General features: G+C 38.8%; 5 protein-coding genes across 10 annotated transcripts in view; all 5 read left to right on the forward strand.

The window, feature by feature from the left end:
- Positions 1–512: 512 nt before the first annotated feature.
- On the forward strand, positions 513–7,863 carry LOC131299746 (uncharacterized). Its single transcript, XM_058325326.1, has 3 exons — positions 513–772; positions 5,508–5,591; positions 7,236–7,863. Exons 1-3 carry the CDS (start codon positions 513–515, stop codon positions 7,258–7,260), a joined length of 369 nt encoding a protein of 122 aa, XP_058181309.1. The 3' UTR covers positions 7,261–7,863.
- A 25,074-nt stretch (positions 7,864–32,937) lies between these two features.
- LOC131301888 (probable sulfate transporter 3.3) lies at positions 32,938–44,515 on the forward strand. Its single transcript, XM_058328384.1, has 13 exons — positions 32,938–33,592; positions 33,881–33,929; positions 34,620–34,827; positions 35,145–35,316; positions 35,720–35,785; positions 38,637–38,750; positions 39,118–39,234; positions 39,555–39,681; positions 39,772–40,058; positions 40,546–40,736; positions 40,825–40,910; positions 41,122–41,198; positions 41,307–44,515. The coding sequence occupies exons 1-13, from the start codon at positions 33,287–33,289 to the stop codon at positions 41,463–41,465; spliced, it is 1,959 nt and encodes a 652-aa protein (XP_058184367.1). The 5' UTR covers positions 32,938–33,286; the 3' UTR covers positions 41,466–44,515.
- A 5,185-nt stretch (positions 44,516–49,700) lies between these two features.
- LOC131301889 (protein ALP1-like) lies at positions 49,701–53,251 on the forward strand. Its single transcript, XM_058328386.1, has 2 exons — positions 49,701–51,533; positions 53,233–53,251. Exon 1 carries the CDS (start codon positions 49,950–49,952, stop codon positions 51,525–51,527), a length of 1,578 nt encoding a protein of 525 aa, XP_058184369.1. The 5' UTR covers positions 49,701–49,949; the 3' UTR covers positions 51,528–51,533; positions 53,233–53,251.
- Positions 53,252–62,354: 9,103 nt separating this feature from the next.
- On the forward strand, positions 62,355–67,366 carry LOC131301890 (uncharacterized). 3 transcript variants are annotated; one of them, XM_058328388.1, is made up of 4 exons: positions 62,355–62,732; positions 64,019–64,784; positions 64,890–66,352; positions 66,383–67,364. In XM_058328388.1, exons 1-4 carry the CDS (start codon positions 62,460–62,462, stop codon positions 66,434–66,436), a joined length of 2,556 nt encoding a protein of 851 aa, XP_058184371.1. In that variant the 5' UTR covers positions 62,355–62,459; the 3' UTR covers positions 66,437–67,364. The 3 variants fall into 3 exon arrangements, 2 of the variants coding, with proteins under 2 accessions (XP_058184371.1, XP_058184370.1); XR_009191454.1 differs by having other exon boundaries at positions 62,361–62,732; positions 64,019–66,352; positions 66,383–66,500; positions 66,537–67,365; XM_058328387.1 differs by having other exon boundaries at positions 62,361–62,732; positions 64,019–66,352; positions 66,383–67,366.
- Positions 67,367–71,789: 4,423 nt separating this feature from the next.
- Positions 71,790–72,089, forward strand: part of LOC131301891 (mitogen-activated protein kinase 12) — a 12,553-nt gene continuing 12,253 nt past the window's right edge. For 3 of the 4 annotated variants that reach the window (XM_058328390.1, XM_058328391.1, XM_058328392.1), the window contains exon 1: positions 71,790–72,089. This exon is cut by the window's right edge and continues 61 nt beyond it. The gene's annotated coding sequence lies outside the window, so the exon portion shown is untranslated. The other variant, XM_058328394.1, reaches the window with a different exon arrangement.

Consider the following 72,089-nt stretch of genomic DNA (forward strand, 5'->3'; position numbering starts at 1 on the left):
TAGGAGCAGAGAGCGGAGACAAGCTCTCCCACCGTCCTCTTAGAGCATCTCCAACCCATACTCCATTTCTTCATTTTGGAGGAAAAACATTCTTCAACCCATCCTCTAAAACTCTCCTCCATTTGGGAGGATGAACTTTGATCCTCTAAATATAGAGGATGAAGGAAAAAATAGAGGATCTCCTCCAAATATGTGTTGGAGTTGAGAAAAAGAGTGTTGGGTTGGAGTTGAGATAAATAGTATAATTCTCTAAATCTACTTTTCAAATTGATGAGTACTTCTCTAAGAGCATCTCCAATCCAACACCCTCAAAATCTCTATTTGAGAGGATCAAATTAATCTATTTTATTTGAAAAGTAGATTTAAGTATTGTACTATTTATCTCAACTCCAACCCAACACTCTATTTCTCAACTCCAACACATATTTGGAGGAGATCCTCTATTTTTTCCTTCATCCTCTATATTTAGAGAATCAAAGTTCATCCTCCCAAATGGAAGAGAGTATTAGAGGATGGGTTGGAGAATATTTTCCCTCCAAAATGAAGAAATAGAGTATGGGTTAAAGATGCTCTTAGACCAGCACAACCCAACCCCAACACAGAAGCCGAAGAAAAGCATGCTTCTGTCGAAGCAACCATTGAATCGAACAGAGATCTACAACAGAGTGGAGACTTCTGTTAACTCTGACGGGGAGCACAGTAAATCCCTGGCCGACGAAGAGGGGGACTATGCTGAAGCTTCTGAACTCTATAGCCGTTCCCTAGAAATCAGGTTAGGGTTTTTTTAAAAAAATTCGGATCCGCAGGTTAGGGTTTATTTGGCCCTTTTCCAAATTGTCTTGGTTTGCTTTACCATTTTTGTTGAAATTAGGGCCAATGATCGGTTGTGATTGTTTGGTATTAAAACCCTAACGTAGATTACGGTAGCAATGAGAGAAATTTATCTATCTATTCTCCTTCTTTGGTCTCTTTGGCACTTCAAAGTATCCAGGTGTTTGCGTCGATTTGTTGTTAGATTGCCGTTCTAGGGTTAGTTTTTTTTTTTTGGAGTGAAGTACTTGGTTAGTTTGATATGAAGCAATTCTGAATTTTATTGTATTGTTTTTGCTGTAGAAATCTAATTTTAGTATTTTCCATGAATTAGGACTAAGGACATCTATCTTACCTTCTTTGCAGCGTAATCCAATGAGAAATACCTTCAACTAAGAGTTGTATTTATAGCAATATTCACTACATCAGTTTCTTTACTATTAATCCAAGAATATTGAATGACCTACCCCTTTACCAAGTCTACCTACTTTACTCGGCTTACCATTTGCCTTTCGTTGTTTTCCGCAGTGAGTACTTGACACATGTTAAAAAAGAACAAATGTCTGGATCATTTTTTGGGCCCCCCCAATTTGCATTGTAAATATAACGACCCGGATTTTTGACCCAATTTTTTTTTCTAAATATAATATTATTAGAATTATTTTCCTTAATGCAATTTTTTTTAAATACAATTATGCATACAATATATACATGCATTTTTTTTTTAAATTTTCCTACACATACCTGCGTACATGCACACTCTTTCTCCTCCCTCACCTCAAACTCCTCCCGTCTCTCCGTCTCCTACTCAGTCTCTACTTTCTCCCTAACCCTAAAACCAAGCCAAATTCATCCATTCCAAATCCCATGAACCCAACCCTATTAAATTCACTCTTATTCTCTTCCACCAAAATTTTCCTATAAATACCCCACCCCATTGACCCACGAAATTTACACCACAATATTCCCCACGCGCCCACCAGTCCAAAAGAGAGAAAAATCAGAGAAAACCAAGTTTCAATCCATGGAGTTTTAGAGAGAGAAGGAAAGAGAGAGAAAAGTGGGTTTCGTGCCAAGACCCAACCAAAACTCAATCCGACCATTCCAATCTCTTCCTTCTACTTCTAGCATCACCAAGTATCGTCCAATTTGATTCCAAAGTCTCCCGATCAAAAAAAATCCGAAGTCTTCTTCCTCAAAATTCAAGATTCGTTTTTAAATCAATTCGATCTGATTAAAGGTACTATAATCTTATCCAACCTCTTCTCTAAGTATATTAAGTGTTTATATGCTTAACCATATGTCCCGAACGAAAAAAATATAATTCAATGCGCGTTTTCTGCTGTATTCACCAAATGGATATTATTTTTGAGCCCGACACTCTATTTGTAATTATTTTTGAAGAAGATGATCCTTTTGATATTTATTTTACAACCTTTCTGATATTAATATTATAAAAAACTACTGAATTGATATTATTTTCTTACAATATAATAACAACTTAGTATAAAACGTATTAATTATATCAGTTTAATTTATTTGGTAGATTAAGTGGTTTTAAACGTTTCGAAACAACTTTGCGACCTCCCGAACACCATTTTTGACGCCCGGACTATTTTTCCTAGACTTTTCACACCTGAAATATCATAACTTGTTAAGATCATATTTTTTTTATTTAATTATCTATTTATTGAATTATTTATTAGTTATCTATCAAATTTACAAACGAAAAATCTTTGCGACCTTCCAAACAACGTTTTAACACCCAAACTAATTTATCCTAGACTTCTTGCATCTCAAAGATGATATCTTGTTAAATTAATATTTTTTTTATTTAATTTACTATTCATTGTTATTTCTATAGCGTTTCCGATCAAAAATTCTTTGCGACCTTATAAACGTTATTATAAATGCCCGAGTAATTTTATTTCGACTCTCTATATTCTGAAGATGAAATTTTTTTAACCGTAACATATTTTAAATTTGTAAATTATTTATTATCTATTTACTTTACTTTCGGCCACTTTATTTAACGTCTTTATTTAAATAAATCCCGTGACCCTCCGAACCCAAGTTTTGACACTCCACTGGTTGCGTAGGATCTTTAGGACTCTTATTTAGGTCATGATAAATATTTCAATATTTTTATCTAATTAATGTATTTAAATTGGTTTTTAATTAATCTATTATCTTAGACTTAATTAATAAGAGCCCAGAAAATTTTCCTTTTAAATTATTTTAAACTCTTACTTTATTATTGACATTGTGACCATACAAGATTAAGAGCAACGGCCCATTCATAAAAAGTTGCGTGATTTCATTATCTATTTATTGTTTTAATTATTATTGATTAATTGCATATTGTGCCGATACTTGACTTTGATGCTAGAGTGGACCCTAGAGACATGGGGTGGTATTGCGAAATAGAATTCATCTAGACGATGCTAGATAATGGATAGACTGGAAAGTTTTTATTTTTAGATTGGCTGCAGGCGTGATTTTAAATTATGTGATGAAAATGAAACTGGCGGGTGTCCAGTGATAAAAACACCAGTGATAAATTATGTGATGAAAATAAAACTGGCGGGTGTCCAATGATAAAAACACCACTGATAAATTGAGTGATGAAAATAAAACTGGCGGGTATCCAGTGATAAAACACCTGAGATTTGTGATGAAAATAAAACTGGTGGGTGTCCAGTGATAAAACACCTGTGATAAATTGATGAAAATAAAACTGGCGGGTGTCCAGTGATAAATTGATAGACTGGCGGGTGTCCAGTGATGATTGCAAAGTGATTTGTGAGGAGGTATATAAGATAGGCGAACCCTAGTTGTGATTCAGGCATGATAAGCTTTCCCCTTGTTGTAGTTATTGGGATGCATACTCGGTACATAACTTAGGTGCATCTACGGCAGCAAAGGGAAGTGATCTCATGGGACCGAGCATGGCTAACGGTTGGGGAAGAAAGATCTCGCGGAGAGATCTTAGATTTTACATTAGGTTATGGATAGTAATGAATTGGCTCATGTGGAGAATATTTGTTTGGCTTCTTCGATTCAATATTATCTTGTTATCTACTAATTGTAAAGTAAGAGGGGTGGTTGGATTGGATTATTCTACTGGGTGATTTATCACTCACGGATACGTCTGTATCCTGGCAAATCGGTTGCTTCGGCGATCAATTTGCCAGTGGGCGCAGGATTCGATGGAGAGGATTCAAAGATATTGCAGTTCAACTCGGAAAGAATATCAGGAAACGAAGATCGAGTACGTTTCGGATTTGTATCAAGTCTAGAGTCAGCTCTGAAATTAATGTATTTTGAATCAATAAATTTATCTTGTGACTGTAATAGCTAAACTTTATATTGGAAAATTATATTTATTTAGCAAATTTTTTAAAAATTTTATTTTATTTTGCTTCCGAAAAGTCGGGGCGTTACAGTAAAATTATTTCCGATTCTTCTATATTATGCCGTTTCACCTTAGCAATTGCCAAACTCATTTGCAGAAAATAGGGTTATTACTCATGAATGAAAGTATTTCTCTAATCAAGTTTTAATCCAACAAGCACAATATTTTCGTGCGAAGCACAACAGCAGCACTTTAGGCCAAAACCATAGGTAAGTGACTGGCCATTAGTAAAATACAAAACGGTCATCTACCTGACGAACAAACTTCAAAAAGATAATCCGTCATTTGCCCTTATTTTACAACAATCTGCAAAATCAACCCAAATGACCCAAAAATTAAACAATAAACTCTAAGTACATTTAATTATTAGCCCAACAAACTGGACCGACTTTCCACCGCAAAAATGAGATTTCGTTTGTTTTAGTGATGTGAAACCTGGAATTCTTTTAGGGTATTGATATGTTTTTGTTTTGATGTGTTCGTGTATTATAAGTGGACAAAGGTTTTTTGGAACCACTATTGTTTTCTTTTCATCTGTTGACTTTACCAGATAGTGAGTGATCTTTTAGAACTATTGGAGCTTTATTCTGGTTCAAGAGCAGAATCTGCACATTTCTTAAAGCATATTAGGGCATACAATAGTACATTTTCATTTACATCGCGGCGAGTCAATCTTTTGATCCTACGTTTCCACAACGGTGGCAAGAAATCGACACTTTTTGAGCCGAAGGGCAGATTTAGCATTACACTGATAGTTTTCTTCCCTCCGCTCATGGTAGTTAAAGGCTTTGTGGAGCTGTTTGGGTTAAATTTGTAGTTGTACATTGTTTTGTAAAATGCAATTCAGTTGTTAGTTTTGGTGTTGAACTTGGCACCACTGCCAAAACTAGAAGTTTCTTGAAATATCTGGTTCCTAACTCCATCTTATTGTGGCCTATCAAAAAAAAAAAAACCCCATTGTGTTGTGTGGGAATTTTGTGTTTTCTAAGGCTGTTGGTAAGGTGTTGCTTGCATTAAATGAAAAATTAACTCAAATGGCTTTTTGTGTACCCAACGTCGATGTCTCAGTGGTTGACCTCACCGTGAGACTAGAGAGGAAGGCTATATGACGAAATCAAACTTGCTATAAAATAAGGATTGGCAAAGAGAATGACGTTATGTATGTTATAGAGCTACCTCCTTGTTTGTTATATTTCCGGACAGCTAGTTTTGTGAGTACTAATCCTTTGTCTCTTTCATTGAATTTTTTGGTTCATGTTTATCTTTCTTGGGTGGTTATCAGTGAGGAGTCGGAAGGAAAGCTAAAGGGAATCCTGGGTTACACTGAAGATGATGTGGTCTCGACTGACTTTGACGGAGACGGCAGGTAAGTTACATGAGTTCATGTTGTCTTTCTCAAAAGCAAAATCATTGGCCCTTGCTACAATAATTGATGAGTACTTCCTTATTTTTTCCCCAAAAAAGTACCGATGAGTTTGAAATGCTGCTTGTTGTTTCTTTATAGGCAGTTTGAAATGTTTGTTGATGAGATGCCAGAAGAACAATCTTCTAATTAATGAATTGATTTACTTTGTGCAGGTTGTTGCTCTATAGAAAATGGTTGATATACCATTTATTGTTGAACATGGTGTTTTCAAGTTTTATTATCTTGTTGCTCCTCTAGGTCAGAAAGTGCTTGCTGATTATTAGACCATAATTAGCATGAGCTCTCCCTGATTTTGTTTGATTATGCTAATGTTGGAGCTACTCCTAATAATCAGCAGTTACCCAGGGTCTAATAATCTAATGTTATTGAATATTTGTAGCATACTCATTTTACAGATTAGTATGCATAGCTTGATAGTTTGTTTTTCTGTGTAGTAATGCAGTGTTGCTTTTCCTTCTTAGAAGGGAAACACTACTTGACTACCATACAAAATTGCTTGAGAGAACTTTAATTGGCAATATTTGTTACAGCTGAGAGATGGACTCAATGTTAGAATACGTGTGGGACGTTTAACGGATTCGGGAAATATTTTCTTTAGGTATGGTCTTCCTTTTCATTTTGCTAACATTCGTAGTGGAAAACTACCAAATATTGTTGCTCAGTGAACTCTAAGTGCGAATGAGATTTCGGAGTTATTTTGTTGCCTTTGGTTGTTAAGACCCATATTTTGAACAATCTGATTATTTAGACATTAAGTGCATGGTTCTTTTATGGCTTTATATGGATTCTTATGTAGTATAGTATGAGCCCAATGTAAATACAGATTACTCTAGAAATAGCTTAATTTGCATGAAAGATGTACAGGTCATTTGTAAATACTGATTACTCTCCAAATCACTTATTTACATTGAATAAGTTGGTGAGAGATGGAGAGAAAAGTACCAACAAATTGTTTGGTTGGCCCTTTCTCCTTAGCTCCCTTTTCTATCTCAGATCCAAAGGGTCTTGCCGAGACCCCAGCTCTGAAGCTTTTGCTTGAAGTGTTACACTTTCTCACATCTAACACTTTTAGAATGACTTTCCATCATATCTTTGATACAATCGCTTTATGGCATCAATTAATGTAGTAAACTATGCCAATTAGTTTTGGTATTGCAATTTTTATATTGACTATGCTGTTTGAAATAATAGAGAGTGGTATCACTTCAACTATGCGTGGAAATATTCCCCCTAAGCAGATTCATAGAAATGTTGCCATCCATGCATTTCATACTATTATCAGTTTAATTAAACTTCTCAAATCCTGCTGTTCAAATATCCCACATCATGAGCTTGATTCGAATATGTTAGATAATGGTTTACTGCTTAAGGATTTCAGTAACACTGTACAAACTGGTAGAGAAATTGAACAAAGGCTATACTGGAGAAGAAAAGGTTAAAAACTTAATAGACAAGTTTGCATTATAAAGTAACTGAACTTTTTGTTTGACGTTTTTTTTAGGGCTACTATCGTACAAGTGGTGGTTTGGTATGGATTCACACTCGTAATTTGCGTAACTCTATATCTGTAGTCTGAATTAGCAGGTGGTGCATGTGGAAAGAGATTTGAAGCAGGCAGTAAACCGGTAGTGAAAAAGCCCCAAACTCATGCATATGCCACTGCAGCTTTTAGTCAGCATTGAAGTGCCAATCTCTGTTATAAAATCACTTTACTTGCTACCATCAATATTACACATAGTGAAGTCTTTAATATAGTTATCGAGATCTTCCTTTCCTGTGGATATGTGTTCCGATTTTGAAGAATCTATTCAGTGGTTCTGGAGAATCAAATAAGTGGTTTTCAATGCTTTTTTTTGGTTCTGTTTCATCCACTTCAACTATTTATTAGGTGGTGGATTGTGGTAAATTCTTGATTTTCTTGTTGGGGGCTCCAGTTCAGTGCTTCAATTCCTAGATCCAATCTGAGTCAAGGCGTATAAGAGATTAGTTTTGTCTGTGGGGAATTGTGGAGGAACCAACCCAAGATGCGGCCGCGGTTGGCTGACTTCCGGCGCCCAAAAAAGATAATCCATAATTTACCTTGTTTTACAACAATCTCCAAAAACAACCCAAATAAGCCAAAAAATTAAACAATAAAAGCTAAGCACATTTGATTATTAGACCAACGAACATAACCGAACGTGCGTAGCACGTTGCTAACACTCTAGTATATGTAGTACACCAAATATGATTTCTGTTTTTGATTTTCAATTCAAAAACTAAAGAACAATCGTTACATTTGTTCTCTTTTGTTGGACTAATGATTTTTTTTTTTAATCGGCAAAAATAAAATTTTATTGGGGAAAGGGAAATTGAGTCCAACCAAATGTTGAAACCGAACAGCCTGCGGGCAAAACCCAACACAACACCTGAGGGCCTAAAGTGCCAAGATAAAAACAATAAAAATCATAAATAGCCCAAAAGACCTACAAGCCCAGCTACAACAATAAAGCCTGGCCCAAAGAAAACCCAAAACTTAACCCTAACAGGAACCGTCGCTGCCCATCGTACGTTGTAGATAGATCCACCACAACCACCACCAATCGAAACTCCTCTGACGTCCACCTAGCCACCACTGGCCATCACCACAGAAGAAGCAATCGAGTCCCACAAACATCACCAAACCTGTCGCGGGTGCTACAACCAAGCCGTTAGGCAAGAACCGGGTCATCCAACAACGGACACGACAGGAGCCAAAATGCTGACTGCTCCATCCAAACCCAAAGAAAGCCTAGCCATTAGGCACAATCGGAGGTCCAGCTGACACTCCAACCAGTAAACTTTGAGAGGACTAACAGCCGTGTAATGGGGACACACAACGAGGGTAGAAGGTAGGAACAAAGAGAGGGGAGAAGGAGAGGACAGACGAGGGAAGTTGGACTAATGATGTTACCACAAGCCCAACATTCAATCCACGTTATTTGCAAAGTAAATTTGTAAACGCTTGCTTTGTATACCTTTGCATGAATTTACTACAAAAAAAATTTCCTTGTAGAAAACAAAAAAAAAAAATGGAAGGAACAAAAATGACGTGGAACGCACTCCAAATTCTTATACTCCTACTACTCCTACATGAGGAGGATAAAATTTTAATTTGGTTAGTCTTTCATTTTTTTGCTAAGTAGAAAGTGAAAACAAAAACAAACACAAAGAGGGGGAAAGGAAAAAAAAAAAAAAGCAACCAGGAAAAAAAACAGCCCACAAGACGAGCGAAGTAATAGCTGGAGCTGATCGCATAATAGAGTTCTTGAGAAATTTTGTCAAAAAGCAAAGGGGCATCTCATGAGCTAGCCACACTATTTGAAGACTTACAGAAAACGAGGTGCTTGACGATTTCCTAATCCTAAATTAATGGGTTGCCCTAAGCGTAGGGCAAAGACCAACGTAGCACAATATCCGGTAAGACCGGAGTCGAATCCACAAAAGACGGTGATGTGTACTGACTTAAAAACTCAGGTTGTTATAATTTAAACGGGCTCTTAGGTAGTCACCCCTTATAGTTTGATGCTGAGATTAACTAAAACTAAGAAATTGGGTTTTTCAAATAATTAAAAAGAAGGTACGATCGTAGGATTCATAGCACTCGCAACCGACCCGGACTCATCTGCCCCAATCGATGTTCTTTAAAAACATTCAACTTTAAACTGAAAAAGATACCCCGTAAGATGCAAACTATTATGGTCGCCGTTTACCCATGTGCAACGGAAAATAAGTTTTAGACCCCCATTCCCCCGTTCACATAGGGTCCGACGATGCCCGGATTCGTCTACGCTATAGGAAGTATTTTTTCAATCTAAAGTCGTTTTTTCCATTGTTTGAAAATAGGAGCAGTGACTGGACTGGTTACGGTGTGCTAATCATCTCGCAACCCTACCTGTACAACTACTCACTCATTATCAAGCGAAAAATAGAAGAAACCCTAATTTGAAACATGCTTTTATTACGCGATATGAAAAATAAACAAGAAATATCAATTAATAAAAAATCAGCGAATAACTTTTATAAAGAACAAAAATTAAAACGAGTTATCGAAATGCGAGTAATTGAACAAAGCTTCAAAACTTGAAAGGAAAAACAAACTGAAAAAATTTAAGAACAATAATCCAACCCGAAAGTCGTAGCCCTGTTCTTTTCCTTTTCCTTTTCCTTTGGTGTGTCCCCTCATTCCTCTGTTATGCGTGCGTGGGAATAACGGCCTGTTTGGATGCCGGATTTGTCAAGCGCCCTGATTTCAACTCCCCTTCCTCCTCTTCTCCGGTGTTTGGCTGCAAAAACACCCACCCGGATTTGACCCCGGATTAGGCTCGAGCTGGATTTGTAAGGTGGATTACATGCCCTATATCCGGGTTCCCAAAGCAAACATGCCCTCTAACTCTAGCACAACAGAACTGAAGAAGAAGAAGAAGAGAGAGAGAGTACTGTTTGTCGCCCGACCTCCGGAGTTTTGGATGGTGATTTGGGGATGGCTCTGATTCAATCGCCAGACCTGCCATCGTTGTACCCATCATCGCCGACGTGTTGTACTCATCATCGCCGGAGGCGCTCTCGTTGCTTGTAGTAGGGGAATCGGAGAAAGGGACGGAGTAGTGAAGTTTTAGGGCTCCTCTCAATCCTCTTGTTTATATCGAATTGGGGGACTAGTTGCCAGAAAAGAAAAAAGAAAAAAAAAAAGAAGGATCAAATTGGGGGAAACCAAAGGACACGTGTGTAGTTTTACATATACTCCTCTATCCTACTATTGGAGTAATATTTACCCATCTTCGGAATTTTAAATTTTTTATTAAAAAAATTAATAAAAATTAATTTTTAAATATTTTAAAGATATTTTGATTAATTTTATGCAATAATTAAAGATAAATATGTATTTCCTTGTAATTATAATTAAATACACAAATTTTGATCATCTAAAAATTCAAGTGGGGGCAATTCAGTCATTCAACATCTAATTTCATCATATCCACCTTCCATATTCTCCTTCTCAAAAATTTATCCAAACAACTTATTACAAATCTACCCTTCTTAAGAGTTGGGGTCACCTTTTTTAACATATCACCCCTCATTCCATAGCCACCTTCAAATCTACCCTCTTTCTATATCCACCCAAAACAAATCTTCCATCCATACGGGTCGTAAAGATCTGCCACCTATTCTCTGCCTTTATATGTGAAGTGCCGACCTAATAACAAAAGCCCTCTTGGCCCAGTTATTACTCTCAATCCTAGCCTTGTACTTCCAATTTTCCTCCATGGCTCACTTAGTCAAAATAATTACTAATTATTGGGCCCACTTGTGTACCAAAGTCTAAGGCCAATTCTTCTCCATTTTGCATATTATTTTATCAAATTCTTCAAATACCTACAACACAAAAATAAAGCATAAAACTCTAAATAATAATATAAATGGACTTAATAAAGATAAATTTGTGGGCGCTAATGTAAACATTTATGCGCCTATCACATCCCCCAACTTACATTTTGCTAGTCTCGAGCAAAGAAAATAAAATGCAACTAAAAATAAATAAATTAAAATTGATAGTTCTTTTAAACCCCCAGGTGGTCCCGGTAGGACGAGTGAAGTCTCATGAGGGTTTTCAGGAGTAATCACCACAAAACACATTGAACTTTTTCACATGGAATCCAAAACTTGTCATACAACTCATTAGTCCATCAACCAAAGAATACGCAGTTACCACAAAGACATAAGAAGGCGCAAATAGTTCCAAACGCTATCAAGTCAAAGAAATAAACCATGGCACCTAGGCTTAGCATGTGTGTATGGCATGGGCCTCAACCAAAAGTGTGCAATGACTAACCGTTCTCTCCGGACTGAGTCTCGACTTCAATCCTCGCAATGTCATGCACTCACAACTAAAATCACTCAAAATAAGATGCATAGTATGAATGTGAGAACTCACATTCAAGTGTCTGAGAATAAGCTAACCACAACTCACATAGGATAAATATAATAATGTGTGCCCCTTTTTTTTTTAATATTTTCCTTCTTTTCAACTCCACCACATCTCTCATTCCTACCTTTAACACAATCCTACGTTAAGAACAAGTATTTCTCTTTTCCACAATAATTTGGTGTCTTCCCTTTTTGTTTTTTTTTCTATGGGAAAGATCATCAATCAATAAAGTTTAATTCTCACTACATTTACTCTATCTCTTCTGAAAAATATACCTTCACACAATTATCTAAGCCTTCTCAAGACACAATATAGATGGAGGAGCTCAACAAGAAAAGGGTATCATGCGAGAGGTTCAAATGGGCTCACAAAAGATAAATATATGAAAGAAAGAAACGAACCGACTCAAAATAGCAAAGATGACCTATAATCCTCCCCAATGGGCAACACAACCACACAACTTTCCAAACTTAAGAGATAAGTAGGCAATTCAAAACATTTTCAACACTCAACGACAAAAATAATGAGATCAACAACGAATTTACTTTTTGTGACAATAAAAGTTTATTTGACATCACTCCAAGAAAAAATAGGCTCTAAACTCACATGGGCATAAGTCTCCACTAAACAAGCCATCGAAAACACTCAAGTCATAACTCACAAGCAACCAATGTCCAAATACGCGTGAAGTACAAATGTGCAAAAAATAAATTTCATGACAAATTTTTCACGACAAACTAGCAAAAAGAACTATAAATGTCACCACAATATTAAAAGAATGACTATCATATCTCAAACTCAATCAATAACGAGCCACTCTCAACAGCCTTCAAGTCTCATGCAAAAGATTTTCACCATTATTTATTTTGAAAATTTTTTTCTTTTTTTTTTGATTGAATCTAACAAAATAAAGAACAAAATGATTTCTCTCCCAAACTTGAATTATTCAATATCCGCATTGAAAGCGTAAAAAAGAAGAAGACGGAAACGTAAAAAAGAGAAGAGATATCATCTCGAAAAAGAGGGGCTAAGCATAATAAACTATAGAGAGAACTAAAATAAATAAACAATGCAAGAAATAAAATGAAATAAATAAAAATATAAAAAAAATCATCCACTTGCTTCACGCGAAAGACATGAGTACTACTTTTCTTCTTGGTCAAAGACTGTGGTTCCCTATTTGTTGGAAGGATAGTATGCATATGATTCAACGATATCTTGAGAAGTGATGTCATCATCTAATAGGCTGTCACTCCCTTTGGGGCTGCCAGATTCCTTACCCACCACTCCATTTGTGAAACAATCTCCACAGAATTTGGACATTAAAGTCAGATGGTTCAGACAGAATTCTCGCTGCTAACTACGCGCCTGCCATCAGACCCAACCTCCTAAGTACTACATATATAGCTTTGACTAGGTGACTATACCAGACCATTATGCTATTTTTTTTCCTTTCCAATTTCTCTTTTTTTTTTGTGGATTTTATTGCTTAACAAGAAATAAAAGAACAAGTATACAAATATTGTGCCTAAAATCCAAGTCAATGATGGGTACCACTATCGCTAGGAGCCGGGTCCACTTCTCAGTGAAGAGAGTAATACGAGAAAGCTACCCGTCAGAACGTAGCCCAACGGCTACATAACAAGGTCATCCGAATAAACAAGATCGACCAACACCTCATCCGGTTCACCTACTTCCACAAATTTCAAAAACGGCTTTAAACGCTGCCCATTAACCTTGAAAATATTATTGTTCTTTGGGTCACGAACATCTATCGAACTATTCGGATATACTTTATTCACAACGTAGGGACCGTCCCAACGGGACCTTAACTTACCGGGAAATAAATGAAGGCGCGAGTTATATAGCAACACTTTCTGACCAACACTAAAGGTTTTGCGCTGAATATTCCTATCATGGTAAGCCTTAACCTTAGCCTTATAAATACTCGTGCTTTCATACGCGTCATTCCTAATCTCCTCAAGCTCACACAACCGGAGCTTCCTATGGGCACCCGCCTCTGGTAAACGCGTGTTCAATGTCTTAATGACCCAATAGGCCTTATGATCCATCTCAACGGGCAAGTGGTAAGCCTTACCATAAACGAGCTGGTAGGGTGAAGCACCCAACACGGTCTTGTAAGCAGTGCGGTAGGCCCACAAGGCATCCGTCAACCGAAGTGACCAATCCTTCTTATTTGGATTCACAGTCTTCTATAGAATCCCCTTAATCTCACGATTTGCTAGCTTAACCTGACCATTGGTTTGAAGGTGATAGGAAGTAGACACCTCATGAGAGATGCCATACTTACTCATTAACGTCCCAAAAGACCTATTGTAAAAGTGCGAGCCTTGATCAGAGATAATGGCACGTGGCATGCCAAATCGCGATAGAATGTTAGTTCGCAAGAACTCTAGCACGACTTTAGAGTCACTAGTCCTAGTGGGGATCGTTTCAACCCACTTCGACACATAATCCACCACCAAGAGGATGTACTCATATCCGTATGACATCGGAAACGGGCCCATGAAATCAATGCCCCAACAATCGAAAACTTCTATAACAAAAATGATCTAGAGGGGCATCATATTCCTCGGGCCAACCTTGCCTAATTTCTGGCATCGGTCACACAACTTACAAAAGACGTACACATCCTTAAAAAGACTTGGCCAAAAGAAACCACACTCATTGACCTCGGCGGCGGTTTTCTTCGTGGAGAAATGACCTCCGCACATCTCGGTGTGACAAAACTCTAAAATTCCTCTTTGATTAGTTTCGGGGACACACCGGCGCACAATCTGGTCCACGCAATACTTGAACACATATGGATCATCGTAAATATATTGTCGAACCTCTCTAAAAAACCGCTGCTTCTCAGTTGTGGACCAATGGGATGGAATTTGCCCAATCACGAAATAATTGGCAATATCTGCAAACCATGGGCATGTATTGGCAGCGAACAATTGCTCGTCAGGGAAAGTATCCACGATGGGGAGATGAGATATGGGGTCCTCAAACTCCAGATGAGATAGGTGGTCGGCCACTATATTCTCAACCCCTTTCTTATCCTTAATCACGAGGTGGAATTCTTGCAGCAAAAGAATCCACCAGATAAAGCGAGCCTTCGCATCCTACTTGGTCATCAGATATTTCAAGGCCGCATGATCAATATATACCACAATCTGCAAACCCACCAAGTAGGACCGGAACTTGTCTAAGGCAAACACCACCACGAGCAATTCCTTCTCGGTAGTGGTGTAGTTCATTTGCGCCTCGTTCAATGTCTTGCTCGCATAATACACGATGCAGGGATCTTTCCCTCACCGTTGCCTTAAAACCACCCCGACAGCATAGTCGGAAGTGTCGCACATCAACTCAAAGGGCAAACCCCAATCCAGAGGCTGAACAATAAGCGGAGTAGTAAGACTCCGCTTTAATGTATTGAATGCCTCCTCACACACGTCGGACCACACAAAGGGTGTATCCTTCGACAACAACTGACACAACGGTCGGAAGATGGCACTGAAATCCTTAATAAAATGCCAGTAAAAATCGGCGTGACCTAAGAAAGACCGGATATCCTTGACAGTCTTGGGAGAAGTAAGATTCGCAATCAAATCAATATTCACCTTGTCCACCTCAATACCCTTGGATGAGACAATGTGTCCCAACACAATCCTTTGAGTCACCATGAAGTGGCACTTCTCCCAATTAAGTACAAGTTGCTTCTCCTCACACCGTTGTAAGACCTTTACTAAGTTCTTGAGGCATTCGTTAAACGAATTCCCAAAAATTGAAAAGTCATTCATAACACTTCCATGATCTTCTCTACCATATCACTAAAAATTCCCATCATGCACCTTGAAAAGGTTCCGGGAGCGTTGCATAACCCAAACGGCATGCAACGGTAGGCAAACGTGCCGTAAGGACACGTGAAGGTGGTCTTCTCTTGATCCTCTATGGCTACCTCTATTTGATTGTAGCTAGAGTACCCATCCAAAAAGTAATAAAATACCCGGCCAGCCACTCTCTCCAGAATTTGATCAATGAATGGAAGAGGGAAGTGGTCTTTCCGGTGCTCGCATTGAGCTTCCGGTAATCTATGCAAACTCGCCACCCGGTTTGAACACGGGTCGGCACCAGCTCGCCCTCATCGTTCCTCACGACGGTCACTCCAGCCTTCTTAGACACTACCTGCACTGGGCTTACCCACTCACTATGGGCTATCGGGTAAATAATACCCGCATCTAAGAGTTTCAGCACCTCAGCCCGAACCACCTACTTCATATTGGGATTCAGACGACGCTGAGGTTGCCTAGAAGACTTCACATCCTCATCTAGAAAAATGCAGTGTGTACACACCGTTGGACTAATACCCTGCAAATCCGCTATCGTCCAGTCTATTACAACTACGTGCTCTCTCAACAAGGTAAGAAACTTAGCCTCTTGATTCGCCTCAAGGGACAAGGAGATCACCACAGGAAAAGTATCGTTGCCTTTAAGGAAGGCATACTTAAGCGTGTCCGATAGAGGCTTTAACTCTAGTTTAGGCAGCTGGACAAACGTTGGGAGAGCTTTACGAAGTGAAGCGCCCAGCGACTCAAGAACTGGGTTCCAAGTGGCACCACACACATCCTCTACAGCAAACATCTCCATCAAACCCTCTATCTCTAGAGAATCTAAAAAAGACGCATCTTCAACGATTAAGGCTATCTCCAGGGGATCCTTGTATAACATACTATCGACATGCTCTTGCACCAACGTGACGATCAGACTCACCTCATATACCTCCTCATCATCCTCAACCCGACTATCCACGTTGAAAACATTCACCTCCATTTTCGAGTCCCCAAATGACAATTGGACTTGTCCAGTTTTGTAATTCATGACAGCACTGGAGGTGGCTAGAAAAGGACGGCCAAGTATGATAGGAGTCTGTAGACACCCCAATTTGGGCCTCCGAATAATCTTTAAGTTCCCCGATGATGAAATAAGAAAAAAATTATACCTTCAAGGCTTGGATTGTTGCTCCTTTGTTACTCATTCTCTAAACCTCCAGAAAATCCCTTTCCAAACATGTAGGGTGGCCCCCGGTTCAATTGCAAAGAAAAATATGCGTTTGCTTTGTCAAAAATAACTTTTTCCATGACACACTAATGGTAAAATGGGCACACATTTTAATGCATAAAACGTCTTTAAGTGAAACCAATCGGGTTAGAAAGAAGACTTGACAAGCTTTCCAACGCTTTGAACCGTGCTCAAATCCAAGTTCAAGAGTGTCCGGGGCGCCCCTGCGAAATTTGGTGTGCTGTGCTGACACACAATACCGCGCGACGTTTCAGAAACGCCATGTGGCATTTCAGAAAATTCCAAAAAATTACTCCACCGCACGAGATTTCAATATACAGCACGACATTTCTCTTTATGTCTCGCGGCATTTCGGGAAAAAGTTCTGACAGTTGCAGAAAGTTGTCGGCTAAGCCTACAAGTGCAGAGAATAAATTTTATTCAGCCCAGAAGCCACCTCCTCTCTTTGTAGTGTTCTTCATTAGCTCTCTTGCCTATAAATACACCCCCTTTTAGTTGAGAAGGAACTCCTTCAACTCCAAATAAAGTTACTCTGCCATTTTCTAGACTCTCACTATCTCTCTCTAAAAATACTCTCATTCTTCTTCTCCTCTTAAGTTCAGTAAATTACTGACTTAGGAGGACCTCCACCTCAAAGTATCCAAACAACCTCACATCCTTTAATCCCCATTCAAGCATTTCAAGTCCAAATCTACTTCCATTCCTCCATCTTCAAGCACATCCAAACTTCGATCAGAAGGTATAAATAAATTTCTTGGGCTAAACCACGTTTAGCTTTGAGGGGAGCCAATCAAGGCCCTTATCGGCCTTTCTATATTGAGTTTGGGTCTCAAACGAGCTTTATATTCAAAAAGCATAAAAAAATAATTTATGCACTGGATACGCTATATCGTGTGGCATTTTACAATATCGCACGACAAAGTGTTTTATACCGTGTATTATTTTGTTTTTTGTACATACTCCTTCTTATGTTATTTTGTTTATTATTTTTTTGTGCGGTTACATTCCATAGTCAAGTTTCATGTTAAAAGTTATTTTTTTATTTTATTAAATCTTTTAACATTTCAAAAAGCTTTTAACATTGTTTTACATGAGGAGATGAACAAAAGGGTCTCGTAAATCATTTTTCAGAGATTCGGGAAATCTAAAAAACTATTTTGCGGACCTATGGTTTGTGTTTGTCATGTAAAAGCGAACTGATGCAGGAATGTGTAGACAGGTGCACCGCATGATGTTTTAGTTACACCGTGCGACGTATCCGAGTCGTCGTGCGGTGTTTCTCATGATATTGGCAGACTGCTGTAATGCTGTTATTTCATTTTCTGTACATTGCTCATCCATTTTCATTAGGGGTATGTAAAAAACCTGAGCCCGACCCGACCCGACCCGACCCGAAGGGTTTCGGGCGGGGCCGAACATATGGTTCGGTCGGGTACGGGTACACTTTTTCAAAAAAATCAGTTTTCGGTTCGGGGCTCAGGGTGCTGTTTTTTTTATAATCCGACCCGACCAAACCCGACCAAAAGGCACGTATTCATATAGTTTACTTCGATTTTTGGTCGGACCTGACCCGACCAAAAAAATCGGTTACGCGGACGGGTATCCCCCCTTTTTCGGTTCGGATTTGGGTCCCAAAAATTCGATAATCGACCAGTCAGGTCGGGTTCGGGGCCGAACCTGACCCGTCCGACCCGTGCACACCCCTACATTTCATACTATACAGTTCGCACTACAAGCACGCTAATGTGTTATATTAAACTCCATGTCCCTTTCCCGTACATGTTTTAAAGTTAAATTTTTCAAATGATATTAAACCCCCCATTTAAAATGCTTAGTAGAGACCGGTCTTTACCGGGCAAGCCGGTTGCTTTTTCAACAAAACCTTCTCCGCTCATAACGTGGCTCCCGGATCCAAAATCTCAACGTTTTCGCTAGATCAAAAGCCTTTTTTTTCTCAAACAAACTCTCGGTTTCTCGAATCATCCATCTCAAAAATTCGGGTGGCAACTCTTCGAGGATGCGCCGGTCGAGGAGCCCACAGAATCTTCTCAAAGACCTCCGGTATTGGGCATGTATCCAGGACAATGAAGTGGACTGGAAAAAAAACTCACCCACTTGAATTAGAACATCCTCCACCACTCCCTTGGGAATTTTCACACTTCGGTCAGCCAACTGTAGCGTGACTAGAGTGGCTCTCAAATCGCCTAAGCCTAGCTTCAAGTATACTGAATAAGGGAGCAAGTTGACACTTGCTCCTAAATCCAGCAAAGTCTTATCAAACTTTTGGTCCGCAATAACTATAGGGATGGTGAGACAACCAGGGTCCTTACACTTGGTGGGGATCTCAGCCTGGAGAATGGAGCTCACCTGCTCCGTCAGAAGCACTTTGTCTTGTCTCTTAGTTCTTCGCTTTGACGTGCATAGATCCTTCAAAACCTTTACAAACTGAGGAATTGCATCAATGGCTTCCATCAAAGAGATAGGAAACTGAACTTTCTTGAATAATTCAAGCATTTGAAAGTTCACATTGACCTTAGGCTACGCCACCAAACAATTTGGATATGGAGCAACGGGTGGCGACGGAGTCGTGGGGGCTGCAGGTGTAGGCACCACCACTTTAGAAGGCTTCGCCTTTTTCTCTCCCTCAGGGATACTTCCTAAGTCTGGAATGACTGCTGGTGCAACTACCGGCACCCGGGTGGAACCGATTTCTGCTTTGGAGGTAAGTCTTTGTCGATCACCTTCCCACTTCTGAGAGTGGTGATTGCTTGAGCCTTTTCCAGACTGGGATTCAAACTACTCGAGCTAGAAGAATCGCCCACATAATGAGTATCGGCGACATTGATTAGAGATTGAGAAGGAAACTTTCCAATCTCCTGCTGGACTTGTCCAACTGCTGCCTTCAACTGGGTCAATTGGGTCCTAATGTTACCAATTGCCTGTTTAGTCTGTTCAATGAAGCTAATTTGAGACTGCATGAGAGCCTTCATCATCTCATAAATTTGTTTATCTCGCGGGGGATGGTTAATGCCTGAGGGTGGTCCAAAAGATGAATGACTAAACCCCTGCTGCTGCTGAGGTGGGTAACTGTGAAGACTCGTCCAATAATCGCATTTTTTTTTAAAGTAAAATTGTGTTTTGATTTACTTTGGTCATTTAGTTGATGTGGTCGCACTGATTGACATGTCGTTATGTATGAGACGTTCGGTAAATAGCTAAACTTTTGAGTTTCGGGGTTGAAACGACGTGTGAAAGTTGTGTGGAAGTGTTGGTAGCAATCGGAGTTTGATTCGATGAACATTGGCAAAATTTCAAAATCTGTCCGCGATGTACAGGTATAGCTTTTTTCGATACAGGTACATCTCGACTAGAAACTGTGAAATGCTAAAATTTCTGGGTACCTGTACCGGTATTGGTATTCCTCGGTACTGGTACATCGTGTAAAAATTCTGAAATTTCAGCACGCATTTCAGACACTATAAATAGACCCCTTATGTTATTTTCTCACTCCAAGACCACGAACTCAGCCCTAAAATCGCCTCTTCTACCTTCTCTCTTCAATCTCTCACCCAAATTCTTGGATTTGCACATCAAACACTTCAAATCTCCAAGATCCAAGAGTTTTCTTCCTCAAAATCTCAAGATTCTTGCATTTGGTGAACCAATGGTGAATTTTGTGTTCTTGTTCTCACTTTTTGAAGCTCTATCACGTTTTTCTCTCTCTCCTCTCGATTATTGGTTGATCTTTGCTTGTTATTTATGTTTTTGGGCTTTGTTTGCTCTAGATCTTGTATCCAAGTTTGGGTGAAGCTTGTCTTTGAAGGATTCAAGCTTATTGCTCTTGGTAGACTTAGGGTTTTGCTCAAAACCCATTGTGGTAGGGATTTCTTACTCTTGTTATGCGTTTATACGGTGTTTATGTACCTAGATCGTGCATTGTTTCGTTGTTTGAGATTGTTTCTTCCATTTCCGAGAATCTGCAAAACAGGGTCTTTGTTTTTGGGGTTTTACGCCTTCTTAAGCTCAGAATTGAATTTTGGTTCCTTTGTATGAAATAGAGTAGACTTAAAGCCCGTTCTAATGCCGCTGGAATCACCCAAAACCGTTGAGAATTGAATTAATGGTGGATTTTAGAATTCAGGTCACGAATCTGTCTCGTTTTCTGGGTTTGCGCCCAACTTCGAACGGCCATAACTTCTTCGTTCGATGTCCGTTTCATACATATTTTATATCGATTCGAAGGTCTTGAAGTCAGCTTTCTTCTGCCACTAGAATCACTTGAAAACTCTTAGTACACAGAAAGTTATAACCCTCTGAGTAGAGGTATGTCGGTCTGTCAAGGTCGGTTGGCTATTCCTAAGAATGTTTCGTTCCATGTTATGACTCCTTATATAATCAGAGTGTATTTAAGTCACTCTCGAATGTGATTGCTAGTGTCTTAATGATTCGTATCCTCGTGCCTCGACTTGTTGAGCTCCCTAGGTTTCTTTGAAACTCGTTCTATAAGATTCTTAATTAGAACCTAGCCGGTGATGTATCGTGGAGTCGTTGTGGATTCAGTATGTGACGTAGAGTGTTGTGATAGATTTAGAGGAATAGCGTGGACTTAAAGTATTTACCAATGTTCAATGGGGTATGCTTATGAGTTTGCAATACATTGTGGATAATGTATGATCGAATGTGAACCTGAAAAAAATGATATTTGCTTATATACAGATTGATAATGCTTTTATGTTTACATGAGTTGTGAATTCTGAATTGAGGGTCCTGCAACGCAAGGTGTGGTAATGCGGAGACTCTAGAGGGCCCGTAACGCAAGGGGTGGTATTGCGGAAACCCAAAGAATTCAATGTGACGCAAGGGGTGTGGTAACACAGTTGAACGTCTCACATGATGAAGAGAATTTTGTTTGACTTCAGAAGTCTATGTTGATGTTTGGATTGTTTGTTGTTTGGGATTGTGGTTGTCGAAAAAAGTGAATGAAAGGTTGGTTTTATCAAGGTTTTACTAAAGAAAGGAATTTGGATTTTGAAAAGAGGATTTTTGAAAAATCCTCCGGTATTCTTGAGCGAATCAACGGACTCCGGTATTCAAGCTCGAATCAATGGAGTTTGACCCGTAATGGTCTTGAGTTTTCTCAAAATTTGTTTTGGAAATCAAAAGGAAAATTTTATGAAATGAGACTCTTTAGTGAATGGTATGAGTTGAGGAAGTAGTTGTGGTGTTCGTTCGAAAAGTTATCAGATGGTTGAACTATTGTTGTAATTTGTTGGATTGATAAAAGTTGCTTTTAGTTGATGTATGAATGGTTAGGGACATCTGTACGACGTCCAGGATTCTCTAGTCTTAGTCCGTTTGTTCGTAGTGGTAGTTCTTGTATCTCACGTTCGTTTGTTAAAATTCATTCACTCTAGTTGCATGCTTCATCGCATTTTCATATAACTTGAGTATAGATTTTCCTACTGGGCTAGTGTAGCTCAACCTATCATTTTCAGGTACAAAGCAAGAAAATTGACATGGCGTGCATCTCGTGCTTGTTGATCATATGTTTTGAAGGTATAAAAGCAGCAACATTCTGCATTTGACTTAAAAGAATTTTTTTTAAAAGAGTGATTATTGTAAATTTTAATTCTATTTTGGTGTTTTTGTAACTTGGGACCTCGAGCCAGGATTGTAACTTTTAAATTTAACTTTGAGAACGGGAAAAGATATGTCATTTGGGTATTATCGATACTTTAGTTATCATTCTATTTATCGAAAAATGATTATTATTTATGTTGAAAATCGAGAGCGTGACAGTAACGAAATTGGCTCATTTGGCCTTGAGGAGGCTGAAAATGCTGAACTTGTGGCTGAGGTGGTGCATGGGGTTGTACCGGGGTTTTTTGATCCCTCTAACTCAGAAGTGGATTTTGGGCCCACCTTGGATTATAGGTATTTGAATAAGGATCCCAAGGTTGGTTAAGCGCGTTCACCTTAGCCTGATTACTATGGTGCGCGTCTTTAACAATGGAAAACGTGGGGCAAACAGTGACTAAATGCCCCGGACACTCACATAACGCACACACCTCCTCGACTCTTACCTCACTCACCTGTTGGACTTGTTTAAGTTTCGAGTCCTCTAATTGCCTAGCCATCTTGTCCAGCTAAGACTGGACATTATGCTCTCGCACGCTCGATGGGAAAACACTAGATCCACTGGGTCCCTGAGCAGCCATAACCCTATCACCGATATCGGAAGGTTCCCAACTCCAGTGTTTTTCGGCCAACTCATCTAGAAAGTCTCACGCATCGTCCGAGGACTTGTCTAGAAATTCCTCCTCCTTACAGAAGTACTCAAGTTGTTGGGTCACCGCAATATTCAAACTCAAATAGAAAAATGACACATATTGGTGTTTCACGAACTCATGATGCGGTAAGGACAACAACAAATCCTTAAACCGCTCCCAGCATCTTAAAAACGACTCACCCTCTTTCTGCTTATACCACTAAACTTGGCGAGTCAGGTACTTCGATTTACTCTCCGAGAAATATTTCTTGTAAAATAAATCTCGGACAGAAGCCCATGTCGTGAGAGACTGTGGTTTCTGCATCCGCAGCCACTTATCCACATTGTCCTTGATTGAGGCTGGGAAAAACTTAAGACAAGTATTCTCCCACTGAGAAGTGGTGGCAAGAGTGCGCACCAACCCCTCGAAATAACGGACATGCTCATACGGATCCTCATTCTCTTCCCATAAAATAGGGGAAGGGCATTATGCGTACCAGGCTTTATGGTGAAAGCATTACGTGCTTCCACCGTCTTGGTTGGTAGAACTATTGGACCAATAGGAGTGGTCCTCTCAGGATGCATGTGTGCACGCATCGACATCGGTGACTCCGCCATCGGTGGTTCGATTATTAGATCAACGAATAAACCACCGATATCAAATGACTCACCACTAAAAGACTCTTGATTTTCCTCGGTTACTCTTGGCCTTCTCTCAATGGCTACGAGACGCCTAGTATTGTCTCGGTAGTACTTAGGTTTTAGAGGTGATAGCTTTCCTACGATAGAGGATTGCCTACCTCTACCTATGTTGACTCGAAACAACTAAATAAAATAAAAATAAAATAAATAATAATAATAATAACTATCCGAATTCTTAACACATGTTACCGTCCCCGGTAACGGCGCAAAAAATGCTTGACGATTTTCTAGTCCTAAATTAATGGGTTGTCCCAAGCGTAAGACGGAGACCGACTTAACACACTATCCGGTAAGACCGGAGTCAAATCCACAAAGACGGTGATGTGTGCTGACTTAAAAACTCGGGTTGTTATAATTTAAACGGGCTCTTAGGTAGCCACCTCTTGTAGTTTGATGCTGAGATTAACTAAAACTAAGAAATTGGGTTTTTCAAATAATTAAAAAGAGGTACAGTCGTAGGATTCATAGCACTCGCAACCGACCCGGACTCATCTGCCCCAATCGATGTTCTTTAAAAACATTCAACTTTAAACTGAAAAAGATACCCCGTAAGATGCAAACCCTTATGGTCGCCGTTTACCCATGTGCAGCGGAGAATAAGTTTTGGACCCCCATTCCCTCGTTCACATGGGTTCCGACGATACCCAGATTTGTCTTCGAGAAGTATTTTTCCAATCTAAAGTCGTTTTTTCCATTGTTTGAAAATAGGAGCAGTGCCTGGACTGGTCATGACGTGCTAATCATTCCGCAACCCTACCTGTACGACTACTCACTCATTATCAAGCGAAAAACGGAAGAAACCCAATTTGAAACATGCTTCTATTACGCGATATGAAAAATAAACAAAAAAATATCAACTAATAAAAAACCAGCGAATAACTTTTATAAAGAACAAAACTTAAAACGAGTTATCGAAATGCGAGTAATTGAACAAAGCTTCAAAACTTGAAAGAAAAAACAAACTGAAAAAAACTTAAGAACAATAATCGAACCTGAGAGTCGCAGCCCCCGTTCTCTTCCTTTTCCTCTGGTGTGTCCCCCTGTTCCTCTGTTATGCGTGCGTGGGAATAAAGATCTGCCACCTATTCTCTGCCTTTTATATGTGAAGTGCAGACCTAATAACAAAAGCCCTCTTGGCCCAGTTATTATTCTCAATCCTAACCTTGTACTTTCAATTTTCCTCCGTGGCTCACTTAGTCAAAATAATTATTAATTATTGGGCCCACTTGTATACCAAAGTTTAAGGCCAATTCTTCTCCATTTTGCATATTATTTTATTAAATCCTTCAAATACCTACAACATAAAAATAAAGCATAAAACTCTAAATAATAATATAAATGAACTTAATAAAAATAAATTAATGGGCGCTAATGTGAACATTTATGCGTCTATCACGAGGCTCGCCATCTAGGATTGAAAAGGATACAGATCCGGCAATTTTATCAATTGTGAGATTGACTAATGGGAATTGCACACGATATAAGTAACAGAGATAGAATTTACCACCAGTTGTGGGTCTCCCCGAAGGATAACAGATGACCGTTCATCTTCAATATCCTTGACACAGTTCCTCTCCAAGAATATAGAAGAAACTATAGCATATGGTAAATTGGCTAGTCCAATAATTAACCAGGTTGTTGCAGCTTCTTTGTTATGTAATATCTCTCTACTTTTTGAGAAATTTTTCAGTGCCATTGGTACCACGTGGTGTCCGCTCGGCACATCAAGGTCGTCTATTTCAGTTTTGGACAGCTTGGATTTGGAGAGAAAAAAAGGAGTGAGAAAGAGAAGAGAGAGAGTTTTAATATGAGCCATCCAACACATTTTTGGACGGCCCAGATAGACTACTCGGATACCATGTGGTACCGGACCCACCCGATACCGAGAAATTTCTCCTATTTTTTTATCTAAAAAATTGATTCAGAGATATTGCTGCACATACTCTTAGTAGTCAATTTGGGTGTGATTTTTCCAGTTGGGTCTAGTGCACAGCTACGTGCGGATTAACATTTCCCTCCAAGAAGGAAATTACGTGGAGCAGAGTGATTGGAGATCGATCAAGCGAGACATGAACGGCATGTTCCTCTCCATCACCATTTGTGTCATGCCAAGAATGAATTAAACAAGGAAAAATCTTGAATCCCTTTTTGCTTTTTGAAATATGGTTAGACAATTTTTAGGACCACCTTTTCGTTTCATGATCATCCCCCCTTTGCCAGGCCTAAAAGAGCATATGGCCTGTTTTTCAGACCAAAAGCTAGAAGCCCAAGATTAGTTCGATTGGTAGATGAGTTTGCTCTCGAGACGTGAATGAGTTGTTTTTTATCAGACTCGAGAGGATATTAATTGATGGGCACATAAGATGGCCCAAACACCCCCTCAAAGTCAAACCGAAAAAGAAAACACTTCATAGAAAGGGGCAAAAAAGGGATTCCGTTTATCTTAGGACCATATCACCAACCATGCCAAAAGTTTGTACCAAAGCTTGGTATCTTCTAAAAGAGAACACCTTTTTATCATACGGTTTTTTTTTTTTTTGATCCGCCTTTTTCTCATAAGGTGGACCTGCATATATTCAAAGCAGATTCCTATACATCCAAAGAAGTGTGTGATGTTAGGGTTGCACACAAATCTACGGCTGAGGTTCAAGCTAATTTCTTTTCTATTTTTTTTTTTTTGCACACAAAAACCGTAACTAAATCTAAATATATGATCGTTTAAATTAAGATGATGCAAATTATTAGATTTTCTTCTCTTTATTATCCTGCCATTTTTCAATCTCGTTATCGATCTTTGCTTTCGCACTTGCATGAAATGTTTGATATGGTGGCCCATAGACAAAATCGATTGAAGAGCCTGGAAGGATCCAACATCAATCATAATCCAATATAATCATTCGATCCATCAATTGTTATATTAGTTTTGTGATACTCAATTTGAGGCCGTAATACACAAAATTAGGTTCAAGATAAGGACATTTTAGGAATAGACTTTCTTAAACGTGTGTCGGGAGAAATTGGGTTTACAGAGGACTTTGTTGAATTCACAAGCATCACTTTTCACAAAATACAAAACTTTTTACCATATGCTAGCTTTTTTCTATTTGTCATGGGTCACTTTTCTTTATCTTTAATCATGTTTTATGGTTCAAATCAGCATGGGTTGGCCAAATTATTGGTTAGTATCATGTAGCATTGTCATGAGATATTTTCCGTAAATAAAATATCGTCACCGCACAATGTGGGTCTATTCTTGTCTCTCAACCATTAAACAAAGCGAATGATAATGTCCATATTAGATAATTTGTCGCTATGTAATGCTGTGTCTTTAGCTCGTTTTGGATATATAATGGTGAAAGAGAAGTAGTATAGTTTATGAAACTCAGTACTGTCCATGAAATCAAATGAACGGTATTCGTGACCGTTCATTTGCTTTCGTAGATACTTTTATGCGGTGAGTTTCATGGATCCTAACACTTTGGACGGTGAAAAAGCGATCCAAAAATTCTTCTCGAATCTTACATGTACGTCCGAGCCCTGTAAATGGGCCTCTCTTGCTTTCCAAGCCACCAACCAACTTCAACCATGATCCTCGAAAAAACCAATGGAGGAGTAGGGCCATTTTCAAAAGCAGAGTGGATTAAATCAATTTAAAGATGATAAGAATCCCCAAAAATACTATCAATCACCTATACATTCTTACCTTTTTCATTTTCCTTTCACTTTATTTGTCTTTCATGGGTTCCTTTCTTCAACAAATCATTCCTCTCTTTTCCCTTCTCTAATTCTCTCGATCCATTCCCAAACTCAACACACAAGTATATGAAGGGTCATCAAAAAGACAAGTAGGTCCCATTGATTGAATTATTCAGTTTATTTGTTTGAAAAAACCAATAAAGAGTGCTTTCTAGCAATTTTTTAATAATTACCTCTATTATTTTTCATCTTATTGGACTTATTTGAAGTGGATAAAATTACGGATGGGCAAAAACTCCTTAATTTCATATTCCCTGTATGAAAACTTTTAAGGACAATTGAATTTACAAGCTGGTTCAGTTGGTTGGCTGCTTGTTCCAAGTTCACTAATGTCTCGTGTTCGAGACCTGGCCTCTACTAATATTCTATCCTATATCAATATATAGTATGAGTTTCTTGCTATTCTATAAAATAAAAAATTTCAATAAGGACAGTTCAAGCGCTCATTCGATAATAAAGTGATTTTATAAGTTATTAACGCAAACAGAATATACTTCGATCTATACATATGTGATAAAAAAAAATCCTTCTATTTGCCCTTATGAGAAACTACTTTACAACTAATATTACGTCTTTAAAACAAATAATTGAATTTTTTTAATTTATAAGTGATAACAAACCGGGACCCGGGGCTAGCTTTTGTTATACCACTTATAGATTATAGAGTTGGATTTCATCACTCCCACCTAAAGGATAAATGTCCCCTTTGATATTAAATTGTAAAGTAAGAATATATAAGAAATCCTTTCATGAGGGGCTCAATGGTCATACTCTATGCCCAACTCAACAGGACTATAATATATGGTTAATTATTGGGCAAATTACCAAAATCACCTCCGAGTTTCTACAAATTACAAATTACCCTTCATGCTTGAAAAATTATAAAATACCCCTATGATCTCAAAACATTACTCCCTTGTCATGATGTAGCCGCTAGAACATTCACCAAAATCTATCTTACATCATCAATCTTAATCATGATAAACCCTACTATCCTTTTGTAACTCGTAAAAGGTTGCAGAAGTGTGAAAATAGTCTTTATAGGCTAAAAGAACATAGGTTGGTTCACTATAATTAGGAATTAATGATGACAGACAAATTCCATTGAGTTCCCTAGTGGTTACATCACGACAAGGAGTAATTTTTATGAGACATAGGATATTTTGTAATTTTCCAAACATGACGGAGCAATCTATAATTTTTAAAAATCTCGAGAGTGGTTTTGGTAATTTAATTGCCCTAAATTATTGTTACTAGGCCATCATTTTCTAATGTTCTCCCACAAATTGTGGAAAGAACTCTTAGAATAAGTAAGACATAAAAGCGCCTATGAGTATGGTTACTCTTAAGTATGCTGTAATCCGAAGGCTTAATTCTAAAAAAAGTGGTTGAAATTACAAAAATTGAGTGGGAATCTTTGGTGGAGTGGTGAGATATGGAAATCTCCAAAAGAACAACGAAGAGTAGCAATCCTAAGGAGTTGGCCTCGTGCTAATGGTTTGGTATTTATGGTTTCCTCCATCTGAACGTCACAAGTTCGATTCTCCTCTTTAGAAATTCTTGGGACCACCTCATCCCATGCATAATAGTGTAAAATGGCTGTGGGAAGGGCCATAGAGATTAGTCTGAGGCATGCACAAACTGGCTCCAGACGCCTACGTTGCAAAAGAGGGAGGGGAAAAAAAAAAGATGGAAAAGGGTGAATAAGCTAGTTGGCCTTAGTTTAGGCATGTTCGAAATCACTAGATAGGCGTAACCATATCCTCTATGGTCTTGTAGAATCTATTATAATTGCTAGTATAGGAAACATAAAAAGAAGTGACCAATTGGTTGAGAGAATCTGTGAGTTGGAACTTGGGACCTCTCAGACAGGAAATCCATTGACACAAAAGTACACAACTCGTGACCGAGACAAATTTCATCAGGCGGGATGGTCTGAAGAATAATTGAACGACTACACTAGCTGCCAGGCAAAAATGGAAATGAAGGGTAAGGTTTGCATTAATGGCCAAATATAATTTGGAATCAAGAGGGTCACTTCCATGGGGTCTCGGCCTCAAAAGGTTTTTCTTTTCTCTCACTTTCGGCTAATAATACTGCCACATTTTTGGACGGGGCAATTGAGATCACTGAGAGTGTGTTCCACTAATTAAAATGAGTACTTATTTTTTGAATTAAATGTGACGTATTGCGAGAGAATCTTAGCGGAACGGGACCTTAATCCCACTCAGTTGGAAAATACTAGTAGCTATATCTTTCTCTTAAAAAAAAGAGTAGCTATATTTTAGAGCTATTTTTCACATTTAATTAACCCCATCAATATTGCACAAATACCCAAAAAAAACTCCTAAAACTTACAATTCTTGCTATACGTCATTTGTAAACTATAGAGGGCGCTGAGTAATTGATCTCATTGTCGACAATCGTAGCTCCACCCCAGCCAAAAACTATGTACCCAAGACTTTCCTATCAAGCGTTCGAACTTAATCCAAATCTAGCACAAGTGTGAACTGTCCTAGAACTTCATGGTATATATGTTCGGGTCGTCAAGGGGATGTAGTAGTGTAATGTGATATAGAAAAAAGAGAAAGAAAATATCAGATGGTTAAGTAAAAATAAAAATAAATACAAATAAACGATTGATTTCTTGCATGTATTTAACTAAGACGGAGTACTTACAGTACAACTAGAGATTAGTTTTACATTACTAATTTGAGGGTGCAATTTTGCTTCTTTTTTTCTTTTTTTTTTTATGAATTCAGCGTAGAATATAAGATTCATGTGGGTGATGGTGAGGATTGATCGAATTCATGATCTTACTTGTGATTCATTTCCTTTGGCAGAGGACCATTATTTTTAGATTTTCGATTTTCTGTTTTCTCGTATTTGTTGTGACAAAAAACAAAAATGGAGCATAGTTTTCGCGGTCAATGAAAAATGAGAGAACTTTTGCTCAAAAGCTTTTTTATTTCATTAATTATTAAAGTTAAATAATGTTTTTGAATTAGCAGAACAACCACACCACCACCACTGCTGCCACTCAACCACGACCAGAGATGGAGTCAAATTATTTTTATCAACGGAATCAAACACATACAGCTATATATGGGGTCAATAAGGATAATTGTCTAGTTTTAGTAGATTATCTAGGACAATTTTAAATTCTTAGGAGCCAAATATATTAAAATTAATTTTGAAATGTGTAGTAGTTCTTACGTGACTTTTTCTAAATCACGTCAAATGCCTTTTTTTTCTTAATCTCGTTTTGTTTATCATGTCAAGTGAGACCAGCCTTATGCACCCGATGATGCACAGATAGGTGCACGTGCGGGTCTGCTTTCGGGTCTCACACAAATGATCTGAATTGTCATTAGTTTTAGATCCTAGTTTCAGAATGGAAAATTAATACTCCTACATTGGATCAAGCACTTTCTGTTATCTGATTGAGGTACTCGAAAATATAGTTCAAAAGTAATGAATTGTTCATGTGAATAACTTCTTTGACTACCTCGATCGGGAAGTGGACCCCATGCACTGATCGGTGCACCATCGGTGCATACGCGTCGGTACCCATAGACGGGTTGTCACCATATGCATGCACAATGACGGAGCTATTTGTGGGCATATGGGGCCATGGTCCCCGCGTTGTTTCGGGATTTTTTTTTCAAATTTTAATATTAAGATTAGTTATTTTTTATTTGTTAAGAATTATATTTTGTATTGAGTGCTATGTAGACATTTAAATACTTAAGAATGTGTTCGTTTTAGGCCCCAAAATCCAATTTCTCTCTCTGCTCATGGTCTTTCATAAGTTTTTTCTTCAATTATTAATCTTATTTCTCTTTCTATCTCTCTCCACTGATTATCTAAAAAACCTCCCTTAAAATCTAAACCAAAAAAATTATTAGATTTCCGAATCTTGAAATTTTAAAATCTTGTTCATAATCCGGTCCCCGCGTTTACGAAATCCTGGCTCCGTACCTGCATATGCATGACTCCGTTCATGACCACCACCCGCAACTATTGCTACAACCAGCACCCATCTTAATCACATTCACATCTACTTAATAAAACACAAGGGTGTGGGGACCACACAAACACAAGTTGAAATAAGGGCTGAAATTGATTTGATCCAATGGGCGATGTATGCTCTCCAACTCTCTTAAGAAAGTATCCACACTCTTACAAATATATTACAAAAATGCCATCAAGTTGAGATGCTATCAAGATTCAAAGGGTAATTCCAATTTCAATTGGGATAGGTAGTGCCGTAGGCACGGGCAAGCACTAGTTCTTTTAAAAAATCCTACCATCCAAAATAAGAACCATTATGGAAATTCCTTTTGTGTATGTGCTTATCAAAATCATCAATTATTGATATTAACTGACTAGTACTTATGAGGAGTTTATTCATAGTAAATGAACATATTTAAGAATTAAGCATCACATTAGCACACTAATTTAATGTCGTTTCACTAGTAGTCGTGTAATTTTGGGGTTTCCTCAAACCGGTGCTATTTACAATTACTTACCATGATATAAAAAATCTTATAAATTAAAAGATATAACCAATTTTTTTTAGAGGACGTTCCAAATAGTATACAGGACCAACAATTTGGTAAGACCAATAATTTGGGACCTAAGAAGTAGTAAACATGTGTCGCATCAGCGTCTCCAAGTCTCAAAAAATAAACTAGACACCATAACTGAAAGTAAATAATTTTGGAAAGTAAGCAAAGATTGATTTTAGGACTCTTCCTAACATGGATATGAGAAAAACACATTAAATGATCATATCTAAGATAATTAAGCATATCACATTAGCACACTAATTTAATGTCGTGCCTTAAATGACATAAAACACATGACCTTTGACCCCCACTCACACATTGGTGAATGGTAGACATACTTAAAATATGGTAAGTAATCGTTAATAGCATCGGGTTGAGGAAACCCCAAAATTACGCGGCTACTAGTGAAAACGACCTGTTTGATCCAGTCGGTAGCCTTCAATAGTCCAATGTGGATTGTTCCATTGGTGTATTGTTCCATTGGTGTGACGGTGTCTGCTACTACTTGGCTCTACCGACTCTCTCTCTCTCTCTCTCTCTCTCTCTCTCTCAGTCTGAGCAACATTTAACACTTCCATAAATCCTCTAAGACAAGAAGCTTAGAAAGGTGCACCCTCCATGAATGAATGAACGAACGAATGAAGGCGGCGAATATACCTCAATAGATTCCATGCATAAAATGGAAGTGCGTGCAGGTATGACACTCGGTCGTCTCGTTAGAGAGTATTGCTCCATCACAGTCTATGCGTAGGGGACCCGTCACGTATGGGTGATTCTGAGAATATGTTTTAACCCGTATAAAGAATTATGAGAACTTGAACCGAGTCTTATCCGACCAAGTCCAAATTTCCGACAATTGAACCGACCCTCTTCTGTTACCTCAATAGATTCCATCTTAGAGCGCGCGCCCCACACCCCCCCCACCCCCCGCGAAACACGTCCAAAATTGCTATATCCATGGCACACTGGTTTATGTCCTTCGACACCCATCCCTAAACCAATTCTCCTCTGTCTCAGTCAAATGTCTCTCCCTTCTTTAATTTGCAAAACAGAGCACTCCACTACTGAGTAAAACAGAGTGGGCTCACCCTCTTCAGATAAGGCCTTTTTTACTCTCTCTCTCTCTCTCTCTCTCTCTCTCTCTCGCTTTTTCTTGTTTTACCTGGTGGACAAGTACGTAATTTGTTCACTAGCGGTCTCTTGGTGAATTGGCTTGTTTTTTTCGTTTTCATTTAAAAGCAGAACACAGCAAGTACCTACCATATAATTGAGAGCAAATCAACCAGGGGTACTTCTGAAAGCTATGGAGCCATCTAAGAGTGATTTGAATTCTCATCAGCATCATTGTGTGGAGATATCGATGGAAGTGCACAAGGTGGTTCCACCACCCCACCGGAGCACGTTGGAGAAGCTCAAGACCAGGCTCAAGGAGACCTTCTTCCCCGACGACCCGCTGCGCCAGTTCCAAGGGCAAACAAGGAAGACGAAATGGATACTTGCAGCTCAGTACGTGTTCCCTATTCTGCAGTGGGGACCGAATTATAGTTTCCAACTCCTGAAATCTGATGTTGTTTCTGGCCTCACCATTGCTAGCTTGGCCATTCCTCAGGTCTCTCTCTCTCTCTCTCTCACACACACACTAACACAAACAAACACAACTTTAAAGCACAATTTCAAACACAATTGCGTTTGAAGTCGTTCGATTTATGCAGACTATGGGTATCGAATGACTCCGAACGTAATTGTGTCTAAAGTTGTATTTTAAAATTGCATTGGTAACATTTGTTCTTGTGGCATATGCATTTTCTCTTTGTAGCATGTGCATTTTGACGTGTGTAGAAGGGACAAATACAGTTTTGTGATTGTTAATTAATTTTGTTTTTGTTTTGGATTTCAGGGAATCAGCTATGCTAAGCTTGCTAATCTGCCACCAATTGTTGGTTTATGTGAGTGTCCTCTTTGCGTTCATAGGCATAGGCATGTGTATAGATGTGAGCACATAAAGAAATTGATTAACAAACATACTTTTCGACACGGATATGCATAAGTCATCTCGAATAATGCAATAGTATTGAGCAACGCAACGTAATCACGAAAATAAAAAAGAAATTTTCCTCGGGCTTTGTTCGGATCCCTTTTGGGACTTTTTTTGAGAAATTTTTGTGTGTAGTGAATGGAAAGAGAAATATGGTTAATAATTAGAGATAGAGATAATGATTGGAGAAAGATAGAAAAAGAAATGAGAATAATAATTGAATGAGTGGAAGGAAAAATATGGGTAATGATTGAAAGTATGAATAATGAGTGGTGTTGGAGTTAGAAAAAAAAATTGAGAAGGAATCCGAACAAAGCATGAGTTTTTGGGCCAAATTTATTTAGGTGTTTTATTTGGCCCAAGAACTTATTATATTTACAGGACTACTTATTGATTTTTGTGTGTAAATATTTGCCTCCTCTATCTATCCGTGTCGCTATATTTCGTAATTTCTGAAATTACATTGAGCCACAAATGCCGTCATTCCGAATTGATCGAGGATCACATAAGACTGCTTTATTTCTTGCAAAATTTTGTACCATAACTCTGTTTAAAGGTTGTTTAATGTAATTAACATTTTTTTGGTGCATCTTTTTTCTAGATTCAAGCTTTGTTCCTCCTCTTGTATATGCTGTCCTTGGGAGCTCCAGGGACCTTGCAGTGGGACCTGTTTCTATAGCTTCTCTCATAATGGGATCGATGCTTAGAGAAGAGGTCTCACCTTCCAATGACCCCCTCTTGTTTCTGCAATTGGCCTTTTCTTCCACCTTCTTTGCTGGTGTCTTTCAAGCTTCTTTAGGGATATTGAGGTAATTAATCATTCCAGATTAATTTCTCTACTGTATTATTTCCATAATTGTGAATCTAAGATAGATAACTAATGCGATGGGCTCTGGCCCAGTTGCCACTTTCTAAACTCTCCTGTAATTTTGTGGTAGATTAAATTCAAAGTTGATGGTTTATCCGTTCTGGTAACGTGTGAACGTAAACAAATAGATAATAATCACATTAATTCTAAAAGTGGGCCCAACAAAAAAAATCTTGTAACTTCACTGTTTATGTGTTGTAATTATCGTATTTTTTTATTTGGTAATTTGTTGGTATTTGATGTTTGGGGTGCTTGCAGACTTGGCTTCATAATTGATTTTCTTTCAAAAGCTACCCTTATTGGGTTCATGGCCGGTGCTGCCATCATAGTCTCTCTTCAGCAGCTCAAAGCCCTTCTTGGCATAAAAAACTTCACCAAACAAATGGGCTTGGTTCCTGTCTTGAGCTCCGTCTTCCACCACAAAGACGAGGTCAGTTCCTTTTTGGAAAACATATATGCGTTTTCTGAGACACAACTGTGTCCGGAGTCGTTCGTTGCATGGTGATCTATGTGCATCAGACGGTTCCGGACGTAGTAGTATCCGGAGTTCTATCTTAAAATTGTGTTTGGTAGCATTTTTTTCTCCGAGAAAATGCACGTTTTCCAAGAAAAAAGTAGACGTCTGATTTGATACTAGCTTTGTCCAACTTTTTGTTTGTGCGTATAGCACTACTCAGAGTTTGGTCAATGAGAAAATCTTTTGAGCAGTTCCATGAAAGAAGGTTAAATAACTTTTTATAAAACACTTTTTTGATGTTTTGCCAAAAGTGCACATATATAGATATACTATTGACAAAATGCATTATTACTCTATTGTGGAAATAATTGTGCAGTGGTCGTGGCAAACCATATTGATGGGCGTTTGCTTCCTTGTGGCCCTCCTTTTAGCAAGACACATTGTAAGAAGTTCCTCCACATTCTCTTTTTGCAAGTATTCCTAAATTGTATGGTCGACTTTCATAAAAAACAGAGCGCGATCTGGGCTGTCGGTTTCGGTTTTGGACGATCCGGATTTAAATGAAATTTTTTCGAGGAGAAAAGTTTCATTTAAATCCAAACCGTCTAAAGCCATAACAGACGCACGCGATTGAACTCCGTAAACCCGTGTTCACGAAAGCTCTGTTGAAAGATATTTCCAAAAATAGAATACTACTTACTACATATCAAAGTAACCAAACAATAGACTAAGCTCCCGTTCAGGGCTAGCCTTGACCATTTCAGTCTTTTAACGGAAATCAAAGATGAGGTCCTTTATTCAATTTTTTACGGACAAAACATAAAGTAGGTAAATTACCTTTATAAATTAATACGGCCATTCATCAACATAAAAAGTATTCCGAACAAAAATCTAACCATGTGAGATTTTTAAAAGCATCACTTAAAGGATACTAATCCCCCCAGAAAGCCCGAACATACAAGATTTCAAAAACATCACTTAAATATTTACCCTACTTGTAATTTTTACAGCAAAAAGTACTAATTATGCCCGCACAACGAATTTTACCGAATGCCCCGTTATGTTTCACCGTATTTTCTAGATTGGTACAGTCTTCGAACATTTATCAGTTGTAGAATTAATTTATTCGCATCAAATAAAAAACAAAAACATTAATGGCGTGTAAATCATTATGTATAAGGTTTTTTCCAGAATTTTACGGTGAGTACCGAGGACTTCGGGTTGGTGCTGTGCCGTGAGATGCGCAACTCCACAGCACCATGATGCGCACCTTCGAGCCATCGGATCTCATCTCGGCAACTAACGATCGAGAGCCGTACGTTCATTTGCTGATATGAGATCCAATCCGTCGGATGCACGATCCAACGGCTCGGAGGTGCACACATATGTGCATAGCACCATCCCCCAATTCAGGTAGCGAAATAATGTGGCATCTAAATTTTGTTAGTAGTAATATTTTTAGGTGTTTAAAGCTGCCGCACCTTGAACTCTACCCTTGGGCCGACACTGCTCCCATCCAGTCATTGTACCCTCTAGTTTAGTTCACTTCTTGATTGCTGGACCTACAATCATAATTAGACATGTTAATATCAAAGTGCAAAGAAATACATACTATGTTTTTGCAAAAATTAGCTCGATTGGTCATCAATAAAAACGTCGACAAGTCAAATTTGCAAAAGACAAAATAAACAACAAATGCACTTTTCAAACCTTAACCATCTATTTTGTCTTCTCGAAAATCTGAACTGTTGATATTTCTATTGATGTCCGAATTTTTTTTTATTATCAATTTTATTGATGTCGGATTGAACTGATCCTTTGTCAGAATATACTTACTTCTATGCAAGGCTTCCCTATCGCTTTCAATATATTAATAATTTGCTAGTTCTCGTGTCTTTTCAATAACAAGGTGTCAAATGTTTGAAGTTAGGTCATACATTGTTCTCGACTTTGGAAAGTTCTCCATTTTTCGCAAGAGACGAGGATTCCGTATATGTCCAGACTAAGACCATATCACCAAAACTTAAAAAATCACCTAACATAGTGTGAAGCGCGTGTGTTTTTTATATTCAAATGTCCGGTTTTGCTTTGTCTGCACCTCGACTAATTCTGGAAACTGTAAAGTTAACGGTCAGGCAAACCTCCAGTACCCCCAAGATTTGGAAATTTTGGCCTTTGTGAAATTAGAACTTGCGACCTCTTAGGAACAAACCTTTTAATTTCGTTCCCATACCCATTTGGCCAAATTCCTTAGGATTTTATATAGCGATCGATGCTGGGTTGTGTGTATTGAAAGTACGTCCAACTGTTTTAAGGCTTGAGAAGGCAAAGGTTTGCAATTTTAGAGGAGGTCCTTGAGATATTTTTGTAATGTATATATGTAGGGTTGTTGTTTGATTACAATCTAACTTATTATTGAAAAAAAAATTATGTGTGGAGTTACATGACCCGATGGCAGTAGTCATTGTTTGACTAATATTCATATCAGAAAAAGTCCAAAAAATCCCAAAAACCCTTAGCGGAATTTAGTATTCGTGAAAAAAATTGAAAATATGTGTGGAGCTACTTGACCCGATGGCCCGATGGCAGTAGTCATTAATTGACTAGCAATCTAACATTCATATCGGAAAAAAAGCATTTTGATACGAAATTATACATTATGATCTCTAAAACAGATGATTCGATCACCAAAATTTGACCAAGGTAGATTCCGCGCACTTAGACTCGACCAGTTTAATCCAAATAAAGAACAGAGAAAATCTGGTCCCTGTCCTCCATCAAAAAGGATGGATTATTTTTCGGTAATACTTAAAATATAAGAAAGATTGATCACAATCTAATGGGATTTGGTCGGTCAAAAGGGCCAATCTTGGCCTGGTGGTCCAGCAATCCTGATTTTATGATAGTGCCGAGACAAACTGCCCTGATTCAAAAGGATCCTTAACTATTTTTTACAGTATTTTTTGAAGACTTTTGTTGACCTTGTGTTTCTGGGAGTTTAAAACCCCACATAGTCTCTGCTCTCTCTCTCTTTTTTTTAAGGGACAAGACGAGAAAACCCTCCATTGTCAAGGTTACTTTAGACCCAACATTATATAAACAAATATATTGAATATCCAAAAACATGATTACATATTCATCGAACGGCTCCAATTGCAATTGACACATGTGTATCGAACGGCTCTAGGGCATTAAATAGGAATTTTTTGGACGGAAGATAGGAAAATCCGACTTATAATGAGGTTTACGATGGATGCAAAAAAAAAAAATTAATGAAATGTGTGCGAACGCAGAGCATGAGAAGACCGAAGCTATTCTGGGTGTCAGCCGGAGCACCCCTTGCGTCTGTGATCCTCTCTACCCTTCTGGTTTTTGCCTTCAAAGCTCAAAATCATGGCATCGGTGTAGTAAGTTCTGCAACCCACAGCTCCTGTTTCTTAACTTCCTCCCCAGACATTATATTAGTCTTTATTGTTGGCATTGTGGTATACCTTAAAATTTAATTTAAATGTGTTTATATTTTGCGAATGATTTTTACATCCCACTCTCGACAAAATATAAAGTGCTCGATCTACTTGGCCGTATTATGTGAAAAGTTCAATTAAAAAGAACCCTTATTTCTCTTTAGCATGCAGTGTAAGGGTAGATTTGTAATATGGTAAGTAAAATGTGAAAATCATCTAATTGTAGTACTTTGGTGGTGTGGTGCCTATTGTCACCTCTGATTGGTTTTTTTTTTTTCCTCTCATTTTTTGATTTTTGTTTATGGGTTAGATTGGAAAACTACAGCAAGGATTAAATCCTCCTTCATGGAACATGTTGCATTTCCATGGAAGCTACCTGGGACTCATAATGAAGACCGGACTTATTACCGGCATCATTTCTCTTACCGTAAGTTTCAATTATGTCTACTCAGTTTGGTTTTAGTGTTAAATTTGAAAAAGGAGTAGCGATTGATCATTATAAGACTCTTCTGATCAAATCAATCGCAAGCCAATTACTCAGGGTGTGTTCGAAAATAGAGTAGTGATACACTTCATCTGGACCCTTGTTTCGGAGACGCTAGCTTAGGCACTATGAAACTGGTCCTAAAATAGTGTTTAGTTTTAAAAAATAATTACTTATATTTTTGTGTCCCTAGCTTTAATGCGTGTAACAAAGAAAACTGCTATTCTTCAGTGTTTTAGTCAATATACAAATCTGGTTTACAGGAAGGAATTGCTGTGGGAAGGACATTTGCTGCTTTAAAGAACTACCAAGTAGATGGAAACAAGGAGATGATTGCAATAGGCATGATGAACATAGTTGGCTCCTCCACTTCCTGCTATGTCACAACAGGTTTCCATATCTGCTCTTTCAAGCCTTTGCACATTAGAATTCGAAACACGTGTATCTAATGAGCTATTTTTTGGGGTAAAATTTCATCAGGTGCCTTTTCTAGGTCAGCGGTGAATCACAATGCAGGTGCAAAAACTGCAGTGTCCAACATCATAATGGCGGTCACAGTGATGGTCACGCTACTGTTCCTCATGCCACTTTTCCAGTACACCCCTAATGTTATACTGGGCGCAATCATAGTCACTGCTGTTGTTGGCCTCATCGATATCCCCGCTGCTTACTACATTTGGAAGATTGACAAGTTCGATTTCCTCGTGATGTTATGTGCCTTTTTTGGCGTTATTTTCATCTCTGTGCAGGGAGGTTTAGCCATTGCAGTAAGTAATCAATTCTCCCATTTGGTAGAAGTCTGTTCAAGGCCCGGCTTTTTTGTTGGCACAAGTCTCAATAGGTTTAATCAGCTATGAAGTAGATTTGAAGAATAAGTTGCCCAATAGTTTTTGGAGCATTAGGAATGCCAAAGATCAGAGCAGGGCCAAACTAGGAGCCAGGGGCACAATGGTCATTTTACGAACAAGCTCAGGAATGCTTTGCCTCAAATGAGTTGGCTGAAACAGCCCAAGGAGCTCATCCGGATTTGAGGCAATTCCGAGCTTGTTCAAAATAACTGTTCTAACCCTTGCCTGACATTTGGCCCCCCTTCTACCGCTGACCATCCCAATGAAGGCAACTTGTTCACATCAAGTTATCATATGTTCAACCAAATATAACATAGAAAAACAAGGAAAAGGCGGCAATGAAACAGTCTTTGAAAGGTTATATTCCACCCCAGAACATGGTTTTACGATGGTTAATGATCAACAGGTGGGGTTATCCATTTTCAAGATCCTCATGCAAATAACTAGGCCCAAAACAGTGATGGTGGGGAACATTCCCGGCACAGATATCTACCGCGATATTCACCACTACAAAGAGGCCACCACAGTCCCAGGCTTCCTCATTTTAAGCATTGAATCTCCAATCAACTTTGCTAACACAACTTACCTCAATGAGAGGTAACTCTCAACTCACTAGTACCATTAATAGCTACTGTTAACTTGTTCCCACTTGATCTTGATTTTTAGTCCTTTTTTGTTGATCCAGGATTTTGAGATGGATAGAAGATTATGAAGCAGAAGAAGATACTAAAAAGCAACAAAGCCTCAGATTTGTTGTCCTAGATTTGTCACGTAAGTTCCTCAATTAAGCATGGCGTCATTTTGTCAGGAATTCCAAATAGTTTCCCAAATCAAGAGCAATTTTATTTTTTATTTGATTTTTTTATGCAAAAGAGTTTATGAAAATTCAAGCAACTAACAGTATAGCATTGACATTGCCCCATGTAACATTTAGTTGGGCTTCTATCAATACTTATATGTATTCCACTTTTGTGTTCTCTAGCTGTGAGTTCCATAGATACAAGTGGAGTGTCATTGTTTAAAGAATTGAGGAAGGTAGTGGAAAATAAGGGTATTGAGGCAAGTACACTAGAACTTCAATCTAGCAGTATCCCTTTTTGTGCTTCTGTTAATTCACTCGTACCTTAATAGTTTAGTAATATTTTACCTTATTCTTTGGCACCACAGCTTGTGTTGGTGAATCCAATTGGTGAGGTTATTGAAAAGCTGCAACGAGCAGATGAAGACCACGATCTCAGCAGACCAGATTGCCTTTTCTTGACTGTTGGAGAGGCCGTTGCTTTGCTTGTTTCGACTGTCAAGGCCCAATCATCAAGTCATATATGATCTTCGAATTTTATTTTTTGGGTCAAGGGTATTGAATAATGTTCTCCTTTTGCTGGTTCTCTTAACAACAGATGTGAGTTAATAAATGTTCAAAATGTAACTGTATAAGGATTTGTGTAACTCTAAATTCTCATATGTACAACACCGCACATTGCAGATTGTATAACCTTGTGTAAGAATTAATTTTTGAACTAAAATGAATATCCTTGTATTCTAATACACAACTGTCTCAAAAGAAGTGGAGTTCAAAAGGTCGTACTCAGGACATAAGGTTCCTCTTTAAGGAAGGGTTTGAGGGTTAAGTGGGCAATTCTACCCCGCCTTTTGTGGAAAGGTTGATTCCTAATTTCCCATGCATCAAACCCATGCTGCGTCAGTGGGGGCAGATAGCGCATTTGTCTTTGTGCCATCCACACCTTACTATTTGTTCGGTTGTTCCATTCCCACCTTCTCGTCCCCATGAACTTCTATCTTTTGTTGAAATATGATGGAGACATTTGAGACTTGGAAGTTGAGTTGAGACTAATTCTGTCAAATAATGCACTTATCAAAAGGGTATATCAGGGTCGCGGCAATATGCAAAGAGATTCAAATCATGAACGCCACTAACATGCATTGTCTCTATGAGTTGCTTTACGGGACACATGAACAAATATACCAACTGTGACTAGAACATTCCACACTTTACTAGAGATGGAAAGTTATAACATTAAAGCTAACCGCATGTGATCATACGTACTAAGAGCTATCAACCAATCTGAAATGATCTGTAACTATATATATCTAAAATCTCATGAACTTGTAACAGGGTCAGTTTAACAACTGATTTATACAATTAAAGCCTAGTGCACTTGGCTCCGTTGAAAAATATAACGTATTGCAACTACAACGGCTAAGAATAAGAACATTAGTTCATTCTGCACACCTCCAAATTTCTTGCTGAAAGACTATCATCTATTGTAGTAAGTGGCCCATCAACATTAGAAGTTGCTGCAACTTGTGCCCTTCTTCCTTGGATCAAGGATGAAGCCTGGCTCGTGAGCATATCATCCTGATTCTACAATTGCCTAAGTTGCCTCTGTAATTCCAAAGCCTCAGCTTTATATGCCAAAGTAGCATATCCCTGGAGATCAAAGTTAGTCCACCAACAATAGAATTATGTCTCTCTTTTCCAAGGAGCTGCCAATCTCCTCATCGAACTCAAAATGATAGAATCAACGAAGAAGAAAAATAGAATAACAAAGGCAAAGTACACCCAATCCTTCTTCAGCTTTGCCAATTCAACATGAAATTGACAAATCAAAAGTAGTAAAACTCTTTTTACCACCCGTTGACAATCATTACTACTAAAGCCTTTCCATTCTTAATACATGTATGAAATCCCAGCATGCTTCTCTAATGAACAAACTAACTAATTCTTCCAAAAGATTCACTAGTAAAATTCAAGTACTTAAAAGTACTCGCTCATGTGTTTCTTCTTCAACACTGCATCATGACCTTTATTTTCAAAAGGCGAAAGAAAGAGAGAGGAGATCGGCTAGCCAGGGGCAATTTGAACACTACTTCGACCAAGATTACATGCTGAAACAAACAAACAAACAACCATACAGACGGACAAAAAGGCTAGCTAAAACAAATTGAATTGCATAACAGATCCTTTAAATTTCAACTATCCAAGAAGAATGGAACTAACTTAGCCGAGCTCACAGTCAAGTTTTGAACGTGGCGACACTACCAAAAACTTCCAATCATAAACCACAATACCATATGTTAGACCAGTGAGATTAAAATCAGACTCCTTAAGGGTTATCTCATCCAAGAACCACTAATAAAGACAATGACCAACCAGTTACACCATTTGGTTGCTGTGTCTGTGCCAATCAGCTCAATCACCACCAGAAACAGTGCCGGGCATAAGGCAATGAGTAAATTGGATACTTGAACGAAAACGCCATCAGTTAAACAAAACCATACCAGGATAATAGAACACACCTCACAACACAAATAGCAAGGCTATGGTAATACCTTAAGATATTTATTCACACTATCATACAGTGACATTACCCAAAAAAACGCATAAACCCTTAATCTTTCCGTAGCACAAGATGCACAACAGGTATCTTATTTCCACCTTGAAACGTATGCATCCAAAGGAAGAAAATATCTGGGAATTGTTAAATACAACCTTGTACAACCACCAAAAAGGAAAACAGCTAAACAAAACTTAAACGTACTAAACTATATAACCATTACTCATTTTAGATGCCACACAACTACCAACCCAAGAGGCTCCCAATTTTGTTTCAATAAGACATTACCTAGGTGCCCTAGCAAATTGCCCAAACATCCCCAACAAGAGGAAAGCCAAAATGGGGCTAACATCCAATGAATTAAACAACGGCGGGATAATGCCCCTGAAAAGACTCAGGTACGGATCACACCAGTCCCTGATCGCCAAAAACGGCTGTTTCTCGCACGGTATATTCGGGAACCAATTGAGCAAAACCCTAATCAGCAGGACACAACTGTATATCTCGAGCCACCACGCGCAGCCCCGTGGCGATAACCTCTATCGGCGTGCCTGCGGACCTGGGGACGGCCCCCTCAGTTATCATCGCGAAAAACAACGGCCATGTTGTTGTGGGAGGAGTGATAGGGTTCGGGAAGAGACCCAACACTCCTCCCAATTTGAGAGCGAGGAGTTTGGAGATGGAGAGGGAGAGGGCGAGGGAAAAGATGGTTGTGATTGTCCGGGTTGACCCGATAAGTGGGGAGTGAGTAGGGTTTTGGGCGGGGATTGGGAGAGGAGGTGAGGAAGAAGCGGCGGAGATGCTGGATTTGGGACGGAGGAGAGAGAGGGTAAGGGTTGGGGGTATGGAGAGGGGGGTGTGGCAGAAGGAGAGAGAGGTGGGAGTGGGAGGTGAAAGAGGGGTGCGGATTGGGTTTGTGAGGATTCGGGTTTGAGAGGCCATGAGAAGAGAGAGGAAGAAACAGCCATTGGTTCTTCTTCTGGAAATCTCCCCCAACTCAGAGGTCGAGAAACCACTACTAGTTCACTTCACTAAAACGGATTCAATAAAATAAGGCCACATTTGGTATCAGATTAGATTTTTACGGTAGTTTTAAAAAACTGAATAAATTTAAGTAATACTCCTAACTCATAAACTAGGTTTAATAATCACATTTTACATTACTTAAAAAATCAAATGCCTCTTAAAATACATGTGAAAAATTCAATGAAATTCAAGTAGCTTTGACTGAATTTATAAGTACTTGCATTCAACCATCTCTCCTCTTCAACTACTATCTTCTACACCGCCGTCACTCTTATTGCCATCACCACCACCACCACTTTGGTTGCCGCTACCACCACTACTATAATAGACACCACCACTCCGCCCTACCGCCACCATCACACCCACCGCGTCACCACTTCCATTACCACTTCACCGCTACCACAACACTCTGTTGTCTACCATCGCTGCTACCATGCATCACCACTCTGCCCCTAGCACAAACACTCCTCCGCTGCCTCGCCATTACAACTGTCACCACCCCTCCAACACCATTACCACTACCACCACCACCACCACAACCACAAAATATCAGTAAAATTAAAAGAGAATCACAATAAATAATATAACTAAAATATATTAATTATTTGGTTTGATTAATTGCATAATATAAACCAAACAGCTTTTCATGTTACAAAATTTAGAATCGATACTTAATTTTTTAACTTTCAACTTTCAACTTTCAACTTTCAATTTTATCAAGCATCATCCAAATTTCAATTTTATCAAGCATAATCCAAATTAGCTTTATTACCAACCAACATTCTCTCTCTTTGAAAAACAGACTGGGAAAACTTAACTAGAAATCATGGAAAAATATGTCCTGGCAAAAAATCCCACTCGTCTGGGCTCTTCTTCAACTAATCAGATAACCACGAGAAGAGGCCAAATCCCTCACTCCACCTGGGTCCTAATTAATTGGGCCTTGGTTTGTTAAAACAGAATTAGATTGGCCCATAAATTTTTAAACCCAGCAAACCCATGTGCCTTGGTTCAAAATCAACAAAAATGGCCTCCAAACAGTAGCCTATGATTTGGTGCCAAATTTGAGTATGTACAGTTTCATCGTTAGAGGGGATGGATTTTGCTTACATAGTTACATTTTACAATTGATGATAGATAAATATTCCATTTGCTTTATCAAACTCGGTTTTTTTTTTTTTTTTTGTTGAAACGGATCAAACTCAGCTTTTGCTAAACTCTACGTTCTCATTCACTCTACTGTTGGCCGGTCTTTGGTTTCTTGCTTGGTTGAGTTTGATAAACCTAGACCTCAAGTTCCATAGCTGACCTAGACATCAAACTATAACTCCTCCGCCCGCTACAATATCAATTCTTATCTAGTGGCTCGAAAGATTGAGGAAGAGTCTCCCTCTGTTCTATTGTCATATAACAGATACAATAATACTGCCACAGTAGACGGGGACGAAAGAGAAGGTTGGAAGATTTTATGGGCTGCAAAACTTGAAATGGGGCCATTAGAACACATCAATGGTGGAGGTTGCTAGTTCTGCTAGTGCCGATTGTGTTAAAAGATGTTTGCTAGAGTTTTTCATGATGTATGGAAGATAGTTTATGAAATTTTAGGAGAGAGACGATATTCCCTCTCTCTAGAAACTTTGGGGTTAAGGCACACCAGTTCCAAAAATTAGACCTGTGGATTTTCTTTGTCTAGATACACTTGTCCTTCTTTCTCCATCGGCGTTTGAGAATCACCTTTGTCAACACAAAAGACAAAAGTTTGTTTGTTATGACACCCTCTAAAATGACATTGTTCTCCTTAAAAAAATCCTTGAGCGTGCGTGTCTCATTTTTCATCTGTTGGATCCTCTCACTAACGTGGTGGTAATCCGTGGTTAAATCCAAACCATGCAGAGTTTTATAGAATACATATAGAGAGTTTTGTTAATAGGATAGGATTAATTAATTAGCTCTCCCAGTCAACATGATAAACTATCACAATAATTTCGAGAGATTTATCTTATGTCATTTTTGGTAACAAAGTTATTCCCATCCTTGACTAACATCAATAACAATTAATAACCAGTTTTACAACCTTAAATATCGATGAAAAACATAGATATGGTCAATGACATGGTTTGTGTGCATGGAACAAGAAATTTCATGCAATATAGACTACGGGAAACAAGTCGAAACGAGCCTGGATGTGAATTAACAATTGTAAGTATCAAACAAAATTCAGACATCCTATTAAAAATTTACTATCAGCACTGTACTCCCCTTGCATTCAAATTTCTTCGTACCGTTTTCTAATGGGCTTGAAATCTTGTACAGTAGTAGTAAACATAATTAGGTTCCGTTCCGGAAACCTTCTTAAAAAATAAGTACTTATTTTGTCACTTCTCATTTAAAAATAATAAGGGTCATTTCACAAAATTCAAATAAAAAATTCCTTTCACATTTTCAAACTCAAAAATAATGTAAGTGAAAAAAAAATTCAATTTTTTTTGCACCGTATTGAAGATCTTAATGAGATCTATCAAACAAGATCCATAGTGGTAGGAAAATTATTTGCGTAAACACATGATTTTTGAGCTTGAAGTTGCCTTATACAAAAAATAAGACTGTTGCTATGATAATGGGCGCCGGCGGAGGGAAATCGTACTGGCGGCTGCGACGAGCCGTCTCCGGCCACCGGACGGCCGATCCGAGCCGTCCAAAAATTTTAAAAAAAAAACGAGGGGGCCAACGCTGGAATCAACGGCATCCAAAGAGTGTAGGGTGCTTGATCCGAGCACGCCTTTTTCCGCGTATATATGATCAAGCACCCTACACGGAAAAGGGGTGCTCGGATCAAGCACCCTACACACCTCCGATGCCATTCATTTCCGCGATGGCCCTCTCGGTTTTTTTTTCTAAAATTTTTGGACGGCTCGGATCGGCTGTCCGGTGGCTGGAGACGGCCCAGCGAGGCCGTCGCTACGATTTCCCTCCCCGGCACCCATTGGTACCTATGTAAATTCTGAAAAAATAAGTACCACCTTCTTATTTTTTTAGAACAACCTTTATTATTGGATAAAAAATAAATTCTTATTTGTTTTCTGGAACGGACTCTTAGTGTTGCACTAGGTTTGAATCAAGAACTTTTTAAGAGAGAAGGTAACATGAGAAGATTACGTACGGGTAAATACAGGAAAAATGAATTCAATGCCAGTTGTTAATGATTTTCCGAATCCAAAGTGAAATTTGAATGAGTGCTGCTGCATGGACCGACGGGTGAGGCACCGAAATCGTACTGACGGCCGCGCTAGGCAGTCTTCAACTACCGGACGGCTGATCCGAGTCGTCCAAATTTTTTTTAAAGAAAACCGAGTGAACTATAAAGGGAATCAACGACATCCGACTTGCTTAGATGCTTGATCCAAACACCCCATTTTTTCATATATACATGTATACATGAAAAATAGGGTGTTTGGATCAAGCATCCTACACACATCGGATGCCGTTATTCTCGCGTAGGCTTTCTCATTTTTTTTTAGAATTTTTGGACAGCTCGAATCGACCGTCCGGTAGCCGAAGACGGCCTGGCGCAGCCGTCGGTACGATTTCGGTGCCAAACCCGTCGGTCCCTAAAGGTTTTCCGAGTTTGAATTGATCATACTACTGTACTGTATTTTATTGTCAGTCTTTCTTGAATCTCTTTTCCTTTCTTTTCCTTTTCTTTATCGCCATCGAAGTTCACATTCACATCCATGAGAGGACCATTAAATTTTCCCTCTGACTAAATCCGTTCCGCTTTTTTTTTAAACTTTTTTTTCCAAAAAAAATATAATTTCAAGCTCAAATATAATCAAAATAAAAAATAATTTTTAAATTTTTTATACCATTCAAAAGATTTCAATGAGATCTATCAAACAAGATCTATATTGATAAAAAAATTATTTACGTAAACACATAATTTTTGAAATTAAAATGATCTTCCTTTTTTAAAAGTTCTTTTTTTACAAAACGGGAAGGGCCCAACCAAAAGAAATGGAACTGAACCAATCTCAATCAATTTGCTACATAAATTCGATCGTTTTTTCCATCCCGCTCTGTCACGCCATTGTGTTCTTACCAAGGGAACAGTACTAGCTCTATGATAAGTCACGTCTTAAGGATCTAACAGGGGATTGTACATGTTGGCTACTAGCTATTAACTAATTTACGACTCAAGTTTAAAATCTCCAGAAGTGCTATCAATTTTTATGGGGTTAGTTTATACAGAATTTTACTTCAACTTTTATTTGGTCTCTCCAAAGTGCACGTAGGTCAATCCAAACATTTGAGTTATAGAAAAAAACGCACAATCCTTCTCTTTTGAGATCAACTGTGCCCTACATAAAGACTTGAAACACGTCACATGAGGTATTGTATTTGTAACTATGCCAATATATCCTATATATTCACAAAATCCAATAGTAGGTAGAGTATTGCTTTCAAGTCTTTATGCACGGTATAGTTGATCTCAAAATCGACAAAAGAGAAGGGTTGTGTTTTAGGCCCCGTTTTTATTAACAAAAATACGAAAAAATTAATGCAATTATCATCTCGTTTCCACTGATAAAAAGATTTCAACATTTTAATATCTCATTTTCAATAAAAAAAAATTGTCAACAAAAACAGTTTTTGCTACAGTAACTATACTCACAAATCCATCAATAACTTATTCACTACCGGAAACAACTTGACATTTCTCAACAACTTATTAACTATCAGAAATACTTAAAAACTTCTCAACTACAAGTAAAAATCTATAAATTTTTCACTACTGAAAACACCGCATTTTTAGTTCGTGATTCTAGATTTTTTTTTTAATTTTTTTTTTCACAGTAAAACATACAGATAAATAAAGTCATCGGAGTTGAATGAGGAGCGGATGACTTTAGAGATAAAAAATGGAAAACAGAGAGAGTCCCCTCCCCCAAGAAAAAGAAGGACGAAGAACGAATCAAAGAATGTGCAACCCAATCACACATCCCCACAGGATGACTATGAGGCTAGCTATCAAGCCTGAGGTCACCGTTTTTGTCCACCTACCCCAATCCCATCCCCACAAGTCTCCATCCTTCTATACATAGGTGTATTTTTTTTCCTTCTCTCTCACTCATCATTCCCTCGAAACTTCCTCTGAGAGTCTGCGTTCACACCCTTTCACACCACGCTTTCTTCTTCCTCCCTCTTTTTTCTTAAACCCATCCACACCTCCTCATATAATATAGTACTGCTCCTGCTATTAGAATAGATTATTAATTGGGTTTGGGTTTGGGTTTGGGTTTGGACTCTGACCCCAGCTTATCGATTCTGTTTGGTGGGCGTTCACACGGTCTTTCCATCTCTCACGCATTCTGTCGAACAGTTCACAGCCGAAGACTTTCTCCAACTTCTCTCTCTTGTGTTGTTTATATATATGAGACTCGCGTCTGTCCCAGAAGAATCTGATTGCTCGTATATTTACGATTTGCTCCGCCAAACGCTGGGCCAGATGAACGAGAACGTCACCAACAAGAGGAGGCGGCGAGCGAGGAAGGACGGGAGCGAAAATGAATCGAACGAGAAAGGACAAGGAGGAGGAGGAGAAAACGAGAAGACCAAGGGTTTGAAAGAGATTATAACCTCGCTGATGCTGTTCGACGAGCAGGAGAAGCGCGATTCGGAGGAGTGGTCGAGGATCGACGGCGAAGAGAAGGACTCGCTCGACGCCAACCACAGGAAAAAGACTCAGGCTATGTTGCAGTACTTGGAGGAAATGAAGGGCAGTCACGACAGTTCGGATCGAGCAGACGGGTTGAGGAAGAGGAAGTCCAGAGCCGCTGCTGCTGCCACGGTGGCAGCCACCGTTGCAGCAGCGGCGGTTGGGGTGGATTCTGATCAGAAAGGGGGAGGCGGAGTTGCGGCCGCGGGGGCAGCCGGGGGAGGAGGAGGGGGGCAGCAGAGGAGGCTGTGGGTCAAGACAAGGTCACAAGCGTGGTGGGACGAATGCAACAGTGCTGATTTCCCCGAAGAAGAGTTTCGAAAGGCGTTTCGGATGGGTAAAGAGACGTTTGATTTGATCTGCAATGAGCTTACTTCAGCTGTTGCTAAAGAAAACACAACGTTGAGAGATGCGGTGCCTGTTAGGCAACGCGTGGCCGTTTGTATATGGAGGTTAGCCACAGGGGAGCCTCTCAGACTCGTGTCCAAAAGATTTGGCTTGGGTATTTCTACTTGTCATAAACTTGTTCTTGAGGTTTGTTCTGCTATAAGGCAAGTCTTAATGCCGAAATACCTTAACTGGCCCGATGAGGTGTCGGTGAGACGGATAAAGGAAGATTTTGAAGCTGTTTCTGGGATCCCCAATGTGGTGGGTTCAATGTATACCACACATATACCGATTATCGCTCCTAAGATTAGTGTCGCCGCTTATTTCAATAAGCGGCACACTGAGAGGAATCAGAAAACGTCGTATTCGATCACAGTTCAGGGAGTGGTTAATGCGAGAGGGGTTTTTACGGATGTGTGCATTGGGTACCCTGGTTCAATGCCTGATGATCAGGTGTTGGAAAAATCAGCTCTTTATCAGAGGGCGAGTGGAGGGCTGTTGAAGGGCGTGTGGATTGTGGGGAGTTCAGGGTACCCTTTGATGGATTGGGTTTTGGTGCCTTATACTCAGCAGCACTTGACTTGGAGTCAGCATGCGTTCAATGAGAAGATTGGGGAAATTCAGAGGGTTTCGAGAGAGGCGTTTGTTAGGTTGAAAGGGAGGTGGACTTGCTTGCAGAAGCGAACCGAGGTGAAGCTTCAAGATTTGCCGGTGGTTCTTGGGGCGTGTTGTGTCTTGCACAATATTTGTGAAATGAGGAATGAGCCGGATGTGACGTGCGATCTCATGGATGATGAGATGGTCCCCGAGAATGGTTTGAGATCACCAATCGCCGTGAAGGCTAGGGATGCGATTGCGCATAATCTTTTGCATCATAACCATGCCGGCACTTCTTTTCTGTCATGAAAGGAGGTGCATTTTCTCATCTGAGATTGTATTCGTTATATGCAGATTCTTTGTCTTGTTTGTGTTGTAGAATCATACATATTCCATTCTTCACAATTTGTGAAGGGGTCTGTATAATACATATTTTCCCCTCCATAGATGGATGAATGGTAGTCCTGTAGGTTCAATTTATACCCATTAATACCATACAAAGATGTTGTAACTTATTTCCGATACTTCAAATGACAATTAACAAATGAATTCAGTGTAATTTAATATTAAAGTTTGAAAATATTCTTTTGTGCCATTTTGTTGTGCTTAGGATGTGTGTTTTTTTCTTATTTCAGGAATATTGTAGATCTTTGATTTTGAGTCTTTGACACATTCTCTGTTAAGCATGTAACAGCCTTTGCCACAATGCAGAACTATAGTTCTTGTATACTTATTCCTAGTGTGCTGTCACATAGATTACAAGTTGACTGAAACGAACTGCTTGAACTGTATTTGGCAAGAAGAATATATCCATAACACATCTGCTAGCGTGTTTATTTCTTTTTTGTCGCAAAGTTGAATGCCAGTCATTAATGATCAGGGCACAGTTAGAGAGAGGTTGCGCATAATCTTTTGCAAACTTAACCATGCGTAGCATCTTTTTTGTCACAAAAGGAGGTGTATTTTGTTGTCTGAGATGTATTGTTTTTTGCACATGATATTTTGCAATCATAGGGTAGCCATTCGTCAGAATTTGTTATGGGGTCTGTATGGTATATATTTTCCCCTTCACAAATGAAGGAACGGTCCTCCTTTTGTTTAAAGCTCATTATCACCAATAGTATAGACGTGTTGTAACCTAGTTCCTACACTTCAAACGGCAATCAACAAATGAGATGATGGATTTCATGATCGTAGACTGAAGTGTTCTTTTGAATCTTTTCTACCATTGCTATGCTTCCGATGGATTATCGTTTTCGACGATGCAACCTCTTCTCGCACTGACTGAGCTCCGATTGCTAAGGATCTGTATTCAAATACTTAGCTAGAAAAAGAAATAAATGTTCGGACTGGTTTGTTAAGAAAAAATATTCCTGTTTCTAGCGATATTAGCGTCTCTTAACTTGTACTTTTTATGCAATAGAAACTTGGTCATAGCATCTATAAGTCCATAAAAGAAATATAGTTTCTGCATTGTAGCAAAGGCTGTCACATACTCCTACTAAAAATGGAAGAGCAATGCTACAAATACACCTTTAAAACAAGTTGTGTCCGGAACCGTTAGATGCGCATGGATTCACATGCATCTAATGGTTTTGGATAGAGTTGTGTTTTAAAGGTGTGTTCCTAGACTTTTTGAAAATGAAATCCTTATTCTAATCAAACCTATGACTCAATCCTGCTCAGTATCACCAAGCACCCTGGGACACTTCTTATGCAGAAGTTTCTTCTTTGTGGGTATGCTTCGAGTCGTCATTGTTGGTGATCCTGCCTCTCAGCTATTCTTTCTCTATTGTTAATGGCAGTATTAAAGTACTAATAGAGAACGATGGAGATGGAGTGTATGGTGGACGGTAAAGTTGTAATCTAACCTTTACGGACCATGTTTCAAAAATAAAGTAGGGTTTTTGTAGATATTGATACTTGACATCACATCATGTTTTTGGAGTTCTAATGGGTAAGTGCCAATGAAACGTGATTTCCCCTTCAGTATTTTGCTTTTTGTCACTCTCAGATCTAATGAAGAAATGTGGGCTATCTTCAGCTGCTCTTCTAAGATGGGTACAGCACTACAGTTGTATATTTTGCAGATTTCCGGGTTAGCCTGCTTGCCTTGTGTAATTTGTCTTGTTTCCACAGTTGTTAACCCCAATGCATCACTGTTGTGTTTTTATTAATTGGGCTTCTAGAGTCAAAAAAAGGAAAGATAAGATTTTTTCTTAAATAAATTCCAATATTACACATCCCTTGTTTTCTCTTAGACTATCCTCTATTGGGACCTTTACAAGACCATGGCACGTATGGAATTAAAGAGCTAGAAATCTTGTTTGGCTTATGTCTTATTGCATGATTTCATATATAACAAAAAAATTCTAAGCCAGCTTTTGAACTCTTGTTTGGCTTATGTCTTATTGCATGATTTCATATAACATATCTCCGTATCCACATCCAAATTTGGATCCTACCGGCTACCAGCATATCCTCTATTTTTAGGTTTGAGATACCCAAACCCTAGATCTGCTCCTGTATCCAATACATGGACCCAATTCTGTGTAACATAGGTTAGCTATATCCATAGTATTTTCTCTAAAGATAAAAGAGCAAATATTTAGTTTACAAAGTTTCTGATTTCTATTTTCTAGATTTATGTTGCACATTGAAATTTCCAAATGAGTTCTAGTATCCTTTTCGAAGGACCTTCTTGCTTTTAACCGTTGGTGTATCTTAAGTTACAGGTGAGGATATGCATATAGACGATGCATTGATGCAAATTCCAATGCTTGTATGTTGGCATGATATACACTGCATGCATGCTTTGATAGTAATTCCTATTTTGATTTTAAAATATCTACAAATACTGAAATATGGACTTATTAGTTATTACTGTGCTCTCTTCTTTTTTTTCCCTCCCCGCTGTTTCTTCGTTTTTGGTTTTCATGGAGATGCTTTGGGTGGGATGCAGTCAAGAGCACTGGCTTTCAAAAAAATGGGTCTAAAACTCTCTGACGAAGTCCTGAACCACCCGGAAGATGTTGGGCGGTTGGGCTGTTAGCATTAAGTTTTGATTACGAGGGGTCTATACTTGTTCTTGGAGATGAGGTAGATCAATTTTCATTTTGCTAATTCTTAAAGCACTGCATGATAGGAATGAGGCATCTTCGAACATCATAATGTAGTTCTGTGTACAGCAAGATCGTCATCCTAAAAATTTTGTTCGAAGCTCATGCTGGGCATAAATTGAGGAAATCTTCTTATAATGCTAAAAAAGAAACCTAGATCATTATTATTTGATGTTTCATATCTTGGATTGAATTTCATTGCATGCTATAGATTTCTTTGAGGTTTCTTTTTAGGTCTAGGTACAAATGAATGAATGATGCTGATGGAAATTTATGTTACATGTGTTAATAAAGAGAAAACAACTACAGTTGGCAAATGTTGTTTCATAACTTTAATTTCATTCTGGTGACATTTGGCTCCTCTTTTTTTGGGAATTTTTTTCATTTAAGAGAACACAAAAACAAGGACCAAAGGATCATCCTTGAGAATCCATAGAAGAGAAAACAAGGACAAAACTCCCTAGACCAGACCAGCCTTATAGCATGGACTGCCCGCAAAACACGAGAAACAGAAGGAACACAAATACAATTACAATCACAAGACAATGACAACCCAGCTCTCCAAAACACAATAGAACAAATCACCTATCCATGAATCAGTTTGGTAGACCTTATTCGATGCTTCCATGGAAGCTCTGACATCGCTCACCACATTCATTGTGACCACAGAATCTTCTTGGCTTTTGCTGCCATATAAGATAGTAAGATCTGTATTGCCATTTCTGTATTGAATATGAAGTTGTTCCATGGGGGAAAAACAGCTCACAGTTTACTGCCCTATCAGTCATCTTGTCCACCAGCTGATCTTGAGAACAAAGTTGTCTTTCTCGACCTGCTTGTCTGAGACAAAAAAGGTCGCTTTCTCCACCACTCGGGGTTCTAAGGGTTTAAACCTGACCTAATGCTTCACACAACCTCGATATACAATCCTCCTGTTAAAAGTTAGACCCATCTCATTGAAGAAGGATGCAGAATCTAAAGTTTTATGCTTGACCTACATTTTTTTTTTTCACCTCTGAAGTTGGAATATGCATGAAATCGGCATCTTTATGCAGACCCGGTGTCATATGGTGATTTTTTTTTTCTCATGCAGTACAGGATGGGAAGTTGAGGGGTTTCAAGTGGCCTGGCATGGAAATAATTCTTGATGAGGCTAATGCTCATTTCTGTATGAAGGGCTTCGATTTCAGGTTCCCTTCGTAAATTAACTTTTGACTTATTATGTTCAATGTGAAGGAATTCTTCATGGGCAATGTTCTTTTCTGACAGTGAAGTTTGACCATGTCATGCAGCCTTGATGGGAAGTGTCTTGTTCCAGTTGAACTGGTGGCCTGATAGGGTTTGGAACTTTGGGTCTAATGCTCGTTCCTCTCTGTTGCTTCTTTACCATAGGAGAACATAAGCAATAATTTGTAGTTATCATAATTGGCCTAGATGTAAAAGTGTTTTTGGATAAATTCCATGGAGACCCCCTCATCTATTGACTTTTCTCACACACACCCCTTGTCCCCCTCAACTTTGAAGGAGCCCAAACGGACACCCTCAAAAGGCTATTTTACTGTTGTTATCTTTATCTTTTCAAATCTGATCAAGTATTTTCACCAGTGCTTTCAATTTACTATTTCTGTTCTTGATTAACATGCAGAGGAACAATTCAATGGTTAGTATGCATCTGCTGCACATGGTTAGAAAGGCACACCTTGGAGCTTGTAACCAAACGTTGATGTTCTCCCAAGATTCAAGGTTTTATTCATTACATGTACCTCCGTTAATCAACTCTTTTGCTGTAGTCGCGCGCTTTTCAAAATGTTATGCATAGTGAAGGGGTGTGGCGGTTGATTAATTACAAGGCTTTGGACTCCACATCCTTGGATTCAAGCACTAGGGTGACACCAATGAAGAATGAGAAGAAAATTGGTAAATTCCTCCACTAACTATCTGATACTGGGAAAACTGAGTGAATTAATATCCCTGATAAACTTAGAATTTCTAAATCAGGCCATTGTCTAAAACTCCATCAGTTGTGGCTGTAGTAGGAGAAACAGAGATCAGCCCAAGCTTGGTATTATTAACTGAGCTGTAAGAAAATAAGGTAGACTTGGCAAATAGGCAGGTTTAGGTGGGTTTGGGTCAAACTAAGACGAACAACCCAAACCCCCAGCTGATGAGCCGGTCAAGTTAAACGAGGTCACGGATTATGACTCATCTGTTCTTGCTCTATCAGTTCTCAACTTCTCGCTCTTAGAGCAAGTGTACCAGATGAGCTAAAGGAATCTTGGATATTTTAGCTAAAGCAAAACCAAGAAAACTGCTTGCACCAGCCTCAACAAATGGGTAGGTAAAATACATTGTGAATAGTGCCTCTCCACCTCTACCTAGGAACTGTTCACCAGCCATGCGATCTAATATTATATTAATTTCTCTCTCCTCCCTACCTACCTTTCTCCCCTCCCGCCATAAAAAACAGGTAGGGAAAAAGGAAAGAAAAATAATATTTTTTTAATAGCGGATAGGTAAAATTGATAGTATTGTTGGATTGTTGAAAGAGATGTGAGTAGTTAAAATGAAAAATGTGCGTTGTTCATTAGCATTTTTGGCTATCTCTGAGTTGAACTAGAGCCGTGCTCTTTCTCTCACTAATAGCAAGACCACATGCTCTCCCTCTTCAAAACTACAACAATCTTTTAGTCAGGTAAATGAGGTGAAAATTTGAACGGATTGGGTGCAAAATAGTCATTTCCATAAGACATTTGGTGGGGAAACATTTTGCACGGTCAACTGCCGTGGTCTCTATTCATTTTATTATACTTTAGTCTAAACAACAAGGAGTTGTTCACTTCTGAACCATGGAGTTAATTTTTTAAAGCTAAGCCATACAGGATAAAAGTGTAACTATCACAAATTCACAATGGAAAAATCCAATGAAAGGTTGAATCCGAATGCAATTACTTTTTTTTTTTTTTGAAACGACAAAAATATTATTAAGAAAAACTTGACAAATGGTACATCAAGTTGGGAGAAAATGGTAGGGGATCCAACTAAAAGTTGAAAAAAAACACCTGGAGGGCTGAAACCCACAACACCTGAGGGCCAAAGCCCAAAAAACATCCCATGGGCCTCAAATACCTAGATAAAACATATAAGCTCAAATAACCCTTAACGGCCTAAAAATGCCGAGATTTGAAAAATCAGCCTAATCCTAAAAATGCAAAGCCCAAAAAAGGTCTACCATGTTATTAGAGGAAGCAATGGCGTATGACTTTATTGTTGGGTTGAGTTTGAAGTGTTCTCGTAACGTGTACTCCCTTCTGCCTTTGTTGATTATCCCTGCATCCCCCCTGCTTCGGGTGAGTTTGTTAGGAATGCTATCAAGCTTATAGCCGAAGCGTAACAGTTGGATAAATTTTAAGACGGACTTGTGCTAATGATGATCTCTAGGAGACATCGTTCGGTTCTCGCTAAGATCTCCAGGAGAACCAGAAAATTTTGCGGCTCTAAGGATCATCTCAGAAGAGGATTGCCATTTATGGTGAAACAAATAATATTGCAGTACACACATGTTTGTGTGGTCTTTTTTTTGTGTGCAGCTCACAGCCTACAATGCATGGTGATGAAGAAGAGTGTTGGGGCACAACGTGGCTGTGCTTCAAAATCACTGATTTATACCTGTGCTCTCCATAGTGATGGGTGTGCTGATAAATTTTAGGAGTACGGATATAACCCCCCAGAAGAAAGTAGGAGGCTAGGCCTGGCATGGCGCGGCCTGGAGCATGCAGGCAACGTGCTTCTGGGCTTTCAAGAACACCCCATACAAAATCAACACTGAGACTCTTTTTATTTACAGGTAAAATATATTTTGCAAGACCAACCACTGAAAATGAACAAAAAATTATTATGTGAGAGTATCTTACTTCAAATTTGCTCAACAGAAATAAACAAAAACCGGAAAAAAGAAAAGAAAGAGGAGTCCTATTTATTTCAATTTTCAATGCAAAATACTCTAACATGATGAACATTTTAGAGAAAATACTGCAAACAAGAAAGCCAAATAATCATCCCCGTTGTTTTATCCATTTTGTTACTTTTGCGGCTAAACTCAATTGGTGTTCCGCTAAGTTTTTTGGACTTTTTGGCTGTTTTGTCCTTATTCAATTTTTTTTTTGTTAGGTGCAAAATTAACAAATGCGAAAAAGCCATTTTGTTGCTGTGAAAAAAGCCATTTTGGGTAAAAGTCACAATTTTAGGTGCAAAATTAACAAATGCAAAGAAAGTTTGAATAAGAACAAAACAGCCAAAAAAACCCAAGAAGCTTAGCAGAACGGAGAACGGGGTGAAGCAAATCCTCACTCTCAAAAAAAAGTTCAAGTAGACTAATGCTCTAGGAGTACAAAGTAATCTCTCGGTGGACTAAGGTTATTGATAGGAAATCGGAGAGGCACATCAGTGACGGAGCCGCGGAGCTAAGAATCCTATACAGAGGGGTACCTTTTTACCAAACAAAATTCACCATACAAAACAATTAAAAAAATACTAAGCACAAAAGTTTGAACATTCTCTATTAGGTACAAAAGCTGTAGTATAATGTATTCCAAAAACTTTTAAATATAAGCAGAAAAGTTTAAATATTCGTCACTCAAATTTTTTATAATTAACCCCGACGAGTTTTTATCTTTTAAAATTCTGCATGATTGCTTCATTATTAATTCCTTCAAAAACATTTCACTCTATGTATACTGCCAACCCATTGTTCACCGATTGATTTAAAGATAAAAATTCAAAATACTCTCAAATTTTACACTCAATGTTTATTAGGCTCCCAAACTTTAAAAAAAAAAAAAATCAATTTTACTCCCAAAATTATCTTCCGTTATTCAAATAGATCTGTCAATCAAATTCCATAAAATTGATAACGTAAATTGCTAATAAGGATTGTTTTTTGTTAAATCATGACTTTTTGCCCATTTCCCTCTCTTTCTCTCTCTTTCACACAACCCCCAACAACACCCCACCACCACCACCACCACATCGTCGCACCACCCACAATCCTCCCCAGTGCTGCACCACCACTATCCTCTTATAGTGAAGGAACACTCAGAAGACAAAATGGTTGGTCCCTGTGCTATCTCAAGTAATTTTACACCCCCTTCTCTTCCCAAAAAATCATTAAAAATTAGTGTGTTTTGTTTCGATATTATATTTCCCCCCTCTTCTAGAGTTTTTTTGGTGGGATTTTGCTTGTGAATTTCTCTCTACTTCTTCCTTTGTGTTCCTTGTGTGTTTTTCTTCTTAGAGTATCTCCAAACCATCTCTATTCAAGTGCTCGATAAAATGTGTCAATCGCAATTTCACAGAATTGGCCGCAAGTGTTTAGTGCTAGCTTTACTTTAGGTAAGCACGAAATCGCCTCAGGTATCAAAGGAGGCAACCCCCAGTCTTTCTGGCAAAGGAAACTCCCTGCATTGACTTATGACACATTACCGATACTCTCGCAATCTCTTTACAAAATCGAAAGTTAACGTTCGAAATAATCAAAAGAATGCGGAAGTTGAGTTTCGAAACTTGTTCCAATGTTAAGTTCCGAATTATAAGGCTGAAATCAGGAGTTAAGTTCCGAATTAAGTGGGCTTTGCTCGGAATTTCATTTCCAAAATTCTCTCTTGTTGGGCTGAAATTTGCAATGGTCTGATTGGGCTTCTCGTCGCTCGTTGGTGTTGAATTTAAGTTGAAACTGGGTTTGAGCAATCAAAGGTGGGTTTGAAGTATCACATAATTGTGGAATGAGTTTGAGCATTTAGATGGGTTTTGCTTCCTTTATTCCTTTAACTTCTCGAATTGAACCTTCATAGGCAGGTGCAAATCTCTCTCTCTCTCTCATCTCTGTTTTTGTTGTTGGAAATAGTTGTCGGAGATGGACGGGCTAGGGAGTCAATGAAGGAGAAAGATGAAGATGATAAAATTTTTGCACATTGGGGCATTTTTGTCTTTACACATTAGGCAATTCTGTCGGAGTATAATTTTAAACAGGTTGTATGGAGAAGATCACAGGTTTCAAATAGAGGAATCTAGATTTGATTTGGAAAAATAAAGAAAAATCTCAAAATACACACCAAATTTTACACTCAATGTCTAATAGACACATATACTTTAATAAACTTTAATTTTACTCCTAAACTCTTCTTCCATTATTCAATTAGCCCCCTACCGTCTAATCCTGTTAAATTGCAAATGGAATTTGCTAACGTGGACGTAAACGATGGGAGAAAAACGTAGGAGAGCTGATTTTGCACTGATAATTTTCAAAATATCCCCAAACTTCGACCTCAATATCTAATAGATACCCCAACTTTAATAAACTTCAATTACACACCTAAACTATGAAATTTGTTATTCAATTAACACCTAACCGTTTAAGTCTGTCAAATTACTAACAAAAATGATTGACTTGGGTTATTTTTCTCATTATATGCTTCTCTCTCTCTCTCTCTCTCTCTCTCCATCTTCCTAGTTCTACTATAATGTTTTAGCTGTTACTAGGGAGAAAAGTGAGATTGAGGGTAGAACCTGGGGGGTTTGGACGGGTTATGAAAATGTTTAGGTGTGAATGAGGATTTGGGGCTGCTTATGGATGTAAAAGTGAGAATTTAAGGGAGAGAGCGATTCTATGTTTGTATGAGTGTGTAGGAAATTGAGAAAGGGAGAGAAGAGAGTTAGGTTTTGGGAAATTTTCCTCTAAAAAAAGGCAAGTCATCTTCATTTTCCCCCAATATAAGCCATGTACAATCTTACCTGCTGGGTAAGGGCTATATGTGTCAAACTCAGTAATTCCAATATATAGAAAATAGAGGGGGATTGATTGAAGAGAATAACGACTTCATAGTTAGGTGTCTAATTAAACTTTATTAAAGTTTGGGGGTATTTTAAAAAATTTTAGTGCCAAATCAACTCTCAAACGTTATTGTCCCATCGTTTACGTCCACGTCAACAAATTCCGTTTGTAATTTGACAGAATTAGACGGTAGGGAGCTAATCGAATACGAATGAATTGTTTAGAAGTAAATTAAAATTTATTAAAGTACAGACGTCTATTAGGCATTAACGGTAAAATTCGGGGGTATTTTGAAATTTGCCCAATTCATTCAGTTCTCCACGAGCGATTTTTCACAATAATTTTAGCACCAATCCCCAATTCCTCCAATGATTTGAGTAGACTTTAAATAAAAAAGAAAAAAGATCGTAGCTAATAAAATTCCGGGGGCACGTGACCCGTTGAATCTTAACTCACTCCACCCCTGGCACATCAGGCTATATGCCCTTCAAATAGGTTTCATAAAAAAAAATTGATTCAACGGTTTATTTTGTTAACTTTATATGTAAAACATCATTAGTAGTTTAGTAATCGAACTAAATTATCTTTACTGTATATATACGAAAATCATATTTGTCATTCATTTATTCAAGACAAATTTGATCACAATTTATGTATTGAGATCTTGCAGGGAAAAAAATACTCCTAACTTAATGGGACCACATTTTTGTGCCCCCGTTTCCTATCAACGGAACGTCAGGGTATGTGTAAACCATATAGGTGCACAGGAAAATAAAAAATGAAAAAATATATGAAGAAATGCATGTACAGTATTCCATTACTATTATTCACACTTCCCAACCTGGACCATGCAACCAACGTGCCTAATTCTATGTGCTACTTCTCTCCCGTCCCACAATATTTGTCCGTCACGTTAAATGAGCACGTAAAAATAATGCTATTTTTACAAGAAAAAAATCAAAATTTTCTTTAATAATTTACTTAAAATCAAAATTTTCTTTAATAATTTACTTAGGTATCGATGAGTTTAATTTATGAAAAAAATTTAAATTTTTTTTCAAAAGAAATGCATTACTTTTGAGTATTCGTTTTACAGACTGGACAAATATTTTGAGAGGGGAAAGTATAAACAAGTCTAAACATATACTGCTACGTGTAGGCATGCCCAATTTCGGTCTTACCATAATATATCCGAAAAAAATGGCCACCGCCACCCAGTCTAGCTCCTCCCCGCCTCCGCATCCGACGATTCCAAAACCCATCTAAAAAAACCCTAACAACGACCCCACCACTACAATGCCAACAACGGCTACGCCACACCACCATCGTGCCGGGAAGATATCAATGTCTGGTTCCTCCACCGCCGCCGCCAATTGCCGATGGGAAAATGTGACCCACGGCGACATGCAGCGGAGGAATGCCATGGAGAATTTCACGGCTATGGTTATGAAATTCGCTGCATCTGACCCGACCCGGCCGCTGACCGACGCCCGGAGGGCACTCATTGAGAAACGCCTCCTTGAGGAGTTACCCCACTTTCGCACTCCCAATCATCCACCCTATTCCGCCGTAACCATCTCTCTCTCTCTCTCTCTCTCTCTCTCTCTCTCTCTCTCCCTCTCTCTCTCTCTCTCTCTCTCTCTCTATATATATATATATATATATATATATATATATATATATATATATATATATATATATATATATATATCTGTGTGTGTGTGTGTGTGTAGATTTTTCATGTATACGCAATGGAAAACATTTGAACCACACGCAAAATTACACACCCGCACCCTTACAAAGGTGGATCATCTCCCTTTGTAATTGTGTGTGGTTTTTTTATAACTCCGGTGTCCGGTCCAAAGGAGTTGATAGTGCCTAAGATGTTTCGAACCGGAGATTTTAGGAGGGAGCAAACCCTAAGTCTCAAGAAGCCTAGACCACTGGGCCAACCCCTTTGAGGTTATATAACTGTGTGTGGTTTTAGCATTGTTGGTACACAATTGGCTGTATGTGAAGACCAACTGACGATCAAGTATTATGCATAATAATACGTCTACTTAGGTTTGAGGCTATTCATGATTTTTCGTAAACCAAATTGGTAGAAGGTTGAAATGTACATTTTGGGTATTTCTGTCACTATCAGACTCTCTGGATTGTGAAAAATGTTGGGAAAGAAAAAAGAACAACAAAGGGGTAAGTAAAATAGGTTAGAAATTATAAGAAGTGAAGAAAAAGTTGAATTTTTGTGGGTCCATTTTCTTTCTCACTTTGGTGAGGTTTGATGAATGATCACAGCCCCTCTCTTTTCTTCTCCTTTCTCTCGATCCAATGGGCTAATATATATATATATATATATATATATATATATATATATATATATATATATATAATTTGATCCCAATAAACGGAAGCCGTAGTTTGTTAGCTATTATCATCAAGATGAGTAAATTGAAGAGTTCTTTTTTTATTTGGGTTGCTCGTCAATGTGATTGTTTCATGGAGCAAATTGAAAGAATTAATTGGTTCAAGTGAATTAGGAAACTCAGATTTTGAGCAGCCATGGCTCAACCATGCAATTTATCATTCTATGGTCTACAATGCAACAGATAATTAGCTATGCATTCCGATTGCTTTCTGGACTATGACTGATTTCCGTAGCCATTCAGAGAAGCTCTCTTCAGGACAGCATAGTTGCATTTTTTCTAGTGTGTTTTGAACTTTAGTTTTGCTTTTTGGATGCATGTTTATGTTATGTTTCTTTTCTTTTCTTTTTTGTTTGACCTGTCGTGCTGTTTCTCTAAAAGTCCCTAGTCTGCTGAAGTTTTCACCTTTTGTGGTCCTCTGTAATGCAGATGATACATGGAGCAATAGGAGAATTAAAGGAACCAGACGGTTGTACTGAGGAGTCTATTTCGAAGTTTATTAGGAGGCACTATGATGATTTGCCTTGGAGTCATTCCACTTTATTGAATCATCATCTGCAGAAGCTCTGTGAATGTGGGGAGATAGTTGTGACAAGTGATAACTGTTATTTGCTTTCTGATGGAATTACCAACCTTGAATCTTGCTCTACTCCTGGGAGAGAGCTGATACAGGGGATGCAGAAGCGACAGGGCAAGAAACAAAGTGGGCGAGCTGGGTGCTGTAGAATGGATGAGACTAAAGAGATAACCCAACAAGGAGAGCTGATGGAAGTGATTTATGGACAATTCCAATTGCATGAGTGTCATAATCTAGTGATTGAAGATCAAAATCTAGCAGAAGAACCACATACTGAAACCATTGAAGAACCATATGTGCTACAAGCCCGAGAGCAAGAGCAACAAATTGCTCTTATTGGAGACTACAATCAACTCGAAGGGAAGACTATGGAATCAGAGCATCTAGAAGTGAACCAACGGGAAGTCCTAGGCCCTGAAAGGCCTCCCAGTTTGGATGTAGAGATAGTCAAGGAATTATCTGAGTTTCAGCAGCAGCAACTTCCTGAAGAGTCTTTACATATTTGTTCTCAGCAGAAGACTCCCAAACGCAAACTGGACACAATGACAACATCTAATAATTTGTGTATCAACTCAAATCAGGTTCTGACGGAGCAGCAATATGAGCATAGGCCTCTAGGTATAACTACAACATTGTTGCAGCTTGTTTTTTCAAAATGCAATATTATTTCCATTTTTCTTTATGCTACATCGTCGCCCTCTCCAATATCTGTAACATTTGTAGGTTTAGCTGCGGACTTGCGTTTGGTAGAGCAAAAGCAGCAACCAGATTTCTCGAATTCAGAAAGGCCTCTAGAACATGCCCAGGAAAAAGCCTGCAAGTCTTTTGATGGATTGGAACTATTGAAATCTGGGGAGAAATTACCTGGAATGCAACAGCTGCAAGGTAAGCAGCGTGTTCGTAAAAAGCATGCCAAATCCAGGCCAGAGGTAGTCATGATTGAAGATGTACCGACGAATTCCAATCAGCACTTTGAGATTCCAAAAGCAGAGAAGTTTCTAGGATCCAAGCTTGCAACAGTGGTACCATCTCTTGAAGAGCAGGACCCCCGAACAAAGCTTTGTGTGAGGCAAAAGGCATCCAAGTCAGAGCAACCCCCAATCGCAGTTTCTCTCAATTCGCCTAAGGAACCGGATGGTAAAAGAAAGAGGACCAGATCCAAGTCAAAGACAAGGGGAACAGAAGATGTATCCATGCGTTCTGAACAGATTGCAGAGCTTCCAAATCTGGAACAATGTCACGGGCCTGAAACTAGACCAGTAGAGCCATGCACCAAGGAAGAAGTGCAACGTGTAAAGCGTCGGAAGAGGTCAAAGGAACCTCAATACATCCTAGCTCTAGAAGCAGTGAAAGCTGCTCGGCAACCTGATGTTTCTGTCCCAGAGCAATCATCTCATCAAACGAAGAAGAGGGGGAGCCAACTACAAGACCGGGGTCGAAAGATGTCCTCATCTACACCACCAATGACATCCAAGACAGAGTTGTTTTCCTCAGCAGGAGTTCAGTATCAGGAGACAGGGCTTCCGAATCAAGAAAGTTCTCCAAAGCCAAAGCAGATGCCAGTGGAGGAATCAACTCAAACAATAGAGCAACAAGCAAACCTTCGTGGTCATGAAAAAATGATCAAGTCACACCCCATGAGAAAACCATCTGAGCAATTGAAACAACATGAGCGGCAGCAACAAGTCATCGGTCAGAAAAGTCTTCCTTTGTCCAAGCCAAAAACGAGGAGACGTTCTCTTGATTCACGTTTGGCTTCACATACGGAGCCAGAACAACCACCAGTGTCTCAAAACTCTGAAAGAGCAAAAGAGACGCATTACCAACTAGCACCGGAGAACTCTCAAAATTGGCGCTTTTGGCCTCAGCAGGCTAAATCTGAAGCAGCTACAACTGCAGCAGAAGTGGCGCTTGTGCAAGATCAGAATGAGCCGCAGCAACAGCAACTGGATAGCCAAGATGGAGGGAGGCCTCTTGAACAAAAGTTTGATATGGCTCAAGATGTGGTGCAACCATCACAATCATATCCTCAGGATCAACATGAACAAAAGCCACCAGCTCCAAGAGGCCGCGGGAGACCTCTTAAGTGTCTGCATGATCCTCAGCAGCAGGAGAAGCAGACAAAGGGTCGAGGTCAAGGGAGACATCACAAGCGAAAACCAGATGATGCAACAATGCAAAACCAGGTGCCAGATGATGCAACAATGCAAAACCAGGTGCCGGAACCCAAGCGTCGAGGTCGGGGAAGACCAAGAAAGCCGGACAAATGAAAATAAGGACAGTGCAGGTGAAACGTGAATATGTCCTATGTTTTATTGTGGCATCATCAATGTAGTATCTATTAATGGCAGTCCAAATGCCATATATGAGTAGCTTTTTCTTTTGGTATTTTGGACTTGTGTCTTGATGAATACTTGCGTAAAGAATGTTAGTCATAGCAGTAGCATGATTGCTTCTTGCTAGACCCCAATGAGAACCAATAATATATCAGTCAGGTAAAGGTTTTGAGGGTAATAAATGGAAATAGATATACAGATACATGAAGTAGAAAGAAAACTTATTAGAAACCGTGATGAGAGAACAAAGCCAGCGTGGAGTAACATGCCTTCGTTTCAAAATACATGGACTAGATATATGAGTGGAAGTCCATATCCAGTTAATGTTGTTAGTATATAGTATATACTCAGTACTCCTTTTCATTTTGATTTTGGGTTCGTGATTCATTGTACAAAACCAAAGCACAAAAAGCATCATCAGAGGCCTAAGCTACCGAACCCAACGAGCACATCCAGAGAGCCACAACAGGCCCAGAAAACAAAAACAAAACCACCAAAGGAAAAAAAACAGGAACCCCAAAGACAAACCAAGAAGGGACACCAAAGAGCAACATCCTTCCACTTCTGAAATTCCATTTGAGGAATCCTCCATGCAGCGAAAAGCATCCTATTCATGTCATTTTTGCAAGATCAATTTGGTTCTCACTTTGCTCCAGCACTCTTGTGGCGTGTAGTGTTGTAGGTGCGGTCAAAATTATTAATCTTTGACCACAGAAGACTGTTTGACCTGCCAATCGACAATGGGCACGTGGTAGCAGGGGCCTCGCGGAAGGAAAGTTTTGGTCAAACCTCAACCTAAAGGAGAATGTTTGACTATCCAATTGAGAGGGAACACGTGTATAGGGTTTGAAGAGAATGCCCGCGGAACACTTCCGCGGGAGGTGTAGTATCCGCGGAAGTCCGCTCAATCTGTGGAAGAGAAATGGATTTTCGAGATAGCCTAGTAGTGGAAGACTGGGGGTAAAGCCCCGTGAGCCTCTGAGATTTTGCAAACACTAGAAAAGGATTTGATTAAGGAGTCTCTAGAGTTTCATCTGGACCATAAGGCAGGGTCTGGAAGGAACTCCGCGATGAGGAAACGGTCCTTCCAGCGATGAGAAAACGATTGCCGTAGGTCGCGACCTTGCTCCCGTGGGAATAGAGGAGATTCTTGTGGCTTGGTGGCTGGCAATGGAGGTTGTGTCGCGGGGATTTGAGCTCTTCCACAGAAAAGAGTCCGTGAGAGAACGAGTTTTCCCCAAAACCCAAAGGTACAAGAGGGACACGTGTCGGGGTTTCATAGGAGCGCCATCCTGGGCCTAACTAGGTCCAAGTGCCCTATAAATACCCCTGACATTCCCCCTGATTTGACAGAGCTGACTTTTTTTAGAGAGAGAGTGTGTGAGCACTGAATTTGAAGAAGGAGAACATTCTTCCCTAGAGTAAAGGTGACCTCACCCATTCAATCCAGGAAACGTCGGACGTTACCCTCGCAGAAAGAAACAAGGGACTCGCTGTCTTTGTCCCTTCTGTACTTCTTGCTTCTTTCCCCATAAGATTTTTTCCTCCTTTCCCCTCACTAATCATCGATCAATCGCATCTTTTTAGCTCACACGTATCTACCCGTAAGCATACCTCCGCGAAACCCCAACCTACAAGTGTCAATCAATTCAAGGCCATATTAACCTCCTCACGAACGAAGAAAAATGCTAAGAAACGAATTAAGTTTTTACTTTTGGTGCTTGCCAAGAGCCAATAATTTGAAGGGTTCCGCTTAAAAGAATCTCACTTGAATTTTCAATTTTTTTTTTAACTCTTATAATGTTTGAAAACTCTTCCAATTCTTCTTTATTACTACTTGTATTTGTCTTCAGGTTTTGCTAGAAAATATGTTGTATAACTAGACTTTTTTTTTTTGTTTTTGTTTCTTTGATTATAAAATAAAGGAATATGGGTTGCTTGCACCCTGAACATTGACTTTTTGTGAGCCATTTGGCCTGACAAAATGATTAAGATTGTTTACTATTATTTAGATCTCGTCAAGAGTATCATTCAAAAACTATATTGATCAATATGAATAGATATAATTGCAAAACTCATTAATCTTACGACTTTCATTCCGCCGAATCAGCACATTTTCTTAAGATTTTGGAATAATATTCAATATGACTTTAGCCCTTTCAATTTTTGTCAACGAGATTTAACAAATGGACGATTTAGAATTTTTAGATCACCTTTTTTTCTTAATAATAATCATGATTTAGGTCACCTCGCCCACCAAAAATCTCAATTCTCAAGGGAAGGATTCCCTTTTAGAAAAGCCGTATCAAAGAAATACTTCTTTTTACCAGTCGTGGCCGCCCCAACTACCGTATTTCAATTCCCGTCCTTTCCCACCACCCAACTTGGGGTCCACAAACATGGGCTAGAATCCAGATGACAGGTGGCGAGTTCGGGGAGGACCCCGTCCTATTCCTTTCAATGATCCAGTTTGGATCATTTTTGGGATCTTCTCTGGTCAACAACAACGATCAACAATGATCGAAATTGTTTATTTTTTAGAGTTCATCTACAACGTTGTCCACGTCAGAAATCACATTGATCAGATATTGTTTATTATGATTTGAAATACATTAAGTTTGTAAGAAAAAAGTATGCAACACAAGATTGCAACCCATTTGACATAATTATTTGAAAATCAATGCATTTTGATATCACATCAAACGATATCCGATCAACTTGATTTTCGGCGTGGCCAATATTTTCGACGAACTCTAAAAAGTGAACGGTTTCGATCATTATTATGAGATCGAAAAGGGCCCCTACGGATCCTCTCCCAGCGCGTTCTTAGGACTAAAACAATGACCCAAGAGTCCCCATAGCTGATAGCCCCAGGACTGTACATACTCTTACTTCACTTGTGCACTTCGATTCCGATATACTTGCGGTGAGGTTTTTTATGAGTAAAAATAATAGTGTGGTGTAACGGGACAATGCTCTACAACAGATATGATAGGTATCATACATACTTGTACTTATATTTTGTTCACCAAAAAAGAGCAAACAAAAGCTCTAGGAGCACTTGATTACTGAGTTAGTCCCACTTCGCTAAGGAAAATAAGTATACTTATTTTTGAAATTAAAGGTTATGTATTATGAGAGAATGACCTATTTCGCATGGCGGAAAATGAGTACTTAAAAAATACTACGTACTAGGGTTGTCCAGCGGATGAATCGAACCGCCCAATCTAGATCAAACTGAACCAAATCGAGGCATGGTATGAACGGATATGAACCTAAAACATATTGATTCTAGTGGATCCAGTTCGGTTCCGGCTCAAACCACCCAATCCTCAAATTGTTACAAAACACTAGAAAAATTGATTGCCCTTTAATATCCAAGCCCTATTCCCATTAAATCACAGGTAAACCTAAATATCACACTGAGAATAAGATTCTATGAACGCAACCAACCAATTAGCTTCTTGAAGTGTGCTATTGTGCGGTTATTTGCTTGAATTCAGTTGATATCGAAGCGAAATTCAATTTAACCATGTTTTGAACTTGTTTTGATTTTAGGATGGATGAACTTGTTTCGATTTTAGGGTGGATCAATGTTGAGACTTGATTGAACTTAATTTTTAAGGCTTTATTTTTCAATTTTTTGGTGTACGTAAAAAAATTAAATTGAATGCTCAAAACCGCCGACATCGATTCGCCGAATTACATTCAAACTAAACCATCCGAAGAACAACACGAACGGTTGGCGGATGAAAAAAATGATAATTCGCCGCGAGCGGATCAGATTGAGAGCCGGATCGATCCGCGGGCAACCCTACTCTGTTTACTTATTTTTCCAGCTCCTCTTGTAGAGGGAAGTTATTCAATGCAGAAATGCTAGGGGTACAACAAATCTTGTATAACAGACACGTATAGATTCATTTTGCGCCCATCTCGAGTGCCCCAAAAATGATCAGAGTCGCTCATTTTGTTCAAAATATTTTTGTTTAAAAGCCTCTGTAAAGAATCATTTCAATCCAATATCAGTAAAGACGTTTACGAATCATACAATTTTGCTTCAGAATTTGGCATGAATTTTTGAAGCAAAGTTGGATGATTAGTAAACGCATTTATTGGTATTGGATTGAGATGATTTTTTTACAAGGACCCAAAACAAATTATTTTGAATAAAATGAACGACTCCGATTATTTTTGTAAGACCCAACATAGACAAAAAAATAATCTATACGTAGCTACTGTACAGAGCTTGCTGTAACTGTAGCATTTCTGCATGAGATATGCTACAACCACACCCAAATTTACACACCCAAATACACACCCTCTCACAAAACACAAGGGTCCCACACACACTGCACACATAGTGTGTGTGGAACCCTTGTGTTTTGTGAGAGGGTGTGTATGTGCAGTGTGTGTGGAACCCTTGTATTTTGTGAGAGGGTGTGTATTTGGGTGTGTGATTTTGTGTGTGATTGTAGAATTTTTGTTTCTGCATTCGGTGCACGTTCCTAACCACCATCACTATCTGTGTGGAGCCTACGCCGTGTGCGCCGACAGTGCTGACCTTTTTCTTTTTTAAATTTTGTCAAATCAGGAGGAAAAACTTTTATGCATTACGGGGAATACGACAATACCAAGGATGATAGTATCTCCTCAGGTTCTTTTCCACTTTTTTGGTCATTTTTTGATCACATTTGAATGATCGGTTTCGTTCATTTTGTAGAGTTCGACGAGAACCATAATAATATCAAAATTTGTGTTCATCAAACTTTAGTAGATACATAATTGACACACGTGAACATTAAAGAAAACCCAAACCTGGGTAAAAAACATACTGAATTGGAAGCGAGTTTTTTTTTGGGTGCATTTTACACGTGTGTCGATCATGTGCCTACTAAAGTTTGATGAGCACGAATTTTGATACACTGCTTAATATTTTCACCAAACCTAAAAAATGAACGAAACTGATTATCCTAATACGATCGAAAAATGACCTAAAAAATACAAACCGACCGGAGATGATACCACCGCCCTGATATCCCGTTATACATGAAAGTTTCTCAATTAGTTAGTACTAATACAAAGGGGAGTATTTTATAAGAGGAGTGCTAGGTACAAAGAAAATGGATAAAGAATTGACCCTTAAAGTGTATATAAATGGCTCAGATTCAATGTGCAATGTATCTGAACCATTCATATACACTTTAAGAATCAATTCTTTATCTATTTTTATTTGTACTTGGTGTTTCTCATTTTATAATATGGGGGTGTGGCTGTGGCTGTGGCTGTGGCGTGTGCTTCGTAGCAAACACCGAATAATCAAAAAATGTAGAGTATCCTACACCTCCACGCGGAGAGAGAAAACGAGGGAAAAGCAAAAGCAGGAATTCTGGAGTCAGATCGGCGGGTGGTTACTGGTGGAGGAACTTTCTTAACCTAGGAGAGGGAGGGAGAGAGAAAGAGAGAGAGAGAGAGAGAGAGAGCGTTCGTGCCTCTTCCCAACGAACGAACGCTCTTCCTCCCTCATAAACCACCATCTCTCTTCCGCCATTTACAGCGACAACTACTCCCATCATAATCATCATCAGAG

Source organism: Rhododendron vialii, chromosome 9a, assembly GCF_030253575.1.
Source record: "Rhododendron vialii isolate Sample 1 chromosome 9a, ASM3025357v1".
NCBI lineage: Eukaryota > Viridiplantae > Streptophyta > Magnoliopsida > Ericales > Ericaceae > Rhododendron > Rhododendron vialii.

Excerpts from the sequence above, each read along its gene's own strand:
- LOC131299746 (XM_058325326.1), top strand. The coding sequence starts at position 513 with ATGGGTTGGAGAATATTTTCCCTCCAAAATGAAGAAATAGAGTATGGG. Across the intron at positions 773-5,507 it reads AGCCGTTCCCTAGAAATCAG|TGAGGAGTCGGAAGGAAAGC; the intron begins GTTAGGGTTTTT and ends GGTGGTTATCAG. Across the intron at positions 5,592-7,235 it reads GACTTTGACGGAGACGGCAG|GTGGTGCATGTGGAAAGAGA; the intron begins GTAAGTTACATG and ends CTGAATTAGCAG.
- LOC131301888 (XM_058328384.1), top strand. The coding sequence starts at position 33,287 with ATGGAGCCATCTAAGAGTGATTTGAATTCTCATCAGCATCATTGTGTG. Across the intron at positions 35,317-35,719 it reads TCTTCCACCACAAAGACGAG|TGGTCGTGGCAAACCATATT; the intron begins GTCAGTTCCTTT and ends ATAATTGTGCAG. Across the intron at positions 39,682-39,771 it reads TTCCTGCTATGTCACAACAG|GTGCCTTTTCTAGGTCAGCG; the intron begins GTTTCCATATCT and ends AAATTTCATCAG.
- LOC131301889 (XM_058328386.1), top strand. The coding sequence starts at position 49,950 with ATGAGACTCGCGTCTGTCCCAGAAGAATCTGATTGCTCGTATATTTAC.
- LOC131301890 (XM_058328387.1), top strand. The coding sequence starts at position 62,460 with ATGCCAACAACGGCTACGCCACACCACCATCGTGCCGGGAAGATATCA. Across the intron at positions 62,733-64,018 it reads ATCATCCACCCTATTCCGCC|ATGATACATGGAGCAATAGG; the intron begins GTAACCATCTCT and ends TCTGTAATGCAG. Across the intron at positions 66,353-66,382 it reads ATGCAACAATGCAAAACCAG|GTGCCGGAACCCAAGCGTCG; the intron begins GTGCCAGATGAT and ends ATGCAAAACCAG.